Below are 60,948 nucleotides of genomic sequence, written 5' to 3'. Positions count from 1 at the left end.
CGTATTTCGCGCATTATCCCAAATGTGTGTAGTTTCTTAGCGACGCTTTTTGTGCCTAGAATCATTAAATTGGCGACGCTTTATTTTGTTCAGATTTTCATACATCTGATTTTAATATTTTGAAGATGCTTTTTTCTATCTATATTTTCTTTGTTGGAGATGCTTTTTCTAGTCCAAATTCTTATTTCAGACGTAATATTATTATTATTATTATTATAAGTATACTAGTAATCTAGTATTACCAATAAAATAGAGAAAGCAAAATTATGGCAGTCTTTTTTTTTATTATTATTGCATATATAAATATATTATAGTATATGTACAATTAAATTATCTCATAGTAATGAGAAATACAACCGCTATATTTCAAAGTTACACTTTATTCGTGACTAGTTGTAGTGGAACAAATATGCTCATTTCTTTACAAAAAAATTGCAACCTATCTCTAATTTAGCTGCTCCTTAATGTGCTTGCAAAAGGGCGTAAAACAAAGTGTCGACCAATAATTCATTGTTAGCCTTGAATTCATCGCAAACCCTCTGATGTTTCTGAATCCTAAAGCAAGAACTAGTTGTTTTAGTTTATCTTGGGGAGACAGACAACAACAACATCGTGGATTAATAACATCACTGATATTGTGGTCAACAACCATGTGGTCAGCATCCTACAGCAACAACAACAATATATATACAACTTATTGTTCTAATTTTGATGATATTGATGTTTATAAGAAACAAGGGATGGTGAGAAATATTGATGGAAAAAATCTAGTTGAACAATGGAGATGCATTACCATGACAATATATGGGATATTCCATTCAGATAGATATCCACATAATTCATTCATATTTCTCTCTGATCTAGCTTAAGCTATGTCATAAAATCATTAGTATACAAAAAGTAACTTCAAAATATAAAATACAAGGGAAAAAACAGCTAGAGAGACAAAATGCATAATATTAATTATTACAACACAATATTACTACAAATTATAAGCAAAATATCTCAGTTCAAGTAAACTTAGATGAATAACATCAAGGCTAAGGACAAAACTTAAAAATGGTTTAATGAATTCACTATTATAATGCCTGTAAAGAGGAAGCCTCCATCAATTCACCAGCTGCACATTAATAAAAAAAAAAATTTAAACTAAAGGTCTAACCAGCAGATTACAAGTTACCTTATCGGGAAGGACCGAAGGATTCACCTTTTAAAGCACTAGGCAAATAGCTATGCTATGTTGGAAATCCACCTTGAACTGAAGAAGCATCAAAAAGTGATGATGTTAGGAACATTATGTCGGTTTTGAGTTATTTTGGAACACTCAGGGTACTAATAAAAAAAGAACATTTTAAAATATCATCATCCAAGACAATTAAAGTGACATAGTATTCATTAAAATAACTCAAAACTAAACTAGAGTAAGCTGAAAGTAGAAAATTTTAGCACCATAATGAAATGTTAAAACAGGACTAAGACACTAATGCTTCAAAATCAAAACGTTACCTACCGAAGAACTTAAATATCTCTAGATGTGACGACAGTAGTATGGCTCTGGTGTTCATCTGGTTCACAATCTGCAAGAAACTCATCAAGTCAGCGTCATTGATAGTAGATTATGCAGAAGCATATAGAGCAGTTTGGAGAAATCAAAATCACAATGCATGAAAACTGCAATGAATTGAACAAAGTGCAAAGAATAAATTTCTTTTTAATGGAGTGAGGGAAGCTAGGGGAATAAGTGATGGAAGTTTGCAGCTTTACACCTGAAACTTCAGTTAGGCTAGACACTCATATCCGAGTCTTAGCAACATAAGTATAATGCTTATTTTAGAAAATGGACAAAATAACCCCCATTTTACACCAAATTAAATACGCATCATATAAATTGTAGTCACCTCTCATTGCATTCTACATATAATGTAACATGGAAACACAAGTCACGGTGGCAACCACATACAATGCAAACAAGGGTAAGATCAGCTCCATTTTTATCACTCGGCAATAACTTTCTGCATCCATTTACTGCATACTCTTTAGCGTTAGAAACAAGTTATGTTTTGACAGTCCATATCAATCAAACACCAAACTAGAAAGGCATAATCAGTTGAGTTGCTGACTAACAACATCAACATCATTTGTGTATTATCTTATCTTCCAACCAAAGGGCAAAAACTCAACGAAAGCAGTTTGACACTAGTAGAAAAAAAGCATTAGGCACCGGTTCAAACCCGGCCTAAGGCACCGGTTTGAACCGGTGCCAATTTGGGGGGTGCCAAAAACCCAATTTTTAGCACCGGTTCAAAACCGGTGCCATAGAGTCAAATAGGCACCGGTTAACCGGTGCCATAACTTCTGTTTTTTTTTTTTGGGGAACTAAAGTCAATTGGCACCGGTTCAATTCATGTATTTTTTTTAATTTTTTTTTTAGTTTGCTTTATCCACATACACACATAATATTTTATCCACTTAAATGAAATGAATATTGATCAAAATTGATCATTAAATAAGAAATATAATCAGAAACATATAACAAGCTTGAATAATACGAAATATATTGATGATTAAATTGTTATTTTACAATACAAAAAAATAAAATAAATTACAACATCAAAATCCAGAAAAAAAAATTATAACATTTTAGAAAAAAAAAATTACACATCAAAGACTAAAAAAACTACAACATTGAAATCAAAATTCCAAAAGCAACACCTTGATTCTTCACCTGCATCAATTAAAACACCGACATTAATAAACTCACTGTAAACTAAAATTACGAAAATTAAGATTCAAACCCAGAAAAAAAATTGAAATTCAAACCCAGAAAAAAATTAAGATTCAAACCTAGAAAAAAAATTAAGATTCAAACCCAGAAAAAAAAATTGAAATCGCAAAAAAATTAAATCGAAAAAAAATTAAATCAAAAAATGCCCAGAAATAATAAAACCCAGAAATGGAAATAAATTGAAATCGAAAAAACCCAGATAAAAAATAAAAATTAAAAAACCTAGAAATCGAAAAACAAAAAAACAAAATCGAAAACAAAATATATTAAAATCGAATAAACAAAAACAAAAATCGAAAAAAATTCAAAATCAAACATAAGAATTTTTTTTTACAGAAATCGAAAAACAAAACATATTAAAATCGAATAAACAAAAATCGAAAAAAAACTCAAAATTGAAAACGGAAAAAATAACCCAGAAATCGAAAAACAAAAAATTAAAATCGAAAAAAAAATGTATTACAATCAAAATCGAAAACAAAATGTATTAAAATCAAAATCGAAAAAAATAAATCAAAATCAAACCGGTTCGTGGTGTTGCATGTGCTCGTGGTGGTCTCCGTGGTGGTGTTCGTGGTGGTCTTCGTGGTGGGCTTGAAGGAGAAGGAAAAGGAGACGTGGTAGCGAAAGGGAAGGAGGAGGAGATGAGAAAGGGAAGGAGGAGATGAGAAAATCTGGTGAATGATGAGCGAAAGAGGAGGAGATGAGTGGTGAATGATGAGCGAAAGAGGAGGAGAAGAGGAGAGAGAAAGAGAAGGAGAGAAGAGGATGGAGAAGCGGCTTGAGTGTAGGGTTTGGGGGGGGGGGGGTTTATATATGGGAGTTTTTTTTTTTAATTATAATAATGTTGAACCGGTTTTTTTTATTAACTGAGGAGCGGTTCAATTGGCACCGGTTCAAACCGGTGCCCTTTTAGTTTTTGGCACCGGTTCAGGCCAAACCGGTGCCTTTTCTCTTCTTCTAAAATCCCGCCCATTTCTGGACCGGTTTTGGGCACCGGTTTAGCCTGAACCGGTGCCATATTGGGGGTGCCTAATGCTTTTTTTCTACTAGTGTGAGTGTTTGACAAATTGGCATAACAGAACTGGAAAAATGCTTTCTGGTGCTTTGTGCCTAAACCATTAAACTTATTGTTTGACCTTATATTGCTTCATGGACTAATTAAGTACTTTCTAAATTTTGAATATTCCAACAAATCCTCCAACTAAAGGATTTTAAAAATCGAGATTTAAATCCTAGAAAGATAATACGGTGTACAGGATTTTTACAAATCCCATCTTTTCTGGACACCTGATCGTAGAGGGTAATTCCTAATTGTAAGATAAAGTAATTGGCTAACTCAATACCTTAGATATTGTAGATCCGCTTTACCCTAATCCTTAAACAAATGATTTTATGTAAAAACTGATATACCTCCTATGGTAGAGTTGAGGAATTACAAACAAATACCTTAGATATTGTAGATCCGCTTTACCCTAATCCTTAATTAATATACCTCCTATGGTAGAGTTGAGGAATTTTTGCAAAAATCAAAAATCGATCCTCACATCATTATACAATTAGTTAAATCAGATCCAGGAACTCATAAATCATCAAATTGAATTACAAATTACAAACAAAAAAACCGCAACAATTATAAAGCACAAACATGGAAGAACAACAAATCAAATCAGATCAAAAAACCAGGAAAGAAAATTGAAATCAAAGAATATCGAAGAAAACGTACCCGTTCACCAACGAAAGCACAGGCGATGATGAAGGTGACATAGATGGAGTCGAACAAAAACCAGCGAAATTGGAGTTTTTGGGAAATGGAATGTGAAAAGGAGAAATTTGTTTCAGTGGATGAAAATATTGAATAGAATATCAAGAAATTCAATGCTATTTCACAACAATCAAATATAACAAATTAAATCAGAACGATATTTTAGCACAAAATCCTGGAAAGTGACGAGGAGAAGAATGAAATTAGCTTAAACTGAAGAAATTAACAAGGAGAGGAAGGAAATTATATCATGGCTTCCACTTAATCCGCAGCGATTTGATCAACAGATGAACTGAGATCGTATAAAAATGAAGGAAAAAAAACAATTAGGGTTAATTTGTGTTGAAGTGCCGAGATCTGAGAGAGAGAGAGAGAGAGTGTTATGCATGTGGGACTATGGTATACTCGTGGATATAAGGCGGTTTCTAATACTTGTGTCATGTGCAAACCATACGAAGTTATCGACGCTTTTTAACGCCAAGAAATTGATTCGACACATAAAAGCGTCGAAAAAAGCGGAAATTTATTTTTCCGCTGGCACCCCATACACAGTGTCGAACCAATAGCGTCCAAAAAGCAAGGGATTTGTAGTAGTGAGGAATTCTGGAATTTTTCCTAATCAGGATCCTTCGAGTGCTTATTACATTCATCCATCTGATGCTAACACAGCTCAACTCGTTTCGTTCAAGTTCAATGGTGTTGGTTATACTAGCTGGAAACGATCAATGATGTTGACTCTCTCAGCGAAGAATAAAATCGGATTTGTGAATGGAAGCATTCCAATACCTGCTGTTGGCACTGTTGAGTATCATGCCTAGGGAAGGTGCAATGATCTAGTATGTGCCTTGCTTATGTTTAATTTGGATGAGATGATAGCTAAATCTGTCATGTTTTTGAGAACTGCTTCTGAAATTTGGAGTGATTTAGAAGAGAGGTTTGGTTATGCTTCTATGGCACAAGTATATTCTCTTGAACAACAGTTAATTGATATGAATCAAGGAGATAAATCTGTGACTGAATTTTTCACTGAGATTAAGACAGTTTGGGATGCCATTGAGGAAGCTCATCCACTTCCATACTGTACTTGTAATAACTGCACTTGTAATTTGACAAAGAAAATATATCAGAGGCAGCAAGAGAAAATGGTTTTGCAATTTATGATGAAGTTAAATGATCAGTATGCAACTATTCGAGGAAACTTACTGATGATGCAGACTTTGCCTAAGGTTACTGAGGCTTTTAGGTTGTTTGCTCAGGAGGAGAGGCACAAGGAGTTGTCTAATATCGCTAATCATTCTGATTCATTAGCTTTAGCTTCTAATAAGTTTGGTAGCAATTTTCAGAAGTTTGGTAGTAATTTTCAGAATCAAAACAGCCCGCCTAGGTCTGATTCATACAAAGTTCCTAGTTCTTTTTCAAGTTATTCTGGTGCAGGATATAAAAGGCCATCTAAGGGAGGAGCAAATTATTTTTGTACTCACTGTCAGATACCTAGTCATAGTGTTGACAGGTGCTTTAAGCTACATGGTTTTTCTCCTGGTTTTAAAGGCTTCAAAGACAATAAGATTGCTACTATGTCTTTTGGAGAAGGTTCTTCAACAAATAATCATGCTGAGTCGATTCCTGCTGGTGGTTCTGTTCAGGCTTCTCAGTATCAGCAGTTTATGTTTATTTTGTCGAAACAGCATGAAGATACTTAGTGTGCAGAAACAAGTTCAGCACAGCAGGGAAACCTAGCCATGATGGCAGGTAATCTTTGTTTACTTTCTCAGACCAATCTAAAATGGTTGTTAGATAGTGATGCTTCTGATCACTTTTGCTATGTTTTGAATCAATTTTCTACATATAAACCAGTAGAAAATGTTAATAGTTTCATCACAATTCCTGATGGTAGTAAAATTGCCATAAAAAAATGTTGGTTCTGTAGTGTTGAATGACTCTATTACACTGCAGAATGTGTTACATGTTCCTGCATGATTTCAAGTATAACTTGATATCAGTTCATAAACTCTGTAGAGACATGAATTGTGAGTTACATTTCACTTCTGATGAGTGTTTTCTTTCATGTCAGAAAGGGAATTTGATTCCTCTTGGTAGTGGGAGATCTGGTTTGTACAATGTGGGTGATAAGAAGGTGATAGAGTCAAGTTTATCTCAGAATGTCAGCTCAGGATCTGCTTGTTTGTCAGCTGTTGAGGATGCAAAGCTTTGGCACCTTAGGTTAGGGCATCTGCCCTTTAGTCAAATAAAACTGATTAGACCTGAATGTGATGTTACTGCTTGTATGCAGAACACTTTTTGCCAAGTCTGTCCTGTTGCAAAACAGACTAGGTCTAGTTTTCCCATAAGTTCAATAAAAACTTCTGCAGTATTTGAGTTGATCCATATTGATGTATGGGGCCCTCATGCTGTAAAAACACCATCTGGTAGTAATTAATTTTTGACTATTGTGGATGATTATTCAAGATTTACTTGGATTCATTTGTTGAGAAATAAGAATGATTCTATTCAGATTATGAAAGATTTTCAAAAAATGGTTTTGACACAATTTGGAGTTATGGTTAAATGTGTCAGGTCAGATAATGCCAGGTAGTTGTGTGAGGGTGAAATGAAAAAGTTGTATACAAGTCTTGGGGTCTTGATTCAGACTAGTTGTAGTGATACACCTTAGCAAAATGGGGTTGTTGAGAGGAAACATAAACACCTCTCGGAGACTGCAAGGGCATTGTATATACAAAAAAAAAATACCAGAGAGATTTTGGGGTGATTGTGTGTTGAGTGCAGCTTATTTGATCAATAGAATGCCTCTTAAAGCAATAAATTCTGATACACCCTATTTCAGATTACATCTTAAGGTTCCTAATGTTTCTCATTTAAGGACCTTTGGTTGTCTTTGCCATGTGTCAACTAGTAAAGTTGGGAGACATAAGTTGGATAATAGAGCTAAACCATGTGTTTTCATTGGGTATTCTAGTTCTCAAAAGGGATACAAAGTCATGGATTTAGACACTTATAAGGTTCAAGTTTCTAGGGATGTTTCTTTTCATGAGAAGCATTTTCCTTTTCATATTTACAGAAAACATACTTTGCCTACTTCTAACTATTCTGATGCAATTTATTTACCTGCTATCACCTCTTCTCAATTACAACAGTTTGATGGTTTTGATTTTTCTTCTCCAGCTTCTGTCTTCCCTCCTCATACTCCTATTTCTTCTTCTCATTCTTCTTCTGCTACTTCTTCTTCCTCTCAGTCTTCTTCTCCACCTAACTCTTATATTTCTTCTCCTAATTCCCAGTTTGTTCCTGAAATTTTGGAGAGTTCTATTGTTCCTGTCCCTGACAATGTCAAGACATCTTCTAGACCTCATAAAACACCTTCATATTTAGATGCTTATGAGTGTTACAATGCTGCAAATGAACCAGAACACCCTTGCACTACTCATTGGTGTGGTTTGGTTTCTTATGATTCATTTCCTTCTCTTTATAAGGCTTTTCTGTCACAAACTTGTGACATCAAAGAGCCACTCAATTTTGCAGAAGCTTCTCTCAGTCCTCAATGGGTTGAAGCTATGCAAAAAGAGATAAAAGCATTGGAACAGAACAATACTTGGATTTTGGTTGATTTACCAAAAGGAAAAAAGGCAATTGGGTGTAAATGGGTGTTCAAGGTTAAGTTGAAAGCTGATGGTACCTTAGAGAGGTGCAAGGCAAGGTTGGTTGCAAAAGGTTTCAACCAGAAATATGGGATTGATTATGAAGAAACTTTCAGCCCAGTTGTGAAGATGAGCACAGTCAGATGTTTGATTGCTTTAGCTGCTAGTAATAATTAGTCTTTGTTCCAATTGGATGTAAATAATGCATTCTTGCATAGAGATTTGAAGAAGGAAGTTTATATGAGAATTCCTGAAGGTGTGGAGAATCCAGGGAACAAAGTATGCAGGCTTATCAAGTCTATTTATGGCCTAAACACAGGCATCTAGACAATGGCATGAGAAATTGGTTTCTGCTCTGGGAAATCAAGGCTTTATCAAGTGTCAACATGACTACAACTTGTTTATATGCAAGGAAAATGGTTTGATGTGTGTTGCAGCTGTGTATGTAGATGATGTTATACTTACATGCAATAACACCCAGAAAATGGAAGATTTGAAAGCTTTTGCATCATGAATCCAGCATCAAGAATTTGGGGAGATTGAGTTATTTCTTAGGTATTGAAGTGGGGTATACCTCTGAAGGAATAATTCTCAGACAAAATAAGTTTACATGGGAATTATTACAAGATTGGGGGTTTTTATCTTAGCAAGAAAGCTGTGACTCCTCTGCCCCAAAACATTAAGCTCCCAGCAGATGAAGGTAATATATATAAGAATGCTGAATACTACAGGTCATTGGTTGGGAAGTTGAACTTCCTCACACATACCAGACCAGACTTGTCCTATTTTGTTCAAACCCTTAGTCAATTTTTGCAGACTCCAAGATTGCCTCACTTGCAAGCTTTGCATCATACACTGAGATATCTTGCATACACAGCTGGGCAAGGCATCATGCTTAGAGCTTCAGACTCTCTGACATTACAAGATTTCTCTGATTCAGATTGGGCTTCATGTCTAGATTCCTGGAGATCTATCACAGGATATATAATGTTGCTGGGTGGTTCTCCTATCTCATGGAAATCTAAGAAACAAGGCACAACATCAAAGTCTTCATCTGAATCAGAATATAGGGCTATGACTTCAGTATATTAATCAGAACATGGTTGGTGAATTTGCTGGAAGACTTGGGAGTTAAAAATTTGAAGCATGTCACTCTTCATTGTGACAATCAATCTACTCTACATATTGCAAGGAATCCTGTGTTCCACGAGAGGACCAAGCATATAGAGATAGATTGCCATTTCACTAGAGATAAGGTTATGGAAGGGCTCATACAACTAGCTTATCTTCCCACACAGCATCAGCTTGCAGATGTATTTACTAAGCCTATTTCTTCAGCTCAGTTTCAGCTTTTGTTATCCAAGATGGGACTGTATCCAGATCCCACCTTGAGGGGGGCTGTTGGTGATAGCTGATATGGCATTCATGCCACGTCAGCTCAAGTTTGTTATAACAAACTAATTTTGTTGTAACAGAATTTGGAAGCTTTTAGTTTATTAGCTATTATTATAAATAGGCTTAGCTGCTGCAAGATATTCATTCACAAAAATATCTTCAATAAAATCTCTCTGCTTAACCTTAGATTGTTCTTCATTTTTCTCTCAAAGTTTTTCCAGATTTTGTTTTCTTTGCTCAGAAATTTGTCAGAATCAATTAAAGATAAAGTCTTACAAGATGATACAAGGTTTAATAACTTAACTTGACACTTGATCTTTAATTCATATTGCTACTCCTTTTAACAACCCATATTAAATATAATACGAAATACAGAGTATATTTTTATAAAATATACGTAGTATACATTGTTGAAATATATATTTTTTTAAAGAATTTTTGCATCCTTACCTTGATGAACTTGGTAAAGCTACGTCGTACTATTATTTCTTACATAACATTAAGTAACAAGCATCATCATTCATCAATGAGGAGTGAAATTAGAGGACTTGACCATGATCATGACTCTCTACAAACTAACCAGAAACATTCAAAATACTACGTATATAACATCCTAAATTCTAGAATAAAAAAAAAGGAAATACAAGTAAGAAGTATCAAGAAACAACCAGTTAGTTTCTTAATATTTGGTCAACTATACCAACAAAATTCAACTCCTATTAAAAAATAAAAATTAAGATTAATTGAAAAATTCATGGTATCAAGAGACTATTTATACCCTATAAATTATTCAATTATTTGACACCTTCATTCATTCATTCATTTATTTTTCTCTCTCCTCATCCCAACTAAAAACACCCATATTCATAAATATTAAGTTAAATTTATTTCAAAATGATAGAAAATAATAATAATAATAATAATAATAATAATAATAATAATAATAATAGCTCAAATATAGAGAGTTTAAGGATGCATATAATGACTAATGGGGGTATTATAGACAAATCAATAGCTAGTCTTGGAAAAGGCTTTGATTTAACATCAGATTTTCGTCTCAAATATTGCAAAGGAAATCAAAGGATTGTTTTACTCAATGAAGATCAAAAGAAGCAGCTTTTTGTCCCTGGTTTTGGTACTTTAAAACAACCCGTTTCCATTGATATCAAATGTGATAAGGGTGATCATACTCGCCATCAATCCGATATCCTTGACTTCAATCAGGTATAGATTGTCTCTGTTTCATATCTCTAGTTGAAGATGTTTGTAGAGCATACTAGTTGAGTTCAAGTCGATTATATCTATAATATCTTTGTTTTTTTTTAAATAGATGCATTACTTTGACTTTTTACACTATTTATAATCGAAAATGGGGTAAGATCATGTAAAACATGACTTGGTTACTAAGTCAAATTTCATGCTCGAGAATAGAGATTATTGTTAGTTTTTTATTATTTTTTTTTTATTTTTTTTTTATTTTTTTTTACCTATTATAAAAAGTATTTGATTGTCATTGAGGGTTACACACTTTTACTTACCGTCTAAGGTAAGTAACATTTTAATAGTGTCAATGTATCATTGTCCGATAAATAGCTAATTTAGTTCATTGTGTTGAATGTAATTGTAGATGTCGGAGTTCTTCAATAGGATATCGGCGATTTCTGGGAAGATCCCATCGGGTTTGTTCAATTCAATGTTCAAGTTCGAAAGTAGTTCATGGGCTAAAAATGCAGCAAATGTAAAGTTTTTGGGGCTTGATGGTTACTCTATAGTTTTGTTTGAAATGCATATCGATCGTTATCCTTTGCAACTCTCTGATGAAGTCCTCAATGATGTCCCTTCTACTTGGGATCCTCCTGCCATTGCAAGGTTTGAGTTTTTTGTATATACTCTCTCTGTTTTCCTAAGTTCTACTCACTTTCTGCTCTAGTGGAGCAAGTTTTGGTTAAATTACTTATGTTCGTCATTTGAATATCCGTACACAAGTTTAATTATCATGTTAGTAGATCAACTCAACTAATAGGTTAAAAGGTTAAGCTAATGGTTGAGACCTAGGAATATCAGTTAATCATCATATTGATGTAGATAAAACAATGAAATACGCACTTCCAATTTGAAATTGATATAATTAGTGATGGATTATGATAAAAAGTTTTCAATATACTCTGTAATATATTACGATTACATAAAATAAGTTATGAATGACGATGAAATAATTAGTTGCTCAACTATAATTGAGTGTTTTTTTTATAATTATTATAATGGGTTGGAATAATGAGAGTTATGACATTAATTTTGAACTAAAACAACATTTATACTATAGCGTAATGATGATATTAGCTATTTATATTGCGGATGCAAACTGTCACCATAATAATTAAAGTACAACATAATTCATAATTAGTAGTGATCAACTCTAATCGTAACAAGGGCGAGGGTGAGAATCGATCCCAAGATATCTTGGAACCGGGAGGGAAGCTCTAACCACTTGAGCTATCTATAATATATATATATATATATATATATATATATATATATATATATATATATATATATATATATATATATATATATATATATATATATATATATTACATACAAAAAAATCCTGATTCTGTAACGAATTTTGGCCAGCCCCAGCTTTATCACTAGGGGCAAACTATCAAAATCTCTGTAGCAAAGACTTAACTAATAATGCATTCACAATTTCTCCAAAATAAATAAATAAATAAATAATGCATTCACAACTTGATTAATGATTTCAGGTGTGTTCCACGAATATGATATTTGCTCAACGACAAAAAAAAAAAAACGATTACAAATCTACAATGTGAAAATGTTCCTTTGGAAACACGTAGTCTTTAGGCCGAAATCAGCAAGTCATTTTCATTTTTTAATGGTTTGCGTGGTTAGGGCTGTCAAATTATAATGTGAAAAGAAATGGTTTTTTTTTCTTTCTAATAATTAGTTTTATACTGTCAGAAAATTCAATCATGGATCAACCTGAAATAATGAAATACTATGTGTTACAAGCTGTACCATGAATTAGCGTCTTCAATGACTAATACTATTCTACAGTTTTTTTTTTTTTAATTTACGTATTGCAAAGTACAATGAAATGTAAAATGATCGCGACTATTTGTATTTTTCAAATTGAGTTTAATTTAGTGATTATAACATGTTAGTTAGAAGTTGGGAATCTTCAAAACAAAAAGAAAAATTAGTTAAACTATATTACTACGTTACTAGATTATTTATGAGGATTGTTTTTCATCTATAAATGATGCAAGAGATAGATATACAGGATAATGGTGCATAGTGCGATGATTTTTCAAATTGACAAATAATAGTAGTGTATGAAGTTAATTGATGATTATTAACGATAATAAATAATGAAGCAAGGGCTATCATCTAGTGAATTTGTCCGTTTTGAATACCAATGTATAAATAAAAGGCGTGTAACTTTTAAGAAATGTAATTTAAGATGTATAACTACCTATCTATAATTCTATATAGAGTAAGCATTTTGGTTTGACGGTTATCAATAGAAGGTTAAATACGGTTTTTGGCAGCTTGACTGTAATCATATACTTCGTATTGTTTAAATGTTTATTAATTACATTACGTTATTATTCAATTCCAATAAATAATGCTAAGTAACATGTAGTATGATCGAAAAGTCATAAACAGCATATGGATTTCTATCATTTTTATTTTAAAAATAACCTAACTGATTTGACTCTGTCCTAGATTTTGGTCATTTAGCTGTATACATTTGGACATCTTGTGAATAATTACATTGTCAGCCTTTAAAATGTTACTTTCAGCCTGTTTTTGGTGAAAATTAAAGCTAACTTTTGACAATTAGTACTCCTGAATTTGTCTTCTTGTCTAAAAGGTCATTTTCTTTTTTTCAAGATCTGATTTTTTTTTTTTTTTTTTTTTTAAAAGAACAAAAGGTAAATAAGATTATGAAATAATATTCAAGGCTTTTAATCACTTAATACGTATATACTCTTAATAACCCTTAAAGAAGTACTCGTATGTAATAATAGATTCTCCAATTTCATAATAAAATAAATGTGAGACAAAAATAGTTAGAGTGATACAAACAAAAATGATTGGAGTATAGAGTAACATCTAATTATTTGTTCAATTAACTTGCAAGAAGTGTTTAGTCTACAATTAATTAAGATTTTTTTTATTTGGTTTGATTAAGAAGTTAAAGTTGACCAACGCCGTTGTATTGGAACAAACTTCACACAACATATAATGTTTATTATTATTCAATATATAATTGGAAAAAAAAAAAATAGTCCAGGCAATAATCTGTACAGTATTAAGGAAGACATACAGAATGATTCAAGGACTTTTACCAATAATAATAATTTCATGCTACTTCTTGGCTTGGTCATCTTTTTGGTCTGGCATATTATATTGAAGCTTATAAATACTACTTCAAGTTAGAAAGGAATATGGTCAATGTAATTGGAGTGCAGTGTATTGACTTTCAATATTTGCCAATTTTTGCTTAATGTCAAACTATATATAAAATCAGAATAATGAGGATCACCAAAAAGGATTGACTTGGTCACCATTGAGCTAAAATTTTATAATAAACATGTTTCATGCTTTTATAATCTGTTACATGTTATACTCGTATATAATAGGGATGGTAAGTGTGTTAAACCCGATATTAGCAAAAAAAATCTGATCTCCTTACGCGCATAGCTAGTAACATTATTTCGGGGTTTTCCTATCCAAATAGAAGAGGAGGAAAAAAAAACACATAAATACATAATATTGGATTATTGTTTTATTATCGGCGGCTGTTGTGTTACAATCATTGCTGAGAAGAAATTGAACAATGAGACTTGTCATAATTAGTTGATGTTGATAATGCAACTAATTTCATGAACTAGATTAATGAAATTAGTTGAGCCTATCAATCTATCATGTGCATGATGATGCTTGATGCATACATGTACTATGCCTTTATCTTTAAAATATGACCCAAAAATCTAAATCATATTAAAATCTATCTACACTAATCTTATCTGATTTGATTGTTATAACTTTAGGGTAAAGGTAAACCATAATGCTTAGCTTGTTAGTTGTTACTTGTCATATATCACTACAAGAAAACTAGTTTTTAACAACAATAAAAGTCGTCGCTAAAAAGTAAAAATTGTCATTGCAAAAAGATATCTTTTGCAACGACAATTGTCATTGTAAGGTCATTGCGGGTATGGGCATTTCTTGTATAGTGTTTATACTAATGCCAGTATGTACTAAGCGTATTTATACAAGCTCATGTACAAACATTTGCGTAGCAAGAGAATATGACAATTAGGAAACTAACTAAGGGCCTGTTCACATTTACTGAATTGAGCTGAATTGAAGTGAACTGAACTGAACTGATTGGAACCTGAAATGAATATTTTATGAGAGAGGAAAATTAGGAGCTGAACTGATTTAAAGTGAAATTAAGTAAATGTGAACAGGCCCTAAGCTTGATAAATAGTAAGAGTAAGCACCTTCTGTTCATTTTTTTTAGCTGAGTCAATAATGTGTTGTAATAAACGTTGGCCTAAAGCAGGTTCATTGAAAAGTATGGGACTCATGTCATTGTGGGAATAAGCATTGGAGGGCAGGACATGGTTTTGGTGAAGCAAGATAAAACATCGAAGCTTGAATCATCAGAACTCAGGAAGCACTTGTATGAGCTCGGAGACCAGCTGTTTACAGGCACTTGCCCTATTGCTCCTAATAACCGTAAAACTAAAGAGCTAAGAAGAAAGGTTAACCATTTTCAATCTTTTGCTAATTCTTAAAACTACCAATTACATGTTAGTTCTTTTACATCATAATTGATCATGTTCTTACCAGATTTGTTGGTTTTGATTTACAGGTACCGTCAGCATTCAATATCTATCAGCAGCAGGCAGCTCTTTCTGATAGCCTTTCTGCTATTACCTCAAAAGATGTAAGTAAAGTTTGTCGAGCCAATTAACTGATGAGTACCTATTATGCTAAGTTCTTGTCTTGGAAAAGAATAACCCTTGGCTCATCTATTGCAGGGTATCAGTGTGATATGTGCTAAAAGAGGGGGTGATCCATCATTCAGCAGCCATATTGAATGGCTTCCAACAGTTCCATTGATGCCTGATGCAATTAACTTTAGCTTTATCCCTATAACTTCGCTACTTAAAAGTGTTTCTGGGAAAGGTTTCCTGTCACATGCTATCAATCTATACCTTCGTTGTAAGTCGATTTCTGAACTGATCACACAAGATTTCTTCCCCGTTTCTTAAACAACACATACTTTTATTTTGAATTCAAAGTACCAACGATTTGATGTCTAGCTATTGACTCAAATCCTTGGATAATTGGAGATAGTTATAGAAGCAAATGCTTGAAAAACGCAATATTAGACAAAAAGACAGGAAGATCAATCTCTTTATCGTTTTATACTCGTTATCTTACTATATTTTAAATCAGAAAAAAGACGCTTGTGCCTTATAATTTTGATCTAGCAATCCTTTCCTGATTTATTCTGTACTTATATGGTTTAATTTGTGCAGATAAACCCCCAATTGCTGATTTACAGTATTTTCTGGACTTCCAATCAGCCAGGATATGGGCGCCTTTACACAGCGATCTCCCATTAGCCCCAACAACAAATATTTCGCTTCCATCATCTACTCTTCATTTCAACATCATGGGTCCAAAATTGCACGTAAATACATCAAAGGTATTAACTTAATGATGTTGCAGCTAACATTTGCTACTTAAGAACATATAATTTTTGTATGACATGTACAACATTGTGATCATTTTGATTAATAGTATTGAAATTTACCAGGTCAATGTTGAGAACAAACCTGTTACAGGGATGCGATTATACCTTGAGGGCATGAAATGCGACAGGTTAGCCTGAAATTAGCATGTTAATAGTGGACTAATAGGATTGTTAGCTAAGCTTTAGAAACTATATTCATAAAGTTGAAACATTTCAGGTTGGCGATACATCTTCAACATCTATCAAGCATGCCACTGATGCTACAAAACAAAATTGACAGTGGCTTATTTTGGAGAGGATCAGATGAGATAGCAGATGATAGGTATTCTGAACCAGTTCATAAAAAGTTCTCACACGTTTGCACAGCACCTGTTAAGTACGATTCATCCTGGATCAGTGAGCAGGAAAAGGTGGTGTTTATTGTCACCGGAGCTCAGCTTCATACAAAAAAGCACGGCTCAAAGCAAGTTCTCCATCTCCGACTTCTATTCTCCAAGGTGTTGAATTTCGAGATAGTTCAGTCAGAGTGGTGTCAAGGTTCTTCAGAATCAACATCACAAAAGTTGATGAGGTATAGTAGTCCATCAAGTTCAGGAAGCTTAGAGGCAGAAAGAGAGCAAATGGTAATTATCGATTCTAGTCTTTATCCCACCGGACCACCAGTTCCTGTTCAAAACCAGAAGTGTCTCCGGTTTGTAGATACTACTCAAACATATAGAGGGCCTCAAGATAATCCCGGTTATTGGATTGCTACCGGTGCTAGGTTAGGTTTGGTGAAGAACAAGATAAGTTTGCAGGTAAAGTTTTCGTTGTTAAACAAATGCTCATGATTGAGTAAAGGATTCCGGCATACATTATTCGGACATTCTAAAATAGTATTCCGTACATATAAATCTATTATGGAAGAAACAGAGTCGGAAAACAAATTTTCTGCGGCAGATACACAATTAATATGGCAAAGTTCACTTGTACAAAAGATAATTCAAGACTTGGAAATACTATTGATTTTTTTTAATTGTACATATTTTGTATATAGGTCATTCACAATTGTATTCTTTCAATTAAACATTGTTATGGGATGATTTCTTTTGATATATTGCAAAAATTAATCTTTAGATCAAATTCTAAATCAAACAATTCGTTCACAATATCACAAAAGAAATTGAACTAAAAACCAAATTCTTTTATTCATTAAATCATCCACCAATTATTTGCAAAAACTATCTTAAATATTGGCAAAAAAATTAACTAAACAGTTAAAAAGTCATTCCAATAACCTACTTAATAGTTAAACTAGACCTAGTATCAACAAAATAGCTTAAATTTGAGTAGTAGCATTACTCTTCTTTTTCTTCTTCCTCAACCTCTCACTCATAGCCTTCTCCAATTGCTCAACCCTCTGCGACAATGAACAGATCAATTGACTTTGAACAACGTTTTTCTGACACAAATCGGCCACCATTGCCACCAATCTCTCATTATCCGCTGCCATTTTCTCCAGCAACTTATCTTTCTTCCTTTTCTCCTCCTCATCACCATTAACAACGAACCAATCCTCCTTCCGAGGCGGCGTTCCCTTCTCTACCATGGCCGAATTACACCCATCTTCGCATTCCTCCTTAACATGATCATCTTCTTTCCCCGCCTCGACAACGCCCGACTTATGCTCCTCTGTTTCACAAGAAACACATTCCCATGTCTCATCAGAACCAGTAACAGTTTCAACCTGCATTGCATCAACAGCAACCTCAGAATTTTCCTCCAATTTCTCCGAATCTTCAACTTGCATTTTACTCAAACTCTCAGTGAAATCATCAGCATCTTCAAAAACTTCCTCAGATTTTTCTAGGGTTTCATCGATTACTCTCGGCGAAGTTTCAACATTCATCACAGTCGAATCATCAGAATTCTCTGTCGTATCCTCAACAACTTCATCAGATTTCTCAACAACTTCATCAGATTTCTCACAATTATCATCAGCAGTTTCATCAATTGCCGAATCAATCATTTCCTGCAACCTAATCGCTTTCCGAATCACCATCTTCCTTAAAACCCTAATTTCATCATTAAACCCTCGAACAGAATCAAGCTTAAACAACAAAACCATCAAACTCTCATTAACCTTCAACCTCTCCATCCTATCCCTCTTAATCGCCTTCATAGTTTCTCTCTCCTGAAGCTTCTTCTCCACGGCATCAACCTCTCCCTTCAGTTCCAGAATCTTCTTGACTGGTTTCCTGACCCGAAACCCGCGAAACACTTTCTGGATCCTGATTGCAGAATCGGACCTTTTTCTCAAGGAATTCTCGTCGTGGATAGGGATAGATATCACCTTACGCCGCCGAGACGGCGTCGTTTGGGCGGCGGCGGTTGGCCGAATATTCACCGGAAAACGGCGGAATTGCGGTGGCGTAGGAGTTTGGTAGTGAATATTGAAGAACGGAGGTTCCATCATAAATTTTTTGGATTTTTTTCAAAAAGGTGAGATTTTTTTGTTTTGTTTTTTTTCAAGGATTTTGGTTTTTTCGTGTGATTTTGTGAAGGGGTGATAACTGATAAAGGATTAAAGGGGTTTTAATACGGAAAGATGAGGGTGAAGGGTGCATGGATTAAGGATAAAATTCTAGGTTAATCTAGGAAATTCTGGAAGATTCTGATGGTTTTTTTATTTTTTTTTTATTTTCTAGACTTTTCCAAATTAATGAGAGTTTTAAGTTATTAACGACTTACTAGTACTGATAATAGGATATGATTTTATCATAGGAATATGAAATTAACATTGCTAACAAAAGTCCTTAAGGGTTAGATAAGCTTTTAAAATCCTTTCAAAAAAAAAAAGATAAGCTTTTAAAATCTATCTAATACTCTAAAATTTCTTAATGTGTATATATATATAAAATTTCTTAATGTGTCGGGTAAAATTAAGAGATTTGTAAATTCTTTTTAGAATTAAATAATTCAATGTTGCATGAGCAAAATTGATGAATAAGATTTTAAAGTTTAAATTAATTAAGTACGGTATATAATATTATATTTTAAAATTAGGAATTATATATAATTAATTAAATGATATATTACGTATAATGAATAAAATAACAAATTTTATTTGGTGTTCGACTGGTATTGTAAATTTGCTTGGCTGGCTTGTTTAAAAAAAATATATATAAAAAAAAATTGTTGTAAAAAATACAAACAAATCATGCATGACACGAACTTCATCTAATATACCATAAAGGGGTATTAATTTGGAAATGTATGTCAAATCACGTGTCAATCTAATATATATATATATATATATATATATATATATATATATATATATATATATATATATATATATATAAAGCTAAACTTTTAGCCAGGTCACGAGACAGCGACACATATATATAAAGCTAAACTTTTAGCCAGGTCACGAGACAGCGACACTTGACATTCTAACTTTTCGCCAAGTGTCGCGCCACGTTGGATAGATTTAAATACACTTCATAAGATAAAAAAAAAGGTTAGTTTAGAATTCTATTTTGAATTAAATTTGTATAGAATTTTAGGATAAAATTGTTAATTTAGAGTTTTATTTTCAATAAAATAAAATAGATTTAAATAGACTTGTAAAAATCAGTGTCGCGTCACCTTAAATAATAAACTTATAATTAGGCCACAAGACAACATCATCATTTAGCGTTTTAACTTTTCGCCAAGTGTCGTACCACGTTCGATAAATATAGATAGATTTTATAGCAAAAAAAAGTTAATTTAGAATTTTATTTTCAATCAAATTGAATTATAAAATAGTTTTATCTTAAAAGTCTATAAATAACCCGGGCATCGCACGGGGCACAAAACTAATATATATATATATATATATATATATATATATATATATATATATATATATAAAAAGGGGAGTTTTTTCCCGAGTTTTTAGAGAGCCACGTAGGATCTAATTTTCTCAGCGCGCCATGTAGGATTATAAATCTTAGTAGTTTCCAATTAAATAAGAGATTATTAATTTCTTTTAGAATTAAATAATTTAAATGCCATGTAAGCAAAATTGGCGAATGAGATTTTTAAGTTTAAATTAATTAAATATTATATATTATCTTTTAATATTAGGAATTTTATCTAATTATATAATAAATTTTAGGCTCATAAATACAAAAAAAAACATTATTTAAAAAAAATCAAACAAACCGTGCATCGCACGGGCTTCATCTAGTGTGTGTATATTAACAACCAATATTTAAAGAAGATAAGATACCATTGATATTATATGATATTTTATTTAACTTTAGCATACAATATAATAATAATAATCATATCGTATAATATGAGGGTTTAACTCAAGAATTTTAGGTAAGTTTAGATATATTCAAATAAGATAACATAAATTTAGATTAATTAAATTCAAGTGAATAAAGTATATCCTAAATCCCTAAAAACTCCACTTGTCTATACAAGTTACAAGTAACTCGATTTTCCCATTATGGTTACTCTCATCATTCACTGTTACCTTCTCTAAGGTCTTACTCACAAGTCAAATGCCCTAATGCCCCGCTCCATTTGTGGTTGGTTCGTATGAAGAGATGATGATGGTCGACTGGTCGGTTTCCAGTTTTGGAATAAAGGAGTTGAAGGAAGAAGATGGTGGCGGTGATAGTTCATTTCGACAATGGTTCACATGAGGAACAAAGACAAATATACACATTACACGTATAATGTTATATGCATTCAGGCTTTTTTTTGTATATGGTTTAATAATTAAACTTTATGAATATTACTTGGACAATAATATCCTCAAAATTACTTATTGGGAAATTCTCTTTGGTAACACCGAAGTATTTGATTTTCTCAGTGGTAAACAGTTGAAAAACTTATTATCATTGGTAACATCCAATTATTGTCCTTGAGTTACTTATAACATTAATGATTTATTTTTAACTATATTTAGAGGTTGTGGGTTAGATTTTAAGTTTTATAAATAATTAAATAATATAAAAAATATATTTTTTTCTTCTCCCTCACACCCTTGCCACCAGCCACACTCCTCCTCTGCCGGCACCAAACACCCCCTTCCCGGCCGGCGACGCTCCCACCTGCGACGCCCAGCCTCCCTCCTTACCTCATTCCTCCTTGACAACGCCCAACCCCTTCCCCGTCGTACACCCTGTCTCCCGCCGTCCCGCCGAACACCCTTCCCCGTCCTCTCTCCTTTCTCGCACCTCACCACCATCGAAAATTACAAAAAAATAAATAAATAAAAATAATTTGCGAATTTCAGGTAATCGAAACCCTAATTTCTCACAATTGAACAAGATATTACAGGTAATTGGAATTAATTTGAACCCTAATTCCGCTTTGAGTAGTGACGCTTAGCGTAGTCGCGGCGAAGGAAGGCGAGTTTTGGCTTTCTTCCTTGTGATGCGAGGTTTAAGCGGCGGTGGTGGAGGAATGGCAAAGGATGGTGGCGATTTGGTGGTTGGAGTAGTGACGACGCTGCCATTTTTGGTTGCTGTTGGTGGGGGAGAGTTGAGATGAAGCAATTAACCATGAAAGGCGTGAATGAAATTGATATTTAGCCTTGAAGAAGACAGGATGTCAGATGGGGCAAATGAGAAGGGCGTTGGATAGGGGTTTGCCAGCGGTTGTGGGAGCTGCGCCGCTGTCCGGAGGTGGAGGCTGGGCGTCGGTGGCACCAGCAGGGGTGGGGGTGGCACCGGTTAGGGAGGGGAAGGGTGGTTGTATTTTTTAAATTTATATTATCACTAAAATAATATAAATTAATTGTTAAAAATACAAAAACTAACCATGGTTAAAGATTTTAATTAAAATTGTAATTATCTTTGGTAGACAATAATACAAGTTTAGCAACGATAATAAGTTTTTTAACTGTTTACCACTGAGAAAATCAAATACTTTGGTGTTACCAAAGAGAATTTCCCTTACTTATTTGCTTGCATTAATGTTGGTGGTTTATTTATTTTAAATCTCAAAATAATGTGCGAATATTTATACCTATAAAAATACTTTCGTTTTCTCTCACCAAATATTGCTAACAATTAAAAGGATTATATAAACATAACTAACCATAGCGTGTACATCACATGCATTAACAACCATAGTTATTTATTATTAAAGCGCAAAGCTTTGTACAACTTTTTATTGTAATGTTATCAATGTTATAATTTGTATTTCCTCTACCCATTGTCATTGATCACCCCTTAAATCTGGAAAATTGAGGGAATATATACTCCATAACAATATTTAAAGTTCTTACATGGTTTCCCGGGCCACGCAGCATTATAAATTTAAGGGAAATTCTCAATGATAGCCTCCAACTATTGCTTATTCTTAATGGTAGCCAAATTTTTTTTAGATTCTCAATGGTAGCACCCTACTTTTTAAAAGTTGCAACAACCGTAACCTTTATTATGTTTTTCTGTTAAATCCAACCTTAATCTAAACCAAGGTTAGCTTTTTTTAAAATTAAAAAAAAAAAAAAAAAAAAAAACCCTCCTCCCCCTCCACTTCCCAGCCACCCTCCCACCTCCCTCTACTGTCGAGCCACCCTCCTCCCTCCCTCCATTGTCAAGCGACTGAAATTCAACCCCCTTACATGTACCAGAATTACCCCTCTCAATCTCATTCAAAACAGCAGCCCGACAAAAGAGGGCAATTCTTATGAAACCTTAACTAAGTATCAATACAAGAAATTAAATATGAAAAGCATGACTATACTGACAATATATAAGTATCAGCTTCACCAAACTAAGTCAAACAAACAGAACAAGATCCTTTTTTTTTTTTTTTTTTTTTTTTTTTTGTATACTTGAAAGTAGTTATTGAAGCAATTACAGATTGTGGAAGCCCAATTGTAGCTATATGCCAAATTGGGTGGTTCACAGTTGACCCACCATCGTTCATCGTCGGAGCTTGACGGAGAAACTCCTTTTGTCCTGTCGGTAAAACAAACCCTTAAAATGATTGTACAAGTCGTAAGGAGAAGAAAGGAGATTCCGAGAAGAAAGGAGCTATATGACTTTTAGAGGACGACGGCAATGGCGGCGAAGGTAGCGGTGGAGGAAAAGGAAAAGGATCAAAATTCCCAAGAATGATGGGGTAGCAATTGGAATAAAAAGGTTTGGTGAGCTTTTCACAGCTTTGTAAATTGTAAGAAGCAAGAAACGATGCCAAATAAAATTGAGAGAATATGCCATTGAAGGGAGCTTCAAAGAGATGAAAATGGCGGAATTGTGTTATATTGTCGTTGTGGGCTGGTTTAATTGACTTGAAGGGGTGGCATTGCAGTGTAGGGGGGGAGGGGGACGGAGAAGGGGTGGGTGTATCGTGGAGTGTGGAGGGTACGGTGTTGTGGTGGAGGGGTTGGAGGTGGAGGTGGCTGCCATGGAAGATTTATGAAGGGGAGGAGAGAAAATGGTTAACAGAAAGAAAATGATTGACTATAGTTAAAGTTAACAGACATTTAACAGTTTAGAGTTAATAAGGTTACGGTTGTAACTTTTAAAAAGTAGAGTGCTACCATTGAGAATCTAAAAAAAAAAAAAATTGGCTACCATTGAGAATAAGCAAAGCAATAGTTGGAGGCTACCATCGAGAATTTCCCTAAATTTAAAGTCACGTAGGATTATAGTTTTTTCGGATTTTTCACCAAATACCACCGAATTAATGCGTAATTCACCATATACCACAAAATTTTCTAATTCACCATATACCACTGAGTTAATGTATATTAACACAGAATGCCCTTTTTGTTAACTGTCGTTAGTCTGCCGTTAACGCCGTTAGTAATTAAGGTTAATTATGCCACGTGGCTGTCACATATTGGCTCTTATTAATATTATCTAATTAATTAGTTAAATAAAAAATTAATAAAAAAACATCCACCACCTCCTCACTCCACCAACCCCGACACCCCCTTCCCCCACCAGCCCAGCTCCCCCTCCCTGCCGGCGGCCTTGCCCAGCCTCCTCCCTCGCCGGCGGCCTTGCCTAGCCTCGTCCCTCGCCGGCCTTCCAGAGCTCCCCCTACCCCTGCCATCTCCCCTTCCCGTCCTCCTCCCAAACCACCAACGTCTCCCAGCCAACCACCACCCTATCCTAACATCCCCTGCTTGCACGAAATATGACTAGAACCCCCAGCCACCACCCTATCCCGCCCCCAGCCACCACCCTATCCCGCCCCCACCCACGCCGGCGCCCAGCCTTTCTCTCGCCAGCGCGTCGGCCTCCCTCTCCCCCTGAACCGACAACACTCAAAATCTGCAACCATACAACAACATCAATTCGACTTATCAGCATTTTTTTCGAACAAATTCGCTTCTAATTCGACCTTCTCTCTCTTCGTCAAGATTTGATGGGTGGTTTCTTTGCCGTCGATATTCCAATTGGGATTTGCAAGAGGGAAATTGAGGATTTTTTTAGGGTTAGAGAGATCGGGAATCGGGGAAGGGGAGTCCGGCGAGGAAATCGGGAAATGGGTTACAGGTGGGGGATGATTTTCGGGGAAGGGGAGTAGGAGTGGGATGGTCGCCGGCGTAGGGGGAAGGGGTCGAGAATGTCGCCGGCGGGGGGAAGGGACCAGGGGAGGGCAGTCGCCGGCCATCTGGGAAGTGGCTGGGATCGCAATTGTTGCCGCCAGGGGGATCGATGAAAGTTTGAAGCTTTTTGATTGATTTTGGGGTTCGATTTTAATGGAGAAGAACAGAGAGAAGCTTCAATGGAAAGGGGAAATGGGGGGTCAATGGAGTCAACCCTATCAATGGCGCCAGTTAGATGTATAAGGGCATAATGGTAAAGTCCCCCAAACGGCAGACTAACGACAGTTAGCAAAAAGGGCATTTTGTGTTAATATACAATAACTGAGTGGTATATGGTGTATTAGAAAGTTTTTGGTGGTATACGGTGAATTATGCTTAAACTCAGTGGTATATGGTGAAATTTTCGTAGTTTTTTTTTTCCCCAAATGTCACGTATGATTATAAATTCTTTTTATTTAAATTCCACATTAGAAAAATTAACGAATGAGATTTTAGAGTTTAAATTAATTAAATATAAAATATTATTTTTTGACATGGAAATTCAAAATTTATTTTAAAATAAAAATAATAAATGATAATGCATACAACGAATAAACTAATTAATTTCATCCCATAAATACATACCATACTAGATGTAAGCCCGTGCGATGCACGGTTTTTAAATATTTCATTTTGTATATTTTTTTTGTAATTTTTTTTAATATTTTTTGTTTTTATTTTCTATTCTATTATTTTAACATTAATTTAAGGTAAAATATTTTGTTAAGTTTTAAATTATTTTTATTCGAATTTTACGTGTATAGAACTTGAATTTATAAATTGAAATAAATATTATCTCATTCATCGGATAGTTAGATAAAATCATTAAATCAAAATATATTTTTTAATTTCTAATTATTTGTTAAAATAATATAAATCCTAATGTAAAAGATAATGTAAAAGATAATTTTTGTTTTTTTTCAATAATTTAAATCTTAAATTACTATTTTTTGTTTTCAATTCTCAAATTTCATTTGTTAATTTTTCTTAAATGGCGACAGAAAATTAAAATTCTAAATCAACATATAAATCTAATTTTTCATTGGGCGAAATATTACTTTTGCTTATGTGGCATGCAATGCACGAATTTTTATATACATTTTGTATTTGGTGATCTCTTAATTTTTTTCTTGCATTATAAGTTTTAAAATTTTATATGAAAGTATCATATCATCAGATATTTACATAAAACCATTAACATCAAATGATAATTTATATTTTTAAATATTAAAATATAATTTTTAGTTTTTTAAATAATATAAATCCTAATATCTAAAAATAATTTTTAGTTTTGTAACAAATAAAAATGATAAAATTTAATGTTCTTAAATAATTAAAATCCAAATAAATTACTATTCGTCGTTTTTACCTACGTGGCAAAAATTTAAAATTTCATTCGTCACTTTTGTTTAGGTGGCGAGTGATTTTTTTAATTCTAAAATAAAATAGAAATCTAATTTTTAATTGGTCGAAAATATACCTTTTCTTATGTGGCGCTCCCAATGCTCTCCAAAAATGCATACTTTATTTATATATATTAGATTTGTTTTAAAAAATACTACAAATAAAGGTAATTATGATTCCGCCTTTTAAGTTTCTAATTTATCTTATTTAAGGACCTTATTATATTAGATCAGATTGAAAAAATTAACTTCATATCTATTCAATCATTTTATGTGTGATTTTTCATTGCTAAAACCTCTAATTTCATAATATAAAAGGTTATGAAAGTTGCGCAATAAAAGAATCCAAATTATTACAAATCTAATAAAACCCATTTGATAGTATTGTTTTTTTCCATTAACGTAGAAGTCAAAGTTTAATAAAATAAATTAAGCATATAAAACCAGATCCTCCATAAACAAAAATAAGGTGAACTAAACATACCCCGAAGTAATTTATCTTTTTGAAATACTCCCTAAACATTGCCATTGATTCCACAAAGTTAAATCAAAATTGAATCGATTCCACGTACTCTGCCAACGCCACAAATTATGCACATCATTGACACCAACGCCACCAAGCACGATTACAAGGAAGCTAAAAGGTTGGTGTTGTTGCCTTGAGACTTGAGAGAAGCTGAGACGGCAAACCTAGTTGAGTTTATGCTCACATATTTCCAGAAGATACAACTTCAAAAACATATTGAATCGAAATCAAAAAGCAAATCAAGAACTCAAACACCAAATACGGGCCATTTCATGCAATTTCTTAGGCAAATCTTCAGAAGTGAGTCGACAAAACAGATCATGGACAAGGCAGAGACTTTCTTGAAGGACAGATCAGATCATCTTCATTCTTTTTGGAATACTAATGCCAGCCCTTTCCAAAAGTTCTTTTGAAGCTTTCTTTGCTTGTAAAATGATTTCTTTCTGTGCGGCATAAATAGTTATATAAATACAAATTTTTATAAAATGTTTACAAAAAAAAAACTTCATACATCCAGTAAAACTTTTTAAGAAGACATGATGCCAAGAAGCCATTAACCAGGAACGTAATGCAATGGGCAGGCTTTAAAATTTCCAAATATTAGCATAGAATATAGATCGTATAGAAATAAGACTGATTTAGATCAAAATAAAGTTGACGATGATTAAAGATGAGAAGATTTCAAAAGATCAACAACAGTAAATATAGGCTAAGGTAAATGACAGTGAAGCAGAAGTAATGAAAGGAAAATTCATTTGCAAGGAACGAATGAAATTGCTAGGCAATCAAAGCATCAAGAAATTCACAAGATCAGAAATCTTATAGTGCATTATTTCACGAATTTTGATTAGTAAAATCTAGCAGAAAATTTACACAGGCAATTGCATGTCTCTAAGGAAAACAGTTTTCAATTGACAAAAGCACACACACAAAGACTACACAAAACAGAATAGGGAAGAGCCGAAGAGAATGGACAGCAATTAAAAGAATTACCTCGTCCACATTCAAGATCTTCTTGTCTTTCATGATCCACTTTCCATTGCATATAACAGATAAGATATTTTCAGTTCGCATGCTGTACACAAGGCTAGATATGCTGCAAAATATATATATAAAAAATTACTATGTAGTGTGGAATTCAAGCCTAAGAGGAGGTATTCCAGAATCCAATGGATTGATGGAAGGAGTAATTCCTCAAGCTTATGAGTTGGTAAGTATTTCTCCTACAAAGTAGGAAAATTCACAATAATGTGCAATTCATATGGGGTTTCAACATGTAGCGACATGTACTACTACACACAATAATAACCCAGGACAGACTACATTTCATCTTGCATTATACCAAGTCTGGCTAGACAGCCTGAACAGGGATTTACTCGATCTCTCTGCATCTTAACCTTCATCTGTCTACTACATCTATGTGATGTATGTTTGCTGGAGATTTACGTATACTCGCGTAGTATAGGAAATTAGGAATGCATGTCTAGAAAGGCCCTACAACTCTACTGATTTGGAGACCTAATCTTGGTTAATGGCAAAATCACATAGGTCAACAAATCACTTCTTCATTAAGGATTGCTTATTCACATCCAATTAAAACTACAGTATCCTGAACAACAGCCAGCATCGATTCAAAAAACTGTGGTAGCTGTCTAAACTCTTAACGCCTAACCTAAGACTATGACCCCAAAATAACTATTTACATTCTATCACAAGTCAAGAACGATAATGGAGAAAATAGAGAAGTTGGGAGAAAGATATCACTTGCACCATAATAATTATAAGGAAAACTGTCTGGAAGTCTATTTACCAGTCATGAACTGGAGCCATAGTCCAAGAGCAAGGATCAATAATGACAATGTCAGCCTACAAGTTAGGAAGAAAAAAAAAATATTGATCATTAAAAGCTCCAAAAAGAAAGTAACATATATGTAAGTGTTATAAACTACTTAAGATGACATAGGCTAGACTCTCAACGGGTCAAGCCAGCATTAGATGGATGCTGCTAAGAAACAATCATATGTGTAAGATATGACTCAACAATTGTGGCTCTACTCCAGTCCCAACAGAGAGGGAGAGAAAATGAGAGGATAGTGGCAAACAGGCCAAGTACGTGAAATTTCAATACAAGCTCAAAACGTATAGGGGCACAGGATAGAATATATAAAGCTGTCACACTAACCTTCTTACCAACTTCAAGTGATCCTATCTCATTGTCCCATAGCACAGTTTTAGCACCATCTATAGTTGCCATTCTAAAAACAACTTCAGCAGACAGAGCTGTAGGATCTGTCGTTCCAGTTGTAAATACTTCATGGCCTTTATTTATCAGTGAAGCTAGGTACATTTCATCAACTACACAGGAACCAACAAGGAATTATTTTTGTATATTAACCCATGCTTTATCATACACCACAAAATGAAAATGTCTTCTCCAAAGATAACACACCATAACACTATAACTGAAATAATTATTCAACCATTCAGGTATACCAATGCTCATCCTATTGTTTGATGGAGCTCCATCCGTTCCAAGAGAGACACAAACTCCAGCATCAATCATTTTCCTAACAGGTGCGAATCCAAGCATCCGCATTGCTGCAGCTGGACAATGAGATACTTTCACCCCAGCCGTTGAGAGATAACCAATCTGTTAGGGGACAAGAAACAGTAGTCACATACAAGCACTAGCTGGTGTTCACGGTTTTCCATAGAAAAAAAAAAGCATGATACTCAAATTCCCTAGGTGAGGTGTTTCTCCTTAGTTCAGATTCTTAGAGATCTCACATATACAGATCTACCACAACTTTATGTCTCTGCAAAAAACCTTATTTCAAACAGATTTGACAGGATTATAAAAATCTGTTACACTGTAAACAAAAGCAAAGCTTTGGAAGAGCAGCAGTAAATTTAGGCAGCTTTGTAACTCAACACCCGATTAGGTAAAGTGAGATGTATCATAGTAAATAGTAACAAGTTGAATTCAATTTCCGATAAGTGATGAAACAAGTTAACCAAGCAATCCCGAACAACTACCACAGCAGTTTTATAATCCACAATAAGATTTGAATATGTCCATCAACACTTTATCCCTCTTAAAAGTATTTGCAGATAAGAGAAAAGAAAAAGATCCACGGAAAGATTACCTCATTATCGTTGACCCAAACACTGTGAGCTGCCAGTAGATTACTTTGGAGGAAGTCTATCTTCTTCAAATGAGTCACTGTTCCGTGATCAACTTTTCTTGTGTCGACAACAAATTGATTCTCATATGAAATCTCAGCAATATGCTATTTAGAAAAAACATACATATACATCAAGATAATCAGAAGATATAGTGACAGAAAAATCAATGCATAAAACAGTTACCTTAGTTCAAATTATTATCAACAAAACAACAAACTAATGGAAAGAAAATCTGAATTAGTTCAAGTTAATTGCCAGCACTTTTTAAACAGGACCCTGTTCTTAACAAAAAAACAAAAAGGGGAAAGATGAAAGAAAATCCATATCTCACAATGCTTTTTGCAAACTAGTGTTTTGAAGCATGTGTGTTGTAGGAAATCTTCATCAAATGTTTACATGTTTAGGTTTTTAGACTCGATATTACAAAATAAAGGACCCAAACATGAATTATGGAATATAATGAGCAAGCTTAGGTTGTTGTCTGTCACTAAACCAAAATCATTCAGACTATAATTCATCTCAATAACCTAATAAGAACAGAGAAGCATGAAAGTTAAGGATACAGCAATGGGACTTACCCCTAATATCTTTACACAAAATAAAAGTAGTACTTTACACAATCGACAATACCTATTTGCAAACTATTTTTTATTCGACAATTTCAAAAAACTGTTCATAGTACAATAGTTCTCCCTCCATTAAACACTAGTTTCCACACAGAGTTTTAGGAGAAATATACATCACATATAATATTTAGGTAATGGTGGTTAGTTGAGAGGATTAAATATTAGGATGTGAGATGAGAGAAAAAGAATGTACGACCATGAGGAGAGAAAATATGGAAATTTGTCACTTAAAAAAAGTGAGGTTTATGGAAAGTGTATCATTAAGATAAAAAGAAAGGGGTCATAATGTAAACAACCCATGTTATTTACTGATATTATGGTAAGTAATAAATTTGGAAATAATTAACAGCACTAATGAAGATGAAGGACTCCATACACCTTAATGGGACCTGGGTTATCAAGTTTGTTGTACAAATAACTATATCTTGAAGCTTTTCACCACCAATGCAACATAATTTCGAAATAGCCACATAAATGAACCAAATACATCATTAAGACTTTATACACCTTTACAACTATTGGCATGCTTGTTGTGGTTCCAAACTAGCACCGCGGGATACCCTACTTATCCATTGCAATTTTGGGAAAATTTCTCAAAATTGGCTAGAAAGTGTCAATTACAGCCTTAAGTTTTGGACAATTTTCAACTTTTTCAAACTCGAAAAAGGAAGAGGTCAAGGCGTGAAGGCACTCAAGGAGTCCATTGAGTGATTGAAAACGTTTGGTTTGCCTTTCTTATAGACTACCAATTTACCCAATTACAACTTACACCTTCCTTCATCAATTCAAAACCACCACGAGACTTTTTATGACCGATTAATGGCCATATGAGAATATTATATGACCCCTGGATGCACAATCCCGGTATTTTTTCGACATTGGATTTCAAAAACTTTGAAATTTCAATTTTGTGTCTTCAATTATGAAGAATTTTTAAATTTTCCACACCAGAAAGAAAAAAGGCCGGGGTTCTTTCCATTAATGTATAAAAAGCTTGCAATAAAAGTTATGCAGTGCCTAGGTGCGCCTAAGGAGCACCTCAATGCGCCTCTTTAAGTGAGGCGCACTATACAAACAGTTAAAAAAATTGGTAGAAATTTGCTTCATGTGCGCCACAGACACACCTTATTGAAAACGCCTCTCCCAGGCCCAAAAAAACACTTACCCCCTATTGCCTTGCGCCTAAAGGCGCATATTTTCAAACACTCTTTCCATTGACCTCATGATACTTTGGAAGGCTATTTAGGTGGTTAGAACCATCCAAATTTCCTTTAAATCGTCATTTTAAATGTTTACATACACACTTCCCTTAATTAACTCAAAGTCATCATGGACCTTTATGTGGCCAAATAGGTCACTAGTGGTCATTATATGGTTCCCATAAAACATTATAGACCCCAAGATGCATGCATCCCTTACCATCCAAATAGTTTTCAACGCTGGGCCTAAAACCTCCAAAATTGGTTTTAATACGTGTATAGTTTTTAGTTTTGGACAAATTTTCTACTTTTAGAAAGTAAACAAGTTAGTGTGCTTTTCGTGTACCCCACCCAAGGCCATTTGGGTGGGTTGACAATACCAGCTTTGCTTAACTGGCAGTTTAATTGCTTACACATATGTCTCCTTTCATTGATTCAAAGTTAACACGCGCATGCCTTTATGTGACCAACTAACGGCTGTATACGATTCCAAACAACATTACATAGCCACAGAATGCATCCTCTATGATCCTAGAGTTTTCGACAATAGGTCTTATAACCTCCGAAATTGGTGAGGTTTCGTGTATATATCCTTTAAATTTGGCTAGAACGTTTTTGGACCCAATAAGTTTATGCATTGAAGTTATACTTAGAGTTCCAAGAGGACTCACAAAGGCCTAATTGGTGCCTTAAATCATCTCATTCATGCCGTACACCATCCTATGTCATCTTGTCTTATGATTCCTTTAGTAATTCATAGGCCTTGCACTACCTTATAAGGCAAACCAAGACGGTAACTTTAATTGCCAAAAATTAATTGTTTTTTAAGATTAGGGTGCTTTTAGCCTTTTATGGCTTATCATATGCACATGTCTTGTGCCCATGCCCCATGCCTATAAGATGGCCATGCCTTGGCTGAGAAGCACCATCCAACGCCCCACACTAAGGCGTAATGCCTTGGCCTAATCCCATCCTTGGCATTTTTTAGCACCAAAGGTGCATCGTTACCTTCTAGTCTTCTACAAAATAAAAGTTGTTCTTTACACAATTGATAATACCTATTTTCAAACTCTTTCTTATTATGGTAACTTTAATTATTTTGGATAATAAAGCATAAAAATATTAAGACATGAAGCAAAAGAGTTACATCTTAAGAGAAAAGAGAAAAGGTGCAAAGAACTAAATGGAGTAGTACCATGTGAATTCCAGTGTTCAATTCCCTAGCCAGATCCCGGGTCTCCAAGAGCAAGCGATCAGTAGAGTTCAAAATTTGCCGAATTCCAAGCCATACCCTGATCCGTCCTTCTGCAGTGTCATGGTGCTTCTCATAAAGTTCTTTCTGAGACTGAGACCTTAAAAGAAAAACATTAAATTTGGTGAACAACTGCCTGGATAATCTATCTCGAAGATAGCGCTAGTAGGCAAACCTGAATACATTGATCAGTAGTTTGAGAACTCCACAAAGCCGGCAGACCCTCACCAGAATCCATAATTGATTTTGTTAAACATGCACGTAAGCCAAGCAACTCTACTGCTTTAGCCATTCCAGAGACATACTGCCCCCCTGCTTCTGCAAAACAAGTCACCTGGTTCCAGAAAACAATCAGACCCTTTAGGATGTTTGCACAGTCTAAGAAGATGAAAATAAAAACATTTTGAACCATTGCAAAGAGTATGTTAGCACCTGAGGTTAATAATTTTCTCTTATGCGGACTTCAGCAATCATGAACTCAAGCAAAATAAAATATGGAGGGCAGTGCATGATTAATAGAAGTCTCAAAGCAACTTTAAATTTAAGAAGTAATTCCAAGCTAACACAGCAATCCCTACCCCAACTCATAAAATCAATGTTGCATCATACCCATCTAGGATGGCAGATAGGTAGGGCATAGAGTACAGCTAAACATCAAACTTTCCCAAAGAATGAAATGAAAGATATCAATTATCAACTAGACTACATCCCATTTATAGCTTAAAGGTAAGCATACCCATTAATTCAATTTGTGTTACATTGAAGTGATTGAACCCTCCCATGGCCAACATAAAAGAGAGGAGTTTTACTATGTAAAAACCCAAGTAACAATCGGCAATCTTTAAAGTAACTTACCAGACTCATATATCCACTTTCCATTTCTTAAGGAACACGGAATATAGGACAAGTCACACATGGATTTCACAACTTAAAAATAAATATTGACAATAGAGTTGGGGTGGGCTAACTCTGCTAATAGGTTTACCGTTGCCAATCTCAAGCCTAGATAAAGGAGGAGGGTTACAATAGGCCAATGAAAGCATGTGTAAAATTTTGTGTCCTCATGTTGGTTCATGTAACCGACCCCACTTATGTGATTGATGCGTTTAAGCAAAAGGAGAAGAATTTAGGGTGGGCTACTCCCCTTATTCCCAATCAACTTAACCCTAATTTGATTAATATGTGAATACAATCTCCTTTATCAAAGCCTAATGTGAAAGCCCAAAGAATATAAAAATTATACTTGTATATTACATCTCAAACGACTTCTTTGCATCATAAGGACAACAAAAGATTATATATCCATAAATTTTGTAGGTATATATATACATACATATTACATGAACAAATTTTTTGGAGAGTAGCTTATCAAACTACACAAACATATATTTCTCATCAAGTAGGAGATATTCGTTGCCCATCAAAATAAAGAAAAACCAAAGATATCCTTTTCTATTACTCGATGCAAGGTTGCGTACATATGACCCTCCCTCACCCTCCCCCCCCCCCCCCCCAACCTATCTATTGTAGGAGCCTCTTTGTCCGTATTTTGGTAAATCCTAGGTGTCAAATGTTCATGTCTTCTTTATGAAAGTATAAGGGCCGATAAATTACAATAAGGGCTACCCGAGTTCAATTCACAACTACAATAACTCCGGATAAATTTCGACAAGTTAAGATATAAGCTCATATAAACCTTAGTATAAGCGAAATCTAGGATTGAAGTAAATAAGAGCATTGTGTAGAGACGTAACCCAGAGTGAATGAGCTCAATTCCACAAAGCAAAGAAGAAATGAAGGAATCTTCCTCAGTCATATGAGACTCATAAGGCCAAATTCGACCGTGCAACCAAGTAATCAAATCAACATCATCTGCAATCCCTCTTCCTAGCTGCTGCGACGTATGAACATGCGTGTTCACAAACCCTAATTATCAGTCAATCATCAATTTCATCAACATACCAGCAAATCAAACCCTAATTTCCCAAACACATTCAAAATAATTGGTCAAAGGAGAGAGAAAGATGAGAATAACAACCAGGAAGAACGAATTGGCCGTTCAGGTCGTGGAGAGTGGCGTCGGAAGCACGGTGATGGCGGAGAATATCGTCGGATTTTCCGATGTCGGTGATTTTATCGCCGTCGAAGACAACAGCGCCATTTTCGAAAACTCGGAGCTCGGAATCCATGGTTACGATTAGTGCGTTGTGAAGAATGGTGATCTTCGTTGTTGACTCCATTGTTGATGAGTTGAGTGTGTTTTTGAGTTGATTTCTTTGGGTTTTTTTTTAGGTGGGATAGCAAATTTTTTGCTGAAAACTAATCTTATTACGCAAAAATAAATCATATTTTAATTTTTGGCGGTACAATTTTTTATTCTTTTGATAAGGAATGATTGAAGATGAAATGGGCTTGATTAAACTTAAAAGTGAATAAGCTCTAATCCTACTCGTAGAAGGCTGTACCGGAACTAGTAAGGTTGGGCCTTTGATTTTTGTTGATTATGTATAGTCTAATACTCTCATGGTCTGTTTGATAAGCAATCATAAATCGTGAGTATTAGAATGATAATGAATTAGGAGCAAATTCATATTAAGGGGTTTTGATGTACTTCCATTAAAAATGTTAAAGGCATTACTGACATTTTCAATGAATAACAGACAACATTAGACGTAGAGGTGATAAAAAATCGGGTCGGGCCTTAATATAATTTTTTGTGCCCAAACCAGTAAAAAGTAATGGGCCAAAATAGGCTTTTCGGGTTTTTTCGAGCCAGATTCGGGCTTTTTAACTAAAAATTCATTTTTATGCTTGCCTAAACCCACCTAATTTTCGAGTCGGCTCGGGCCGGGCCAATGTTGATCACCTCTAATTAGACGGCATTAACGAACATTTTCTCTCTGTTCTTATAATTCGGAACATTTTCTCTCTCCATCTTAAATTTTCTCTCTCCTAAATTGGAGCACTCAACCATTAAAGGTGGGTAATTACCATTCAATCGGAGTTGGGCATGAGGACGCAACCCTTTTCTCTAAGGGTTAACCATACCATTCTTTTCACCCTTTTCAATTAATATACGAAGTATGAACCAATTACATTTTACTCCGTAAATTTTTTTTTACACATTATGGAAATTAGGTACAATAATACATCTTTGTACCCCCTTAATTCCTTTATCGATTAAAGCTACAGAACATCGACACAAATCTTCTTACTCGTATACGAATATGCATGTTTTTTCATACATAGAACATGTTGCCGAGTCCATAGCCACGACTCGTTAAATGAAACAATCCAAATTAATTAAAATACCTTACAAACATAGAACTAATATTATTTTTAGTGATGACACTGATCTATTCAAATTGATGAACAATATGCTTGAATAACTTCTTTGTCTCGATTTGCATATCTCATATCCATTTAATTTAATTTACAACTTATTATCAGACTAACCAGACACTCCTCGTCATTTATGAACGATATAATCATTGATGAATTGCTTGAGTGGTATGCAATTGGTATATTATAAAATCTCATTAGGACCATTTTTTTAAATACCATGGAAACAATCAAAAGAGCGTATTGGTTTGGTAAGATGAACAAGAATCGATCGTTTATTTTGGGCATTGTCAAAGTATACATCAATGTGACTTTGTCTTGTAGGGACATTTGCGTCAAAGATATTTAAATCAAAAAGAAACACAATTGTAAAGTATCCCCTTGCTCCGTCCTAATAACATAGGCCACATAAAGTGCATAAAAAAAATGTCAACTTAATTAGTACAATTATATATAAAACAAAATATTAATAATGCCACGTGTCAATTATGTTGAGATTTGAAAATGGACCAATGACTTTAAATTATCCTTGTGAATCAATCATTCATAATAGTATGGTCCAACTACAGTTCATAGGATGTAGAAATCGTGGGATCTATCACTGTTTTTTTATATTTATTTTTTTCTAGATTAATACTACGTACTTAGGTAGTAACAATAATTAAAAATTCTCTATATATACATCTAATCATTGTTGTTAGAAATCGTTGTATTCATTAGTTTGTCAATTACTCCAATATTTTCAATATTTTAAATTTACAGTATCAAATACGGTAGTTTAATTTGTATTCATGACATTGTTTATATGCTTTAATTTGATTTTTTTATTGGAGATTTATATAAAAGTAGTACAACATGTATAAAGAAAACGTAGTCATGTTAGGCTATTAGTATGTGCATATATGTCTTAATTTATAAACTTAAAATTATATCAAATGATTAATAATATCAATTATTAAAGATTAGAATTGTTCATTAACAACATACTCAATCAAATGAAACAATTATTCTAATAAACAATACAAGTAATACCAAAAGTTAAACTATTTTATCTTTTTATAACATTAAAATAAGTATGTGCCATAATAAGCAAAATTTAAAGAACAAAAGATAGTAATTTTATACATAGTATTTGATTGATTGATAGTTATTTGGACTATACGAAGTATATTATATAGCATAAATAAATAACTTACTCCTTACTTTATACGAAGTGTATAAATTTATTCACCCGATTTTAACAAAATGAGTCGGCTAATTGATTTCTCATACTATTATTATAATTTATAAACACCCAATCACCCACAGGCTACAAAGAACGTACTAACCACTAAAATTATCATACCAAATACCTTAATTAACGTATTATTAGTTGGTGACCAAATTAATTAGTTCCCACTTCCGAGTTTATCCATCAATAATATAAAAAATACAAGTAGTATAAATTTTTTGGAGCTATGTGTGTTTTTGTCATCATTTGTTCTGTTGGACTATGCTTCAAATTGAATGTTGAATCTATTAACCTCTTTCGAACAATCATCACGGGAGCCTCTTTGTAATATTTACTTCGATTTGTATTATCTTTTAGATCAATAAACTCAACCTTTCATATGCCCATGGATTATGGATATACGTAGCTAGCTCACCGTTAGTGAAGGACCACGTAAAATTTGTGTTCTTATTTATTGATATTTCTTGCATCTTTATAACATCATGCTATATAATTTATTTATTTTATTGGACAAGAACAAGTTAGGTTTTGTTGTTCTTTTAGTTTCATAAATATAAAAACAAAGAATCTATAATGTTTTCATCGATGAAATAATTGGTTGTTATCATAAAAAATAAAAAAATTAAAAAAAAAAGGAAAGAAAAGAACTTAGATATCACTAAATGCATTTTATGGAGTACATAATTAGTGGTACTTAAGGTTTGATATATCTACACTTTTTTTATACGGATTATCATATTTCTTTGTTATGTTAAATACGGGTCTGAGCCGCACCCGCAAATTAAGAGAGTCAGTCCACTTCACAAGTTCAAAAGAGATTCCATCCCAAAACCATATGGCAATAGGAGGAGTAGTCCCTTAACCTTATAAAGTGATTAACTCTCTATTCTTCAACGAATGTGTAACACTTACATGTGGTGATATTTGAGAAGTCTATTCTTCAACATGTTATTGTATGTATGACTGTATACCATGTAAAAATAGTTTTAATGTAGCTAAGTTAAGTTGCAATCTCGCGCAGTCATTATTTTTAATTGATTGAATTGGGGAAGTTTGATTTAAGTTAGTTAAGATCTCGTTTTCACTATTTCCTATATTTTGCTCTTAATTGCTTTATCATATCATTGACAATCTAATCTATTGCACGAGCTTATTAGTTGTAAGAGCTTGACAATGAGGATTAACCTTCTTTCTTGTGTTGTCTTGTATTATTAATTAATTACATTTCAAGAAACAATTACTAAATCTACGGCCTTTGTTATCTATGGAATGGGGATTTGTATTAAAGTTGAAATAAGATTATAGTTAAAACAAGGACAATAATAATGTTCAATATAAACAATCCGAAAAATATATATATTATGCAAATGTATAAATCCAAGTATATAACTATATAGCTTAATTGCGCAATACCAATACTTTACACTTCCATCCCACGATTGATTACATAGCTAATAAATTGCACATTTTCTAATGACCTTGTTCTTAGTACATTGAAGGTTGCTCAACAATGATATCTAACACTAGATACGTCGTCACCCAAAATTAAAACTTATGGCACCAAATCAACACCAAGGCAAAAAAAAAAGAAGTTACTACCTCTTTGTCGAAACTTTATTAGCTAGTTTTCACGTCACTAGATCAAATAACACCATCAACGTGACAATTAGTCTCGGACAAAGAACACATTGAATAGTGATCATTGATTTAAGCGATTAGTCTACTAGACGTGGTGAGAAGGTGGTACGAGCTGCGACTCCTTGGAAACTTACACCGTGTGCTATTGGTGTTATCCTCAAGATCATTTGCTTCCATCTCATATAAGACTTTGACAAACAAGTCAACTTCACAAGGAAGCATTATAGGGCCATCATGAAACCCATACTCAGATTCAGCCTGTTCAAGCAACACCTTAAAGAGGGGGTGGTTTGTGCAACTAATTTTGATAACAAACCTTTGCTTATCGGGCCCCACGTAGACAGATAAGCAACCCTTGGGTGATAAAGGGCTCACCCGAGGGTTCCTATTATTCGACCCAGATAATTTGTCGAGTCTTGGGCTAAGAGGGCTCGAAAGGCAAAGTGTTGAACATGATTTGCTCTTCACCATAGGACGACTACGATCGGGTGACGATGATATCGACAGAAGACTTGTTGAAGGTACCCTTACTAGTACTTGACCATGACCTATAGACTTGCATCTTTCCCATGTCTTTTTTAGCACATTTCCCTTCTTTCTCTTATCTTGCAATCCCTCCATTTTTATTTTTTCGTAACAAATCACAAAATCGTACGTGTGTCAAGTAACAAAAAAGAAAAAGAAATCAAATACCTTAAATTGGATTCAAAAAACAAATGAATTTGGGTTATAAAAGACTTTGGAATACATCACCCAAGTAAGAAACCAAATGGAACACGGCTTGAAGTCTTGGCTTAGTCGGGTTACTCATATTCCTTCCTCCCACCAAAAAAAAATTTGATACCCCGTTGATGAAAAAGTTTAGAAAACACAAAAACAAATTTCGAGTCCAAATTCTAGATCAGGAATCTTATATATGTGGGATAATGATTGATCACCTAGAAAAAAAAATACGATTTAAGTTATAGAGGAGTTGAAAGTGATAAAGAAGTACGAGTATAAAATGTATGATAAGAGAACAAGGTGCTTATTTAAGATTGTGGATTTTTTTTAGTATGTATGTATGAGGGTTGAAGAGATAAGGAAGAAAGATGAGGAGCTTAAATAGAAAGAGGAAATTGGGAGAAGATATAGCACACAATAATTTTGAGGGTATTTACTGGGGTATATCTTAGCTTCATAATAAATGCAACTCATTCGATCACATATTATATAATGATGGAGGGGGCCATTTGATGACAATGATGTAATATATGTTACTATTCACATTTTAATATTATACTTTTGTTTTATGAGATATATTTTTTGTCAACGCCCCAATTGTCTTGTTTTCATAGGGGTATCTTCTTTATTCGACTTTTGAATTATTGCCTTTTCAAGTAAATGAAGTGTGAATATTGTTTTTATTTATATATTTACAAGTATTTCTTGAGAGAAGAAAATACAATACAAATATTCTTTTTGTTTATTTAGTTAAATTGTTTCTACTACCTATATTTCTTATTATTTGCAATTAAAAGTGAGGTATTATTTGTGAGATATAAAAAATTTCTTTCTTACAAATAAGAAAGAAGGTAGTAGTTTGATTGTAGAAATCATAAAGAGAAATCAAGGGGAAAAAATGGTGATCATATACGAATCTTATAAATTTACACAAACTTTAATTTTATATGCGTTTGACCACACCATGTGGCTAACCATTGGGAGTACTTTGTTAGTGTTATAGGGTTTAATTGGTCGGTTAGGGGTTATTTGGTCGGTCGTGAGTTACTTGGTCATGAGTTACTCACTCGGACAGGGGTAACTAAGTCGATCAGGAGTTATCCGATCAGGGGTTACTTACTCGGTCAGGAATTACTAAGTCGATCAGGGGTTACTCGGTCACGGGTTACTTGGTTAATTAGGGGTCACTCTGATAAATAATGATTTAAAAAAGTGGGTTAGTTGAGGTAAGAAGAGCCCATCTAAACTCTAAAGTAGTACTTATGGATAAAATGAATTATACTTGTATTGTAATATTAACAACTTTCTTAAACATGAATGCAGGGCAACTGTATGAAGCAGGTAAAATAAAAAATACGTTCATACAAATTATAGGATATACAATAGGATATTCCGATTCAAGTTTCTTTATTTCTTTATATTATATGGTTTTTGTAATTGTGTGTAAGTAGACTTTAAAAATTTCTAGGTGTTTGTTAAAATTTCTATTATTCTAGTCACCTTTATAGACCATAAATAAGTTAATTAGATCGTTGGTTGGTGGGGCACATTGTATAATTTTACTTAAGATATTTCATTCTTATAGTAAAACTTTCCATCTCACTTTTGTCATTATTTTGGATGTATGTATATTTAATTATTTATTATTGCTATGTGTGAATATTTAACAAGCAAATAAGCAAATTCTACTATTCGTACGTACGTCATTTAATTGATTTGATCCAAGTTTCATGCTGGTCGATAATTAATACTTTTTCTTTTTTTTATTTTGATTTTTTTATTTTTTTTATTTTTTTATTGTGTATACAATAGTAATTGTTAGTATTATTTAAACTATATATATACGACTAGTTTTTATGAAACAAATTAAAGTGAATAATAGCATATTCTTTTGTACATGTACAAATGGAGTCATTAGAATAGAATTTAGGTAAATAAGTCATGCACAGTATAATTGAACGAGTTGAATTTAGAAATTAATTAGAATGAGCTCACAAAATCAAGTCTAATGGTTGCAAACTACTATACAATCTAAGCCGTTGACTTTCAAATGTTATTATACTTAGAATTGACTATTCCAAAACTATAAAACGTAACTTCGTTTCCACGAATAGGCAATTTCTAGCCAATTACAGTGGAATGTATGCAATATAATTGTCAAAATAAGGTGAGATGCTTGAATTTGTGGCTTACATTCACCCAAGTCCTAGGCCGTGCAATGAATCTTTGGAATTTATTATCGACGTACATTTGAATATGTCAATATATGTATTTGAGAACGGCCGTGCGAAATTGAATTTACTCCGTCCTTACTTTGCTTAAGAGAAATTCATGCATGCAACATGTGCTAAGGTAAGTCGTTGTTCAACCATTGTATGCATTGGTGTACTGTGGTCGTGTGGAATGAATATCATTGAATTGAATTCCATATAATTGATGAAAACATTAAAGGGGTCTTTGACTCTTTGGTATGACTAATAGCTAGTAAATCGTTTGTATCGGGTTTGAGGAGCTTGTTTGAGCCCATATAGAGATTTCTGCAAAAGTTATGGATTAAAAAGGAAATAAATAAGTGGCAGGAAAAAAATGATTTAACTCTTACCTTTTCATTTGTTTGGTTTAATCATGGAAAAGAACCACTTAAAACTATATTTCTTTATTTTTGTTTGAGGAGATCATAAAGTAATTAAGAGTAATTGCTACCTTAGATTTCAGAGAGGTAATAAATGAGTGAAAATCATTACTCATAGGTAATGGTAATTGTTACCCGAATCTTCCAACCAAACACTTGGTAACAGTAATAGTTTATTTGAATTCATTTATTAAAAAAAACGTTCCAACCAAACATGCTTTAAGTGACAAAATGCTTCTTCGAAATGGGCTTGGGTCTGGTCAAGAGATGAAACATTTGATTCAATTGTGATGTACGGATCACTAATAAACGTTACTTTTGGGACCGGGTCAGGACAACTCTATTTGTATAATTTTGGCTAGATTTTAAGTTTGGATCGGAAAATAAAAAGTGAATTATACACCAATCAACCCTTTAATGATAGAGAAAGCTTAGGAGATCGAATCGTTAAAAAAAAAAAAAAAAAAAAAAAAAAGAAAAAAAAAAATCAGCTTGAATAGTATGTTGAACAAAAATAAGCCATGTTCAATAAAAATATGCCGACATCAAATACACATATATTCTTCATGAGCCCCTATACATATATCGATCATTGCTTGTTATATTTTCTAATGTACAAATCATGAGAAGATGATAACTTAAAAAACGGTATGATAAGTTGTGGCATGCCACATACCAAAATGTGGATATATATGCTAACAGCCTTGACTAATTAAATCGTTAGATATGTGAATTAATCTAATTAAGTTGGTCGTAGTAGCTTTAATTCTAAATTAAAGCTAATAATTGTTACTGTTGACGTCCCATATATTTTGTAATGAATATTATTAATGTTTGAGAGGCAATAAACATCAATAATAATCAAAACATTAATTTATTAATCAACATCAAATTCGTCAACTACAGTTACTAATGACCTCGTGTGTACCAATGGGATAACATGCCGTGTATTGAGGTCCTATAGAAATTATTTTGCTCAAAAATATTCAGCATGATTTCATTTTGATGATGTACGAGTATTGCATTTCATGCCTCTTTTTTTTTTTTTTTTTTTTTTTTTCCCTTACTCTTAACACTACGATCAATTAACATATTTTTTTTTAATGTGACTGCTTAATTGCATTGAGTGAATTTTTTCTTGTTAGATTTACTACTTCCTGTCATTTCATTAAAATAACAATACTATAGATTTGGGTATCTTTTGTATCATTGTTACATTGTAGGAATAAGGGGACAAGATTACGAAGGTGTTTGCAATGAATATATTATTTGTCGTGAGAGAGGGGATAGTTCAAGTGGTTAGATCTTGAGATCGATTCTCATCCTTGCACTTAAATTAAAAGAAGTCTAAAGCTAACAATGAGATTTTAAAAAGGAAGACTTGCAAAGTATGCCAAAGATAACATGGTTTAGTAATTTATAAGATTGACTTACCTCATAATGACTCCCTTCCCCACAATATCTCTCGTCCTTGTAGGAACTTGTTTTCCTACTGAGGCTATGTTCAATAAACATTTTTTAAAGTTAATATCAACTAAGTTAAAAAATGATCATATCACACCAAACTAGGTCAAGTCAGATTAGATCTTATCTTTTTTATTACCATTTAATTTTCGTAAATTATCTGTAATTTCACTATCAAAAAATTACTACTATTATGATTTCATTTTTTGGAATTGATGAATGTACATGTTTAATGACCTAATGATATCTCAGTTGATATGTTTTTATATTACAGATTAGTGTACATATAAGATTTGTTAAAGTTTAGTCATATTTGAAAATCAGATCAGATAAGAAATATTCAGATTAGATTTGATCATATCATGTTAAATGAACATATCCTGAATCAGGCTAGATAGAATCATGTGAGATTTCAAATCAATAGAGCACTTTTCTATACCTACCCAAATAAAAATAAAAATAAATAAATAAACAAGAAAGAAACATATGTTCCCTAAGTACTTTTATAATTATAATAATTATGATGTACTATTAAGCTATCTACACATTTTTATTAATTAATTAATTTATTTATTTATTTTTGGTGCTTTTAAGCTATCTACACATTGGATACAGTCAAGTATAGTTAACTAGCTATGCTCTCTCTTCAAACCTAGCCACCATATTACGTAAAACTTAGGGGTTGCAATCAATTTTTCTCGATGGTAAGCCCCAAATCCTTCTTTAATTTAATGATTTTTAGCCGATAAAGATCACCAATAGTATGGTGGTCAGTACGTCCCGGGCCTCTATGTAGGATTTAATCGGTTCCCTACTAGTGGAATTGTTAATATTGTTCGTTTAATTTGTTTGTTTTTCGTTTGTGCAGGGATACAAGTTTGGAAGATTCGTCATGTAAATTTGTGGAATTGTGGGTCTATTGGTTTAGGGATGCATATTTAGAAAATTCGTCTTGCAAATTTGCTAATCTTGACGACCAATCAAGTTTTAACACTTTCGCGACTATGCATCAATGGAGCTCTGTCAAGAACGATGCAAAAACATCTAAAATTATTCAGGAGCAGTTCAAAAGCAATGTCATTAGTTAGATATGTTAAATACGTGTATTGAGGATTTAGATCTATTAAGGGATGATTGTAAGTGCTGAATAACTATTATAATTTATTTAAGTCACCCTCCCTATTTTATTCAAAAAAAAAAAAGGAAGTAGTTAGCTAGCTAGCTACTGTAGCTAGATATCCTAGTTTTTGATGATTTGATTTGTAATTGTCCTTAACACAAATTATTAATTTAATAAACTAACATTTATTTTTGGAAAAATTGCCCGGAATAATCCCACCTTTTGGCCGTCCGCTGAAAATAATCCCACCTTTGGATTATTTTTAAATAATCCGAACTTTATACCCAATCCGCTCTAAATGGTCCCAGTTGAAGAAGTAATTTTTTTTTATTAAATTTAATTTACACGTGTCACAACTTGATTTGTCCAAAATTTAAAATTTTTTTTTAAAAAAAAGTAAAACAAAGTTTCAGCCACCATCATCCCCGCCACCACCCAATCCCAGAGCCACCACTGCCACGAAACCAGACTCCAGCCAACCCAGGAACCACCGCCACGGCGCCATCAAACCATACCCGAAACCAGATATGGAACCACCGCCATCGATCAAGACCCCAGCCCAGCCAACCTAAAAACCCCCTTCACAATTTCGACCTGTTAAGGGACGGGGAGGGGGTTGGGATCGAGATTGGAAAGGGGTTTTCGAGGATAGTGGGATGCCGGAATTCTGGAAAGGGGAAGGTCTACGCGGATAGAGGGGGCAGGGGATGTTGGAACTCGGAAAAGCCGAAATTGGGGGTGGTTGCGAGGCCGGAATAGCCCGATAGAGGTGGTCGGATTCATGGGAAAACCGGATTCTTGAGACAAGGGAGGTCGGTGCGTCGAGATTAGTCCTTGGGGAGGTTGGTGCGCCGGGATTGGTGGTTGGGAAGGTCGGCCGCGCCGGTACCGGTGGCAAGGGAGGTGGTTTTGCTGGTTGGTGGCTTTAATTTAATATTAATTAATTGTTTTTTTTAACTTCTTTTTTAATTTTTTTTATTTTATTATTTGGACTAATCGGATGCCGACACGTGTCAAGTAACCTGCTAAAACAAGTTAAGTGACCGGTTGGGACCATTAAAAAAGAGCGGGGGGTAAAGGTGAGATTATTTAAAAATAATCCAAAGGTGGGATTATTTTCAACGGACGGCCCAAAGGCGGGATTATTCCGGACAATTTTTCCTTTATTTTTCATTGGACTTGGGTGATGCCCATGTTACTACATATTTATATGATTGAAATCTATACTACTCTATCTATCCTTCAATGATAGTTCATTTTGGCCAAATTTTAGTCCCATGTTAACTTCATTTGCTTTTTCCAATAACCATTAGAGCATCTCCAATGGTAGCTACAATACTTTGTAGCTTACCTTGCCACATCAAATATTCAAGCTCATATATTTTGTAGCTACAGAGTGATCCAATGGTTAATTGTAGCATATTTTAGCTTTGAAGAAACCTAAATAATTAAAATAGTTTTTATTATACACATGTCATATGTTTAATGGATGATATTATCTTTGAAAAATTAAGCAACGTAGCGTAGCTTGTTTGACCAACGTTGCTTAATCTAGCTACATCAATTTTCCACTCCAATGGTAAACTACATGCTTATAATTTTAATAATTTGCAAGCAAGTCCCTATTGATTATAGCTAGGGGCTTGCTTGCAATTTTAAATAATCCTTAACTACTAGCTTGACCATTGAAGTTAGAAAATGTATACAATTAACTTGGTCAAGCAAATTACCTTTGCCGAGCTAATTTTCTTGGGAAAAACTTGCTAAAATAAAATATAATATAAAAAAGTTAATTAAAAAAGTGAGGTATATTAAATAGTTAGCTAAGAGCTAGCCATTGGAGCTCAAAGTAACTAAAATGACAATTACAGAGTAGCTTAAAAGCTTATGTGGCATGGGGCATGACAAGCTAATTTGACAATAGCTTGCTATTGGAGTTGCTCTAATATTATTATTTTTTAATTCCCTCCAATTTGCAATAATATTTGTGCAAATTTAGATTTCCTATGTAAATTTTGCTTTGTGCTTTTATTACCTTTTCTCTCTACTTTTTTGAATACCCTAGGTAAATTTACCTTTCAATGTACTTTTACTACTTTTATTTATGTTTATTAACTTTTGTGAAAATTGCCCATAAGGAGCAATCATTAAGAGACGAGGGAGTATTAATTATACATGAATGTCATAAGTAAATAGAGGGAATTCCGGGCCAGCTAATCTATGAGATCAACAAAACTTGTCAATCTATTGCTTAGTCACTACTTACTCATCAAATTCGACATTAACATTCCATTGAAGCTTCAACCTTCCTTCCACTGACACCACACACCTTAGTTTCCTTCCATTGACACCACCAATTCCACCATTGCCGACATCATGTGCTCGCCTCCTCTTTCCACCGACACCATGTGTGCATCGTCTCTTCTTTTCTGATTTTTCTCATGCCCTCTTTCTCTGGTGGTGGGTTAAACCCAATAATGGTGATGGTTTATAAAAATTAATGGTTTTAAGGTCAAATTCGACCATGAAAATGCAATATTTAGAGTTTTCATGGTCGAATTTGGCCTTATCAACCATGTTCGAGGTGAAATCCGTAGCTAAATCGATTTTAAAGGTACGTTTTTTAATGTTTTTAATTTTTATTTTGGTTTTTTAATTTAATTTTTAGGCTGTGGTGGTTGGTTTGGCCGTTTGTGTTGATGGTTTTAGGTGGGTGGGTTTGGGTGTGGGTTCGGTCAGGATTTGGGTGTTTTAGGTGGGTGGATCTGGGTTTGGGTTTGGTGGGGTTTTGGTTAGGGTTCAGTCAAGGTTTGGATTAGGTGGGTCTGGGTTATTAGGGTTAGGGTTCGGTGGTGGTGGCTGATGTGTCATGTGTGTGCGTGTGGTGGGTGGCGTTGGGTTTGTGGTGGTTGTGGGCTTAGGTACGTATGTTTAGGGTTAGGGTGAGGATAGTTTAGATCTAAGGCTTAGGGTTAGTTGGAGATTTGCGATCTGATGGTGGTTTGGGCTTAGGGTTAGGGTTAGTTAGGGGCTGGGGGTGGTCTGATGTGAGGAGTAGGTGGCGGTGGTGGTCTGATGTTGGGGTTAGGGTTAGTTAGGGTTAGGTTGGAGGTGGTGATATGCTGTGCTGGTGGAAGTGCGACATGTTTTTTTTTTTTTTATATAATTTCATTAAATTAGTTTCCGACGGAATTTATACGTCGAAAATTTCCGGCAAATTTGTGTCCATTCCGGGATCGAAAAATCTCTTCCGACAAAGAATTTTGTCGAAAAAGTGTTACCGTCGGAAAAGGTCGTTTTTCCTACAAAAACTTTTCCGACAACCAGTTCCGACTTCGACGGAATTCAGGTTGTTTCCGACGGAATTTTTCCGTCGAAAATGGCATGTTTTCTAGTAGTGATCGTTGTAACTGGAATCCACAATGATTTCTTAAATTACAATGACAGCTTTAGAAACCATTATTATAATTAACAACAACTTACAACCACTGCAACATAGTGACAACTACTAATCGTCGTAAAAGCATGATTACGATGACTTTAAGTGATCGCAAAAATTAAAAAAAATTGAAAACAAATCCACTACAAGTGCACCAACGCCGCCCTTAACCTCTTCTTCCTACCCAAACCCAAGCAATGCCCCATCCAATCCCATGACCACCAGTCCATCACTCCAAACCCTTCACCCTCGATTCTCGACCATCAACCCCCAACCAAACCAAGCCCACCACCACAACCCAAATCCAGTAACCCACCACAAAAAAAAAATATACAAAATTAGTGCACCGTGTTCTATTCACCCGATTTTTACTTATCTAAACTTATTTGATTTAATATAAATTTATCTAAACTTATTTTATTAATAAATTAAACCTTATTAAAACTTATTTTAGTTCGTTCTAATTGTATCGTACTTGGAAAACCCTAATTATTACTTATATTAATTATTTTTCAAAACTGAACTTAATTGAACTTACTATACCTGAAAAATAAAGTGACAAAATAGACCCATAGTTTATCATAAAATCCTCAAAAATAAACAAAAATATTATACAATTATATATTATATAGTACAAAATTGAACACAAAAAACACAAAAATTATACATTAAAAACGAACTTACTCCCTTTGTCCCCTTATTAGGCTTTGGGAGTTTATGCTCACTTAAAAAAAAAAATTAATTTTAGATCAACTTACAGTCTTGAATATTATAAACAAAAAATTAGGCTCACCTTAAAAACGAACCAACTCCCTTCCCCCTTATTAAGCTTTGGGAGTTTATGCTCACTTATAAAGGTATTAATTTTAGAGCAACTTACAGTCTTGAATATTAAAACAAAAAATTAGGCTCACCTTAAAAAAAAATTAGTCAATATAATTTCAATTTAGTTAAAATAATTTCACTTTAGTAAAAATAATTTCAGTTCATTAAAGATAAGTTCAGTTGAGTAAAAATTCAAGTTCAGCAAAAATACGGTGAAGAGAATATGACCTAAATTAGATTATAATAAATTAAACTAGCATTTCTATGCATGCAAATATGCGATGCTTACATTATACATTATTAAATGTAAAATTTGTCTGAAACCACTTTTTAAAATACTTTTTTTCTTTTTGTGAAAAAACCACCTTATACTTTTTTTTTTGTAAGAACATACCTTAAAATAATTTTTTTGTGAGACCACACCCCTTAGAGTACAACCATTGGTTGCCCAAGCCAATGGTGGTCATCAAATATTTAATACATATTTCTCTCTTCCATCTCATTTATGCCCAATTCTCATACCCACCTATAACCATACACTCTCATTGGTTGCCCACTATTTGTCCTACTCATAAATAATTTCTTTATTATACTTGTACAAAGAAAATAAAATATAAATACTATCAGCCAATTATAGATGGACAAGTGGCGGACTCAAATTCTTTGCCCACCTTTTGCCAAAGGTCATGGCCATGACCTGGTCATGGCATTTCTCTCTCCAAAATTAATGAAATTTTTTTTTTTAAATATTATTTCATTTTTTCTCTCCTCATGCCCACTACAAAAGGGCAACCAATGGTTTTACTTTAGACCAATTTATAGACATTGACCATATTTTTCAGCATTGACTTTACAAGTGTGGGGTCACGTGATCTCATAAAATCACCCTCCTTTATTATCCCCCCTGTCCTTCTCTAACACCATCTCACTCAATAAATCCTCTCCTATGAAAATTCCACTCTTGATTATTCACCCCATCCACCAGATAACCCCACCCTACCTCGATTGAAGCCCAATAGAGCACGCTCATACAAAGAAAAAAAATAAAATGAAAGACCTAAATTATAATGATAATTGCACCCATTATCTCCCCCTAAATAATTGATGATTTCACTACACAACTGCCGATAATGGTTGGTCACGGTAAGTTTGCAGGCTGCTATGAATGACATTGGGTTAATTAGGGAAGACATTAGAGGCTAGGCGCATGAGTAGCTAGGCTAGCCGGGGTAGTATATTCAGGTGGCGAGCGAGTAGTATAGCCGAGGTTAGTAATTTTGGTGGTGGTGGGGAGGAAGGTAGGGGAAGAGCAGAGGAGAGAAAAAATGTAATTGGAGGGGAAAAGGGAATAATTAATAGGGGTGGTATTGAGTGAGCATGTGAGAGGCGCATGGGGTAGTCAACACTAGAACGGAAAATGGGGTCAGTGCGCTGCCTTGAAATCACCTAAGATGTGATCTTACAAAATACTCGGTCCCCGATTGATAATGACTTTTGCTAAAAAAATCACGGGATCTAAGGAGAAATAAAGAATGTACATTGAAAAAGTAAATTTACATTGGGTATGCAAAAAAATAGAGAGAGAAAATAATTAAAGTATATGTGAAAATAAAATTTACATGGGAAAGTTAAATGTGCACAAATATATTTGCAAATGTTAGAGAATTTTGATTTTTTTTTTTTTTTTTTTTGCTGCAAACGAGGGGCAAAGCCCCGGGAAGGAAAAAACAAGAGAAATTAAACAGAAATTACACGTGGCAAGGCCACTCCTACAATATTGATAGAACAATGTATACTACAAGAGGGGGGGTGAATTGTAGTGTATGTAGACTATGGTAAATTTTGCGGAATTAAATCTAATACTAAGAGAAAAGACACTGAGATAGGCAATGAATAAATTCACTATGTAAAAATGATTTACAATCACTAATACGTTGCCTAGACTCAAGTTCCGTGAGGAACTCAAGTTACCCAACTGTGATCCCTCAATCACAGTTTCTCACACTTTGTGATTCTACTCCGAATCACTTGTACAGTGTAAACAACTCTCTCAAGTCTCACACTTTACAACTCTCACAACCCCAATCCCAATTACACATTAATTACAAGGATTTCCTAAAGAACTTAAGAGACTTAAGGATGGAAGGAACTCTGGTTTCAAAACACTTAGAAACTTTTACGCTCAGAAAACTAAAGTTGTTTTTCCACACTTTCAAAACTTAACGTTGATCTGTTTTTATAGGGAGATTATCCAAGCTTCCATCATGTTCCTACTTCCCCCTCAATCCCACGTTCACCTATACTGGGAAGTTGGGATGTAAGTGGAGGAAGTTGAGAACCATGATTTCACTAACTTGACTCCCAAATCCAACGTGCATCCTGTTTTTAAGTAAACAGTTATTTTTACTAAGTCAAAAATCAGTTAAGGATTTAAAAAGATAATTATTTATTAATTAAAAAAGATAATTGTTTATTAATTAAAAGATAACTAAATAATTAATTAATTTAAAAACTTATCTTTTAAATTAATGAATTATTTTGATTTTATTTATTTATAAAATAAATCTTTTTCAAAACTGATTTTATCTTTTCCTTAAATTAAGGGATATGAAAACTGTTTTTGAAAACCATCGTTTAAACACTTTTCTGAGCATCAGTCAAGTTCCTTCAAGAATTCCAGATTCCATCAGGAACTTTGAGTTTCTCATGAGTTCCTTCCAACACTTTTGTTTCTTAAGTTCATGCACTGAATAACTAAGTATACTAGAGTTGTGAGGACATCTTGAAAGCTTGCATTCATCATCAAGTCTTCCAAACTCTGTTGTTCCTACTCCGGAACATATATTCGTATACCTGAATCTTTCTGTTCAACCAAAACTTATAAACATCATTAGTCAGAGTTTGTTTTACGTAAGTCAATCATTAAAATATTAAGGTGGTCAATTCAACAATATTCCCCCTTTTTGATGATGACAAACTAAAACAAACTCGGTTAAACAAAACAAACATCCAAGCAATCAGAGTAACCAATACTTAAATAAAACAATTAAATTATTTAAAGCAATAAAATAAACTAAGGATAAAGAAGTCTGCATCATTCATGAAATCAATAAATTGTGAAATTTATACCTTTACTTAAATGATGAAGACTTGAAGGGAATCGGTTTGAGTCCAACTTTCTGAGTTTGTTCTTCTCTTCCCCCTTTTGACATTATCAAAATGATAGAAAGAACATGCTATATATAGTACTAAACTACGGAGGGAGTAGTAAATCTGAATTCATGAACGATTAAGCATGCGCACACAGTTCATATGCAACCAAAATGAAAACATCAAATTCAAAGACAAACTTAGCCAGTTTAATACAAACCGAAATAAAAACAAAATAAAGTGTTCAAAACAAGCCAAACAAAATAAAATTGAAGGACAATATCACTGTTTAATAAATCACAAGAAAGAGTGGGGTAGGTTTATTTTGCAAAGGGCTAGGAAATGGTAGCAGCTTCATGGTAAGGTAACATCCTTGATCGCATCGAGAATGGTCTTGTAACAACTTTGCTTCACTTTAGCTTTGAGTTCCTGAGTCGAGGAGTCCATATGAGCGTTTACTTTATCTTCCAGAGAAAGCATCTGAGTTTGCAGCCCCTCAACTTTAGTAGCCAGGTTATCCACTTTAGAAGAAAGGTTAGTTATACAAGAAAGGTTAGTTATACTCTGTGTAAGTGTAGTGGACAAAAGCTTAAGTTCCTCCTGGATTTGCAAGAAACTTGGACCAGAGCTAAAAGCACTGAAGCCGAGACCAGAAGTACGAGGCTGTGAAGCAGGTGGAGAAGGTGTGGATTGGTGAGCAGGGGATGGAATTGGAGGTGGTGATGGAGTTTCTTCTGGAACAGATGAGGAGGGACCCTGAGGAACTTGGGTGGAAGTTCCTTCAGAAACTTGGGTGGAAGTTCCTTCAGAAACTCTGGTTGAAACATCATCCAACTCAACAATAACAGTCTCAGATTGCAGGGTTCTGGATTTAGATGTAGCAAGGCTGATACTTCTCCTTCTTCTGCCTGTTACAGGGGCAGTGTGTTTGACAGAGCCCCCAATTTCCTTAAGCAACTCTTTCATTAATTCCTCTTGATCATCCTCTTCCTCCTTCTCACTCTCACTCTCTTTTTCTATTGTGTCTGTCTCTTTTTCTTTTTCTCCTGCTTCCTCTTTTTCACTCTCTGTTTCCTCTTCTTTCTCACTCTCTTGTTCTTTTGCTTCTCCCTCTCCTTCTTTTTCTATCTTTTTCTCACTGTTTTCTCCCTCTTGCACTTCCCCCTCAGTTTGATCACCCTCTCCCTCAGAATTTGCATCTTTTAGGGTGAATTTCAGGAATATAGAAGAGGTGGGTGGAACTTTGAAGGTTGGAAGTGACGGTTGGTGTTTTGGGGTTTTTGAGGTGAGTGGGTGCGTGTGGTAAGTGAGGTGAAAAGATAGGTGACGGTTGAGAGTTTAGTGGGATAGAGGTAAGGTTGTGATTTATTTTGACAATGATAAAAATTAAAGATAAAATAAAAAAAATAAGATAAAATCTAATTGAGAAAAAAAATCTTTTTGTTGTTTTTAAATTTATAAGATAACAAAAATAATAAAAAGATAAAAATAAAGAAAAATAAAAATTACGAAAGAAAAAAAATTTAGTAAGTTACTTCAAAGTAAAATACTGGTTGACATGTACAGAGCTTTATAAAAGGAACTTGAAAATAATATGGCTCAATTTGTCTTCTGCATCAACATAATCATATGATCACATACTCATTAGAATTACACACTCTTTCATTGCAAGATTCGAGATTATGTTTTTCACACCAAGGTTATATATAGCAATGCTCAGTCGTTTCACTAAGACATACCTTGGGGCTCCAAGAAGAACTGCTCAATTCAGCTTTATCATTCCGAGTTCCAATCGCATCTTTTCGAATTTTTCTCTACTCAAAGGCTTTGTTAGAATGTCAGCAATTTGATATTCAGTTTGTACAAATTCTAATTTAATAGAGCCTTTTTCCACATTGTCTTTTAGAAAGTGATGCCTAACATGAATATGCTTTACACGTGAATGATGTACTGGATCTTTTGAGATGCAAATAGCACTAGTATTATCACAGTATATAGGAACACATTCTAAAATTATGCCAAAATCACGCAACTGTTGCTTTATCCATATTAATTGGGAGCAACATGCAGCAGCAGCTACATATTCTGCTTCAGCAGTGGATAGAGCAACAGTGTTTTGTTTCTTGGAACTCCAAGAAACTGGACAAGAGCCTAAGAATTGAACCATACCTGATGTGCTCTTGCGATTTACTAAGTCTCCGGCATAATCTGCATCAGCAAATCCTTTGAGATCGAATGTATCACTTAGTGGGTAGAATAAACTCAAGTCTGCCGTTCCTTTAAGATATCTCAGTATTCTTTTTACGGCAGTTAGATGCGACTCTTTTGGATTTGATTGGAACCTGATTTCTTTCGAATTCATTGAGTTCCTCTTGTGTTATTGGTTCCTCGGCAGGTTCTTCATTCTGAGGCTGTTCTCTCGAAGGAACTTCAGTCTGTATGTCGAGTTCCTTCTCTGGATTTTCATGATTTTCATTTAATCGAGTTGGCTGCTTATTTGGAATTACTGCATCTTCTTCTTGTTCTTGAGGACGTACTAGACCAATTTCAAAGTCATAGTCCTCATGTTCCTGTGTACATGGAAGTGGATTAGTTTCATCAAATATAACATGCACACTTTCCTGAACACACATAGTGCGTTTATTGTAAACTCTATACGCTTTACTGTTAGTAGCATATCCGAGAAATACGGCTTCATCACTTCTTTCATCGAATTTCCCTATGTTCCTTTTACCATTATTATGCACAAAACATTTACAACCAAATGCTCTCAGATGAGATATATTCGGTTTTCTGCCTTTCATAAGTTCATAGGGTGTCTTATTTAATATAGGCCTTAGCATGACACGATTTATAATATAACAGGCTGTATTCACGGCTTCTGCCCAGAAGTTCCTTGGAAGATCGCTGGCTATTAACATGGTTCGAGCCATGTCTTCTAAGGTTCTGTTCTTCCTTTCCACAACTCCATTTTGCTGTGGAGTTCTTGGAGCTGAGAAATTATGACTTAAGCCTTGTTCCCTGCATAAATCATCAAATTTAAAATTCTCAAATTCAGTGCCATGATCAGATCTAAGGTGTATCAGTTGATGTCCGGTGGACTTTTGAATTCTCCTGAAAAATGTGACAAACTCATCAAAAGTCTCATCTTTGCTAGACATAAAAATTACCCATGTGAATCTAGAATAATCATCAACAATTACTAAGACATACTTCTTTCCACTTCTACTTTGAATCCTCATAGGACCACACAAATCCATATGAATTAACTCTAAAGGTTTCGTGGAACTCACCATTTTCTTGGATTTAAAGGATGATCTGACCTGTTTTCCTTTCACACAAGCATCACAAATTTTGTCACATAGGAACTTGATTGAAGGAAGTCCCTCTACCAAGTTCCTTGTTCTTAATTTATCAATCAAAGAGAAACTTGCATGACCAAAACGTTTATGCCACAGTAAAGGATCATCCTCAATGACACTGAGGCAAGTTAAGTTGTTCCTCGGAACTGTATTGAGATCCACTGTATAAGTGTTCCCTTTCCGAGTTCCTTCCAGCAAAACTTTCCCAGTGTCATTCTGAATGATGCTACATTTTTCAGAATCAAAACTTACTGAGTTTCCTTTATCACAAAATTGTGATATGCTTAATAAGCTGTGTTTGAGGCCCTCGACTAAAAAAACGTTATCAATAGCTTGGGAACTTGACCTTCCAACTTTTCCTACGGCAACAATGCTGCCTTTCTTATTATCACCAAAGGTCACAGTTCCTCCTGTATAGGCCGTCAGTGAGAGAAATCTTGATTCATCTCCTGTCATGTGCTTGGAACAACCACTATCGAGGTACCATTGGTTGTTCCCCCTCACTACGACCTCCTTTGACCTTTCACTGTGTTTAGCCATCAAACACAGGTTTGCAGTTTCTTCTTCCGTGGATTCTTCTTCATCCTCAGAACTTGTGTCTCCCCACGCAGCTATCATGGCTTTCCTGTAATCAGATTTTGAAAAGTTAGGAGTATTAGATTTTCCGTGTTCCTTCATTTTGCCTTTTCCTTTTTCTGATTCCCAGAGAGGGCATTCCTTGATGAAGTGATCTGTGTTCCCACATTTGTGGCAACCTCCTGTTTCCTTGGAGTATTGGTTCTTCTTGAAGTTCCTTTTCTTTTGGTCACCAAACCTTTTGTTGCGGTAATGCTTTTTTAACTTCCTGACTAGCATGGCAGCTTCTTCCTCTCCAGATTCGGAATCCTCATCACTTGGTTGGGCAACTTTTAAAGCGATTCCTCGGCTTTTTGAGCTTTCTTGACTTTTGTTTGATAGGTGAAGCTCATGGGTTATCAAGGAACCTGCAAGTTGTTCAAGGTTAAAGGTTATAAAGTCCTTTGATTCCTGCAAAGCAGCCACTTTGGCTCTCCACCGTTCATCTTCAGGAAGGCTTCTTAGAATTTTGCGTACCTGTTCATCCATAGGAACAACTCTACCAAGAGAAACTAATTCATTAGTAATATTTTTAAAACGAGTAAACATTTCTTGAATAGTTTCTTTTGAACCCATTTCAAAACGTTCATATTTAGAAAGCAGTATATCAATTTTAGAACGTTTGACTTCATGAGTTCCTTCGTGGGTTATTTCTAGTAAATCCCATATTTCTTTTGCTGTTTTACATCCCATAACACGAGTGTGTTCATCTGGCCCTAAACCCCAAACTAGGAGTTTTTTAGCAGTAGCATTAATCTCTTTCTTCTCAAAGTCATTTCTATCATATTCAGAGATAGGTTTAGGAATTACCTCATTTTCTGCATTGGTCTTGGTTACCTCGTAATCTCCTACTTCGATAGCTCGCCAGACTTGATAATTCTCGGACTGTATGAACATCTCCATCCTTGTCTTCCAATAGGCATAGTACTTCCCATTGAAGAGTGGTGGTCTTTGTGTAGAGTAACCTTCAGCTAGTCTCTCGTCCTTTGACATTGTTCCTCCAGGAACTTGACTCGACAGGGCTTCCTGCTTTTCCGAGTTCCTTGCTCTGATACCAATTGATAGAACAATGTATACTACAAGAGGGGGGGTGAATTGTAGTGTATGTAGACTATGGTAAATTTTGCGGAATTAAATCTAATACTAAGAGAAAAGACACTGAGATAGGCAATGAATAAATTCACTATGTAAAAATGATTTACAATCACTAATACGTTGCCTAGACTCAAGTTCCGTGAGGAACTCAAGTTACCCAACTGTGATCCCTCAATCACAGTTTCTCACACTTTGTGATTCTACTCCGAATCACTTGTACAGTGTAAACAACTCTCTCAAGTCTCACACTTTACAACTCTCACAACCCCAATCCCAATTACACATTAATTACAAGGATTTCCTAAAGAACTTAAGAGACTTAAGGATGGAAGGAACTCTGGTTTCAAAACACTTAGAAACTTTTACGCTCAGAAAACTAAAGTTGTTTTTCCACACTTTCAAAACTTAACGTTGATCTGTTTTTATAGGGAGATTATCCAAGCTTCCATCATGTTCCTACTTCCCCCTCAATCCCACGTTCACCTATACTGGGAAGTTGGGATGTAAGTGGAGGAAGTTGAGAACCATGATTTCACTAACTTGACTCCCAAATCCAACGTGCATCCTGTTTTTAAGTAAACAGTTATTTTTACTAAGTCAAAAATCAGTTAAGGATTTAAAAAGATAATTATTTATTAATTAAAAAAGATAATTGTTTATTAATTAAAAGATAACTAAATAATTAATTAATTTAAAAACTTATCTTTTAAATTAATGAATTATTTTGATTTTATTTATTTATAAAATAAATCTTTTTCAAAACTGATTTTATCTTTTCCTTAAATTAAGGGATATGAAAACTGTTTTTGAAAACCATCGTTTAAACACTTTTCTGAGCATCAGTCAAGTTCCTTCAAGAATTCCAGATTCCATCAGGAACTTTGAGTTTCTCATGAGTTCCTTCCAACACTTTTGTTTCTTAAGTTCATGCACTGAATAACTAAGTATACTAGAGTTGTGAGGACATCTTGAAAGCTTGCATTCATCATCAAGTCTTCCAAACTCTGTTGTTCCTACTCCGGAACATATATTCGTATACCTGAATCTTTCTGTTCAACCAAGACTTATAAACATCATTAGTCAGAGTTTGTTTTACGTAAGTCAATCATTAAAATATTAAGGTGGTCAATTCAACAAATATCATCGTGCAAGATACGTTCTAACTCAATAGGAGGGAATTGAATCAACTCAATATTGTTGTTCTGGACGACACCTTAGTTTGCTAGCCAGTCCGCGGCCCTATTTGCCTCTCGATAAACATGTTTAAGTTGCACTTGCCAATTATTTTCTTCAATAAGCTGCTTGCATCTTCTAATAATATGGTACCCTTGACCTCGTTGAACTTCTACATTTCTCAAAGCTGCAACCACAGTTTGGCTATCAATCTGCACTTGAACTTTGGCTGCATCTATTCTCTTCGCAAGCTCCAAGCCATACTCTACTGCTTTTAACTTTGCCATGTAAGCATTGCAAGTTCCCAACTTGAGGGAAAAACCATACAGAAATCTTCCAGTACAGTCCCGTATTACACCTCCCCTACCTGCTGGCCCTGGGGACTGGGATCCCTCTAGCAGCCCCATCCGTGTTCAAAGCTAGCCACCCAACAGGGGGAGATAACCATCTAATGTAAGCCTCTTCTCTCGCTCTAGCAGGATGTTGAGTACTACTCACATCACTTCCCAACACACGCCAAACCTCTTCGAATCGTGCAAGTAGGAATTGGTTTATATCAATATAAAAAAATAATATTAATGGTACTTAAAAAAAGCAAATGTGACTAATATTTTGAGTCACCAAAAATGGCAAAAGTGACTATCAATCGGGGGCGAAGGGATAAATAAAAAAAGTTATTTTCCTTATCAAATAAATAATTTAAACCATTAGTGCGTGTTTAATAATATTTAACTATAAATAATTAATGAGTTAAGCTAGAATAAAGATGATCCAATATGTATGTTGAGAAGTCTAAACTAATGTATTTTTTTTTTTGAACAAAAAAGTCTAAACTAATGTAAATAAAAGCATCCCTTCAAAAAAAAGAAAAAAAAAATGTAAATAAAAGCATACCAGCCAATTGTATGATAAATTGATAATTATTACTTCCTTTAATTTGTTTCACATTGTTAATCCCCTTTTTGGAAAAAATCACTTAATATAAGATGAGAAATCCTAGTAATTTGGAATTTAATTGCATCTTTAATATGTAATTAATGTTTTGTATTTTTTAGTTTTATTTGTTTTATTAATAGGAATTGGTTGTAATTAAATCACCTATTATAAATGTTGATTGAAAGAATTAGCCATGTCAGCAATCCACTAGCACATATATTAACCAATCAGAATTATTTGACTCTTTAAATACCCAATTACATTATTAATATATTCAATTATATGAGGGTCAATTTTTTCACAAATAATTGATCATGAAATATAATTTATTTGATTTATTTCCTAATATACATTATTACATTTATTAGAATTCTTAAGAAGGATTAATCAATAGATTAATTTGTTAAAATGATAATATATTAATGAAATATAATTGTTCATATTGATATATTCAATTATATGAGGGTCAATTTATTCACAAATAATTGATTGTTAAATATATTATATTTAATTTATTTCCTAAATTACATTATTACATTTATTAGAATTCTTTTTTTGTTTTTCTTTGAAAATACATTTATTAGAATTCTTAAGTGTGTTGTTTCAAGAAAAAAAAATTCTTAAGTGTGAAGTTTTAGAATAACAAAAAATCATATTAATTTATGATTAGTTTTAATTTAGATTCTTTTTATTATTTTTTTACCGCGATTTTATTTATGATTAGTTTTAATTTTATACTCTTATTTTATTTGTTGTGGTATTTAACTTTATATTAGTTAGGCAAATTTTTTTTACTTCGGATTCGTTTGGCATTGTTGCGGTTTTCAGTTTTTTGGGTTTTTGTATTTTAAAAGTGTGTGATATATATGTCATATAATGAATAAAAAATTAGTCAAACTTATTAAAATCATGCTAATTCTGAAAACTGACAATTGACAACTGAAAAGTGAAAACACTTTTTTCTTGTTTTTAGTTTTTGGTTTTTTGTTTTAAAAAAAAAACTGAAAACTAAAAACAA

At 34.0% G+C, this 60,948-nt stretch overlaps 5 protein-coding genes and 2 long non-coding RNA genes across 8 annotated transcripts; 2 read left to right on the top strand and 5 right to left on the bottom strand.

The window, feature by feature from the left end:
* Nucleotides 1–298: 298 nt before the first annotated feature.
* LOC110690509 lies at nucleotides 299–1,584 on the bottom strand. Its single transcript, XR_002505109.1, has 3 exons — nucleotides 1,511–1,584; nucleotides 1,208–1,258; nucleotides 299–1,120 (listed from the first exon to the last, which is right to left on the bottom strand). It is a non-coding gene; the product is annotated as an uncharacterized LOC110690509 (long non-coding RNA).
* A 940-nt stretch (nucleotides 1,585–2,524) lies between these two features.
* Nucleotides 2,525–3,420, bottom strand: LOC110690596. The gene is made up of 2 exons (XR_002505117.1): nucleotides 3,311–3,420; nucleotides 2,525–2,725 (listed from the first exon to the last, which is right to left on the bottom strand). It is a non-coding gene; the product is annotated as an uncharacterized LOC110690596 (long non-coding RNA).
* Nucleotides 3,421–5,419: 1,999 nt separating this feature from the next.
* On the top strand, nucleotides 5,420–6,987 carry LOC110690580. Its single transcript, XM_021867441.1, has 2 exons — nucleotides 5,420–6,216; nucleotides 6,504–6,987. Exons 1-2 carry the CDS (start codon nucleotides 5,420–5,422, stop codon nucleotides 6,985–6,987), a joined length of 1,281 nt encoding a protein of 426 aa, XP_021723133.1.
* Nucleotides 6,988–10,519: 3,532 nt separating this feature from the next.
* Nucleotides 10,520–17,489, top strand: LOC110690508 (MACPF domain-containing protein At1g14780-like; the record flags this gene model as incomplete). The annotated part of the gene is made up of 8 exons (XM_021867358.1): nucleotides 10,520–10,822; nucleotides 11,226–11,467; nucleotides 15,198–15,399; nucleotides 15,510–15,584; nucleotides 15,679–15,862; nucleotides 16,183–16,352; nucleotides 16,464–16,528; nucleotides 16,618–17,489. Coding segments are annotated over 8 exons (1,854 nt in total), but the record flags the coding sequence as incomplete, so codon positions are not given.
* Nucleotides 17,490–17,718: 229 nt separating this feature from the next.
* On the bottom strand, nucleotides 17,719–18,852 carry LOC110690579. Its single transcript, XM_021867440.1, has one exon. It carries the CDS (start codon nucleotides 18,850–18,852, stop codon nucleotides 17,719–17,721), a length of 1,134 nt encoding a protein of 377 aa, XP_021723132.1.
* Nucleotides 18,853–26,732: 7,880 nt separating this feature from the next.
* On the bottom strand, nucleotides 26,733–35,742 carry LOC110690507 (5-methylthioadenosine/S-adenosylhomocysteine deaminase-like). 2 transcript variants are annotated; one of them, XM_021867356.1, is made up of 10 exons: nucleotides 35,224–35,739; nucleotides 34,882–35,111; nucleotides 33,361–33,519; nucleotides 33,129–33,278; nucleotides 30,069–30,212; nucleotides 29,416–29,572; nucleotides 29,105–29,277; nucleotides 28,733–28,788; nucleotides 27,916–28,018; nucleotides 26,733–27,365 (listed from the first exon to the last, which is right to left on the bottom strand). In XM_021867356.1, exons 1-10 carry the CDS (start codon nucleotides 35,423–35,425, stop codon nucleotides 27,276–27,278), a joined length of 1,464 nt encoding a protein of 487 aa, XP_021723048.1. In that variant the 5' UTR covers nucleotides 35,426–35,739; the 3' UTR covers nucleotides 26,733–27,275. The 2 variants fall into 2 exon arrangements, with proteins under 2 accessions (XP_021723048.1, XP_021723049.1); XM_021867357.1 differs by lacking the exons at nucleotides 26,733–27,365; nucleotides 28,733–28,788 and having other exon boundaries at nucleotides 27,925–28,018; nucleotides 35,224–35,742.
* A 3,336-nt stretch (nucleotides 35,743–39,078) lies between these two features.
* Nucleotides 39,079–40,586, bottom strand: LOC110690506 (auxin-responsive protein SAUR72-like). Its single transcript, XM_021867355.1, has one exon. The coding sequence runs from the start codon at nucleotides 40,015–40,017 to the stop codon at nucleotides 39,466–39,468; it is 552 nt and encodes a 183-aa protein (XP_021723047.1). The 5' UTR covers nucleotides 40,018–40,586; the 3' UTR covers nucleotides 39,079–39,465.
* Nucleotides 40,587–60,948: the final 20,362 nt, after the last annotated feature.

The sequence above is a fragment of the Chenopodium quinoa genome, unplaced genomic scaffold (assembly GCF_001683475.1).
Source record: "Chenopodium quinoa cultivar QQ74 unplaced genomic scaffold, ASM168347v1, whole genome shotgun sequence".
Taxonomy (NCBI): Eukaryota; Viridiplantae; Streptophyta; class Magnoliopsida; order Caryophyllales; family Amaranthaceae; genus Chenopodium; species Chenopodium quinoa.
This window is presented reverse-complemented; position numbering and strand designations above follow the sequence as displayed.

What these genes read in the sequence shown, in the direction of transcription:
- LOC110690580 (XM_021867441.1), top strand. Translation starts at nt 5,420, where the DNA reads ATGATAGCTAAATCTGTCATGTTTTTGAGAACTGCTTCTGAAATTTGG. An exon ending in TCTCAGTATCAGCAGTTTAT is followed by an intron (nt 6,217 to 6,503) that starts GTTTATTTTGTC and finishes ATTACACTGCAG; the next exon opens with AATGTGTTACATGTTCCTGC.
- LOC110690579 (XM_021867440.1), bottom strand. Translation starts at nt 18,852, where the DNA reads ATGGAACCTCCGTTCTTCAATATTCACTACCAAACTCCTACGCCACCG.
- LOC110690507 (XM_021867356.1), bottom strand. Translation starts at nt 35,425, where the DNA reads ATGGAGTCAACAACGAAGATCACCATTCTTCACAACGCACTAATCGTA. An exon ending in CGGCCAATTCGTTCTTCCTG is followed by an intron (nt 35,112 to 35,223) that starts GTTGTTATTCTC and finishes ACTGATAATTAG; the next exon opens with GGTTTGTGAACACGCATGTT. An exon ending in AAACAATAGGATGAGCATTG is followed by an intron (nt 29,278 to 29,415) that starts GTATACCTGAAT and finishes GTTCCTGTGTAG; the next exon opens with TTGATGAAATGTACCTAGCT.
- LOC110690506 (XM_021867355.1), bottom strand. Translation starts at nt 40,017, where the DNA reads ATGGAGGGATTGCAAGATAAGAGAAAGAAGGGAAATGTGCTAAAAAAG.